A 72,089-nucleotide genomic window follows, 5' to 3' on the forward strand; every position below is an offset into this window, starting at 1 on the left:
CTGGTTGGTGTAATTATATAGTTGTGAAATAGTACACCTTATACAGTACTCTTGTGTACTTTGTAAGCAAGTCTTCACTTTATCAAACAACTGAGAATGTATAGCCATTACTTTAAAATAGCAGTTCCAGAATAAAGCAAGCTTAAGCACAAATGAAAAGTACAAGTAGTCATTCCCCAGTACAGATTTGCTGTAAAATGTATTTGCAAGCAGTTGGACTTAGTGGAGGATTAAAGAAAGAAAGAACTGCTAAACCAAATGCGAAGATTCAAAAGGTAATGAGCCATGATTGGTGATAATTTTGGCAAAATAAGATCTAAACTGCATACTTTAGCAAATTATGTGAAAGAGGAGTTGGTTAATTATAAATAATTCATTACCTAGCAAGAAAACAGGAAAAAAAAAAGGGCTCTTATTTAGAGAGCACCTGAAATGTCTTTTCAATGTGTGTTTTTTTTCTAAATAATCTAGTTTAAACTGTGAAATTGATTTTATTTTCTTTATACACAACCACAAATACCATTTCACTTCTCACCATAGATATCAGGATTATGATACTGTAGCATTGGTAGTTTTGTGCACTGTAATTTGAAATCTCCACCACATTGATTTTATTCTCTATTTTTTAACAATGACATTTTGGAATTCCTGTGAACAGCAGCCGCACTAATTGATACTGGAACAGGGCATCTTTGCTGATTCACGTTTTTCTAAAAGTTTCTCCTCTCTCCAGAAACTTGAAAGCTTAGCAGCTGGTTAACTTTTTCATTTTACTAAAAATAACATATAATGTCTATTGGGATGAAATATGTTACCTTTAGAAATTTGAGTTGTAGAACCTTAAAGTCAAAGTGCTTTGCCATGTGCCACGCTGGCTTTGGATTCAGAGAGAATTAGCTTTAAATCCTGACTGTACTGCTTCCTGATCATGGATCATGAGCAACTTGATTTTAATTTTTGATTAAAAGCTATCCATTCCATTTGGGGCTTGGCTTTTAAGAGAAATTTTAAAAGAGCATCTTATGAAACTCAAGAGCAATAGTCAGACCTCTTACCAGGAAATGAAAAGATATCAGAAATTTAGAAATTCAGACAACTACTTTGATGCATCTGTTTTATTTTCTGTCTCTCAACAAACCAGTTGGTTCTACTTTGTAAAACATATGGAGGGCAGAAGAGGACCACAGAAAGGGAGCAAAAGAGGCTGTTAACAATGTCATTATGACCCAGGAAAGATCATCAAAAGTATCTATTATACATGACTACAGTGTCCCCTTTTGCCAAATAGAAAGGCTGCGTGGAGATTAGTGGCAGTATTTAGTAATAGAAGCATTGCTGAGCCAGCGCATAGTAGGTGCTTAATGAGCATTATTCATTCTTATTCTTGGCCAGGAAAGATCAGAACATCTTATATAAGCTCTTACATAAATGTTATATAAATATAGAGTATTATTTCACAATCTGGCCTCCAAGTTAATGTAATTCTTGATCTGATGAGGAAATAGTCTAACAGGAGAAAAAAAAAAGATCAAGCCTAAATCATGGAATATAATGAGTATTTGTTAATAATTATGGATGGCTATCCCTCCAAGTGAGTCAAATTCCATACAAGATAGCAAAGATGATAATGTAAGTACAATATCTGATCCTTACCTTAATAGAACACAGTTCTGTTGGATCACATGGCATGTTATAAGTTGGTGAGTGGCACAGGGCCAATAGATAGGATTGGGGGCATTGAGAAAAGGCCATAGTAGATATGGGCTTGCTTTCTGTTTTCATTTTGAAATTCAGTATTCATTAAGCTTTCCAGAAAGAGTAACCTTTTGGAAGAAAAATCCATATTTTTTCAGTCTTATTTCACGTGCATGTGGAGGTGTGTTGTCTACATGTTCCTACTCCAAGGATGGGTCGGTTGACTCAGGCCTCTTGAAACAGAGCACTCACTTTTCTGGCCATAGGGATTGGTACAGTAATGGACATGGACCCAAATGGAGCCAGTAAGACCCAATGAGACTGTGCAGGGGTTATCCTGAGAGAAGCACTATATTTTCACCTGTGCTTCAACCTGGGAAAATATAGCTCTTGCTGACAGCCATCTCACTATAACACAAGGCCCAAACACAAACACAGCACAGAAAACAGGGAGTCAAAAACTGGAGAGAACTTGAATCCTGATGACATTAATTAAGTCCCTGCATCAACCCTTGGATTTGAAGACCAGCCTACCCCAGACTTTTCAATTACATGTGTTAATGTCTCCTTCCTTTGTTTAAGTAAATTAGGTGGCATTTTTTGTCAGTTGTATCCACATGTTTTCCCACAATCCAAAAGTTTCCCTAGCCCTGGTTTTCTCTTTTATGTGTCCCACTAAATAGATTAATAACTTTTCAGTATGTCAGTTTTCTCTTTTGTAAAAAAAAATAAACAATATTTACTTTGAAGAGTGTAAAAGATTAGATGGGATAATTAAAGTATAAATTTGTTCCAAATACTATAGTGCAAAAATATCACATTACTTCATTTTGCTAATATAAATGAAATTTAACCCAAGGTTCATTGACTATGGTGGGTAGGTCCTAATATCTGACATGAAGGGAGGCCCTTCTTCATCTTTAGCATGACACACGATGTCAAAAATACCTTGGTAGGAACCTCTGAACTTTAGTCCATTATGGTTGCCACCAGAATACTTATTGTCAAAGCTCTTATGACTCATCAAAGGCAGGTATCACGATAGCCTCTTTGCTAAGGGCAGACACCAATACCTTTAGATTGCAGCTTCCAAGACAATGATATTAGATGTTGAGACCTCTAAATATCCAGTGAGTTCTTTCATTTTAATTTTTTATTTTATTTAGATTTAATTAATGAATATATAATGTATTATTGGTTTCAGAGATAGAGGTCAGTAATTCATCAATCTTATATAATACCCAGTGCTCATTACATCCTGTGCCCTCCTTAATGTCCAAATAAAAGTCTAATTGCCTTCAAGGAGATTTCCACACAGAACCTAGTACTACAGAATTTTTCACCACATTACCAAGTACTTGCTACTTTTCTTAATCCACTGCAACCCTTGGGCATTTCCTCCATCTTTCAGTTCAGTTTCTTTGGACTCCTCCTGTCATTGAGAAGAGGAAGAGTAAAGGATTCTGTTTTGCCACAGACATTCCACCCTAAACCCAGAGTGTCCTGTAGTCAGATAACCACAGTCACAACTGTCACATACCTGTACCACTCACACCAACTTCTCTGTACCCTCTCTGAGACTGAACAAGGAAGGGGAGGTTGATAACGTTGAATGAGACAACTGAGCAAGGATGGTGAAGAAGAACAGTAGCAGCCTCCCTGCAAACTCCATACATCATTAAGCTGGAAGTTTTCTGCTTTCTGGTGCTCTAGATGAATACAAAAGTAGAGAAAGGAAACTGTTGGCCTATTATAGAGTTTCAGAAAAGTTGAGCTGAAAGGTGGGTAACAGGGTAGGGATCCCTAGTTTCTATCAGGGACCTTGGGTGCAGGTGACAGCTATTTCTCACCAATAAATTCAGGGCCACATTTTTCTCTTCTAACAGTGCCCAGCCCTCTCCAAAATTCCAGTTCCAAAATGTGTGAAATATGAAGCTCTTTGACTCTTCCTTTCTGTAAACTGAGTGAAGTATTGCTAGCTGTATGAAACTTTGGTAATCCCATCTCCATGTAATGACATAAAGTTTAAGGTAGTAAAGGAACAAGCTAAGACTAAATTGAGCAAGCCTCTGGGGTGCAGTCTCTGTTGTTTGTTTCTTTTCTCACTTTGAAAAGCCCTCAAATAGCTTATGATACTTTGTGTAGTTGGGTGGTTGTTTTTTTGTTTTTGTTTTTGAGAGAGAGAGAGAGAGAGAGAGAGAGAGAGAGAGAGAGAGAATCTTAAGCAGGCTCCACACCTAGCATTGAGCCTGACACATGAGATTATGACCTGAGCCTAAATCGAGAATCAGACATGTAACTGACTGAGCCACTCAGGCACCTCTGTGTAGTTTTTAAAAGACATTATTATGAAAAAATAGTTTTAAAATAGGGCAACCGAGCAGGTTACCTGAGATAGGGATAGGTGTGCAGTGTGATTGTCAACCCCCCCCCAGGTCCCTGATCACCTTGAGAAGCCAAAGTCATCCATCTGTAAGAGTAAAAGTTGACTCCTTCCTTTTAACCAGATTTCTGTGATTTTTTAAACCTATGTTCCAAACACAATACAGACAGAGACAGCCCTTGGCTATCAGAAGGACAAATCTATTTAGGGAGAATAAATACCTATGGTAATGAGAAACATAAAATATTGAGAAGTATGAGAATATTAACTAGTATAACAGTGATCCATATTTACAAAGTCATAATAGTGCAAATACTAAACACTGATTAAAATTATGATATATTGTTTTAAAAGGATGGTTGCATTATACTGGAGGTGATGTGGAAGCCAAATTCTCATCATCTGTAGTAAGAGGTCAAATTAAATGTCTAGAATTAATAAACTAAGAAAATTGATGACAACATATTATAGTTGAATGAAACAATTAAAAGATTTTAATAATTAAAAGTGGTTATACCTAGAAAGAGGGCATGAGAAAGAAGAATGTACAGGTAAGAGAGAATTCTTTTGTTTTTTTTACAAGACTTATAGAACTTATTTGATTCTTAAAAGAATGTGTATGTCTTACTCTGAAAAATATTAAAATCAATTTTTAAATTACAAAGAACACCTCAAAATATTTTGTGGTGCTAGTATTTTGAATTTGCAAGTAAGCTTGATTCTAAGTCTATTTTTAGAAAATGGATTTTATGAAATTTTGATTGCTTCAGTTTAATAAAACTGAATCCTGAAACACAACATCCTGATACCCTGAAACACACTTCTTCTACCGCAAGGCACCGAAATACTACATAAATTAGAGACAACATACTTTGAAAAGCATTAGTGAGCTCACAAGAATGTAAAGGGTGTTCTCTATGACTTGCAACAATAACCACAAAATCCTCTCAAAACACAAACAAAAACATAATAAATAATACAATAAAAGTAGAAAAGCCCACACAGAAGCCAGGGCCATCCTGGAAGTGCACCCAACCCAGAAATGTCAAGCTTCACTGGTTGTCAGCACCTCTGTGGAATAGGATTTGAACTTGACAAGTATGTGAGCTGCAGCTGAGACAGTCCCCCCACCACATACACATTAAGTCAGGTACTCAAAAATGACAATCTTCCACTGAAAGGAGGAACGTTTGCCAGGTGAGCAATAACTACAAAATCTGTAGTTGGAATTTGGTGGGAAAAATGAATTTCCTTAATAAGAATAATTTTCCCTCATAATTAGTGTCCATAGCCCTTCTCTTATAGAGTCCTGGGATTTGAATTATATCACACATTCAGTCTATAAAACCCCAATTCAAGAAACAACATTAAAATATTCCCAGGTTGGTCATGCCCCAGCCAGGGTTGCCAGATGAAACAAATAGAATACAGGATGCCCAGTTAAATTAAAACGATTTCTAGTTGCCTATGGATATATACATAGAGATAAAAATAACTTATGTGGCACATACTTCTGCTAAAATACCACTTGTTTATCTGAAATAAACTATAAGCATTTAAATGACACCTCCTTTCTTAATTTTATTTTCACAAGATTAATTTATCATCAATAGGTCTGTGTTTTGCAGAATTTTCTTATAGAATTTCTTGTAGTTCCTTTTATATTGTATGTTCCATTTATATTGTAACGTATCTTGGCAGTGGTTCCTACCAACTTATTTATTTGTCCATTGAACATTCATTAATGAGAAAACATGCTTGATGTTACCATTGTGAGCCAGTATTCTGAACATATATTGGCACAGTTAACAACTCTGACAGTTGTTCTTCAATTAGTTTTTTGAAGCACATAATACCATCTTTATGTTATTAACTAGCTTTTCCATTTTTTAGTATTACTCTGTATCTCATGATCAATTACTTTTAGAAATGTTGTCCAGTAACAAAAAAGATAGTTTTGTCATAAATTTGTATTTTTAAACTCTTCAATATTCAGTGATTCTAAAGTTTCTCACGATGGTGATTATTTAATTACATGTGTGTAAAAAAAATGAATTCTTAAAAAATTGAATTTTCCAGTAGATGAAATCTATTTCAAACAAATCTCATGGCAAGAACTGTAATAATTATTGATTTCAAGTTGGAAATCCTTGTCCTGTTCATAAATAATAGTGTTCATTTTAATAATAGCCTTGACACTTAAAGAAATAAGTTTTGGTCAATTCTTTCTTTAACACATTCAACAACTTCAGTGAAGCAAGATAGTACTTCAGTAACACTGATTTTCTTTCAATTTGCTAAAGACATATTCAGAACTATGAATAAGAAATAAGTAAGCTTTGCTCAATGGGTTATTAAAAATATTAACAAGAATTATGGGGCAGGAGGGCTTTTCTTCAGAATTAAAGTATGATTTCACTGTTTCAAATAGACCAAGATGTTTTCAATTGTGTTCCTTGAAGAGAGCCAACAGGTTTTTGAATGTGAGAATTGAAGAATACTAATGTAAACAAAGTTGTAAAAATCCTTTAATTGATCAGCTTAAACACTATAAGATGAAATAAGAGGAAAACTTCATCACAATTAGTTCAGTGTCAGTAGGAAGAACATCAAATTGTGGTTCAGCAATATAACGCAGAACATGGAAAAAATAACCAACTTGCCATAAAACCATTCATATTTGGCTTTATATTTGGATAAACAATCTCTGCACCTTTACATAAACCCCTAGAAAATTTGTATTATATCCACTGAGAGGAGTGCTTTTTTTTTCTCATTAACTTCTAATTCAATAAGAGCCTCTGCACAAAAAGGCTGTTATTTCTTAAGACTCATATCTGGAAGTATTTTCCTTGTGATAGCCTTATAAGCAAGCCTTTTTCAGAAGAAAAATACTGTACAAGCAAAGGGAAATTTTTTTTTCTGCATTGTGATAGCTTGTATCCATGGCTATGCCATAAAAAGGTGAGGTGTTTAAATCTTTGATAATCTCTGTAAAAGTAAATGGAGCTATTGCATTTTTATTTTTGTAGTAGATTTTGTTTTGGCATTTGAAAATTTGATTGCAGTTTTGGAATCAGAAAATGCTCTGCTAGCAATATGTTCAGACACATGAGCTATAAAAACATGATTTACAGTGGATGGCTATTACGCCTTCTACTGTGATTATATTATCTTTTGAATTTTATTATTAATTATTTTTATTTGGTCCTAGTTAATGAAATTACACATATCTCGGTTTATCTGTATTATATGTTGGCCTTTATCTGACTTTCTCTCATTTTTTATATTGACTGAACAATTATGTCCTACACAAGCAACTTTAAAGCTCTTTCCCTTCCTTGGTAATTGTCCACTGCTTTAAAAATCATCATAAAAGTCATATCTGTATTTTGACAAAGTCTGAGTTGTGTTTATAAATAAAAATTTGAGAATATCCGTCATTACAAGAATTGAAAAGATTGATCTGATTGTATCAGGGTGTCATTTTGTCTGTCACTCACAAGCCCAATTAAAAGCTAACCATAAACACAGGTGAACCATTGAAAGGCTTGTGGCTCATAATAATTGAGCTTGGTGGTTGATGCAGACTTCTTACTTACTGTAAAGGAAATCTGTATTTGTAAGACACAGTCTATAATGAAGCCCAACTGATTTCACATAAATATTTTGGAAGCTTAGTTTTCAGGGGTTGGTGGACTTTCAGAAGCTGGAGCACTTAGGAATTGGTGGGATTTAGCTGGTAGTGTGGTCAGTGGAATAAAGCTCCTATTGGTGGGCAGCCCAGGTGGCTCAGCAGTTTAGCACCTGCCTTCTGCCCCAGGGTGTGATCCTGGAGTCCCAGGATTGAGTCCTGCATCGGGTTCCCTGCATGGAGCCTGCTTCTCCCTCCGCCTGTGTCTCTGCCTCTCTCTCTCTCTGTCTCTCATGAATAAATAAATAAAATCTTTTAAAATATATATAAAAAATAAAGCTCCTATTGATGCTGAACATTCAGAAGCATGATCCCTGCAGTGCGGCTGTGCTGATTCGCTAAGTTTCATAGCATGTGAGCTGATCAGAACTTATCTCTGACTTGGGACTCTAGGCAAAAAACAGTCTATTTTTTATTTCTTGAATATGAGAATAAGTACTGTTAAGTGTGATCTTCTCTCAATCCAACCATAGGAGAGACCATAAGGCATTGTCCAGATCTTGAGTATGAAGGTACGATTCTCAGGTATAGCTCTTAAATCATTTAAGCACCTCTAAAGATGCTTTAAAATATCTTACATGCTTTTAATAATGTATTTTTTAAAAAGCTCAATATAGGACATTGAGGTTGTCCTAACAAACTCAATAAAGAGTACGTGACAAAATCATACAGAACAAGTGTACGTGTATAGACTATCCAGCAACCCAAGTAATAGGGCAATCTGAAGAGAATGTTCATGTATTTATAATTGTTTAAATGGAAGATTATAAAGGACAATTAGAACGAAGTAGTGAAAAGTAGCACAGTGACAACGGCATGCTTATAAAGAAGTGTTTGTTAACATTAAAACAAAAAAAAAACATAGATTTCAAAAACTGGTTTTCAAAAGTAGCATTAAACAAGTTAGTATTTGTAAAGTGTTATAACCAAAAGGAAAACTGCACTTGAAGTCAGGAAATCTCTGTGTCTCAGTTGGCAGAATAGATGTATTCGTAATTGTGTGTGCATCTGTATGTTTATGTTATAATTAGCATCTACTTACAGAAATCTCTTTTAAACACAAAATGCATTAGTGTAAGAATTCACATAACTAATAATTGACATATAATAGAATGATCATATGACAGTATTCCTTAGGGGTCTGTCTGTATGTTGCCTTCAATGTGTATATGATTTGATATGCTGTGTGATTTGCATGAATCTTGGGTTTAGGCTTTTGGACTTTCGTTTTTATATCTTGAGTGATTTAACCTTTAGAAGTTTCTGTACATACCTAGAAAAAAGGTAAAAACAGCATAGTCAGACATGTGTACGTACCCAGGTACCTACAGGTATTCATTTCTCCTGTAAAATTTTTACTTTTTGGAGTTGGTTTGATATCCTCCTCCTGAATTCAGTGGTGATGCGATCCTTAGTCAACATACAGACACACACACACACACACACACACACACACACACACACACACACTATTCTCTCACTGTAAAACTCCTAGAATATGCCTATTGAGTACATGGGTGCCAAGTAACAAAAAAACTAACATCTATTACAAGAACTTACCAGCAAATGCCAGCTACTCAGTCTTCATCCTTCTCACCCCCTTACCAGTTACATATCACTTTCAATACCACCTTCTTCTAATTTTTAAAAACAGAGGAGCTGTGTTGCTCACAACTGAATTGATTTATTCGTCTATTTACAGTGTCTAAGGGGCAGCAAGAATCTATTTTGTTTAAGTGAAAAATAATGTTTACTTCATAAAAGGTTAAGGTGTCACTCCAGGACAATCCTTATTCACTGAGGCTGAGTGAAAAATACAAGTATTTGGAATGTCAAAGTGAGTCATGACTCAGTTTGCTTCTTGAATTCTCAAATTGTTGTCCTTTTTTGCTTCCCAGAGCTTGATGAAAGTTGATCACCAAATATAATAAAGGTATCTTTTCCTATATCCTTTCATAAAGGATTGTTTGGATGCCAAAATGCTGGGCATTCTTGACCTTAAACATGCTGTGCATCTCAGTGGATTTAGCAGACAGTATAACCATACAAAATTGTATTTCTTCAGTTATTGTGTCACTTTTTTTCCCTGTGGTTACTGTTATTTTTATACCCAAAACAGCAAGTGGTCAAGAGCTAAAATAGACTTACCAGCATGGTCCTTCTGCAGAGATCTTTAATTTGTAGGATATCTATTTAGCTGCACTGGGGAGTGCTGAGGGGTGGGGGGTTGTGGTGGTCATTGTCAATTGATGTAAGAGAATTGCATAAATTTAAAAATTTAAAAATGGAAATCTTGCTAAAATTTTAACTCTTAAGGCTTTGCTAACATTGTATTGAGGGCTAATTGCATAGCTTTTGTTTGTTATTTGCAGGACAGTTATAGAGTGGCTATTCCTCACAAATGACAAAGGTAAAGTAATGGAAAGGAGTTTCAGATTGAACCTTTCAAAAAAAATAGATTGAACCTTTCACTGTCATAACACATTTTGCATATTTGAATTTGGTGCTGGTACTCTATCTACTCCAAAATCCCTCTGCCCACTTACTAGGTTCATAAAAACAAAGAAACAATATTTGATGAATGATTCTGTTTCTTGCTCAAAGACATACCCACATTTGCAATACTTCCTTTACTATGGCAATTAGGTCATGGATTTTCACATGTCCACCTATCTTGGAAACACAAAGTCCAGCTCTACAAACCTCATGTGAACTTTAATAGTGTTAACAGCCTTCCCAGCTTCACAGAAGCAACTTTTGGGTAACACATGATCTCATTTATAATGTGCTTTAGCTCTTTCCTCTCTGGCTCACAAGAACAAGTGATATCTAGATAGAGGTATTCTTGGCACTTCTTGAATTTTTCCCTCCTAAACCAATTCACCATATTTATGGGAAAAGCACATTAGGCAATCCAGTACAATTTAGCAAAATCTGCAAAATGAAATGGGCCTAGAAGATAGTAGTGAAAAACTAGATCCACTAATGTTCTTATTATATATTGCCTCTTGCTTTGGTAGTGTTTGTGTTTTTGTGATTATTTGATTTATTAAAATATGTTAACCCAATAACTTCAGCAAGATCATATAATATGTTTTGCAAAATAACACAATTGTTAAAAATCTCCAGACTCTGCAAACTTTGTTTCCCACCTTATCTCCCAAACTTGACTTCTAGGTGTTATTTGTTGCTTATTTTCACAAATTTCCTTCCAGAGGTTCATAGTTTAGTATAAAAGACAACCAGCCCTAAAGTGTTGTTTTGTCAGTGATGAATGGTGAATATGGTTTCAATGATACTAAAGGAAAACAAGTGTAACTTTAATTACTCCTCCTTCAGAAATGCATCTTCTTAAACCACTCGAGTGAAATACATATTTTTCTCAGGGACTAAGAGAGTAGGGCCAATGATGAATGTATCAGGTGAAGGCCAGGAATCAGAAAAAAGAAATCTCACGATAAAGATGCTAATTTTCAGGATTTTCACATTATCCAGATCCTTGGTTTAATGTCTGTTGTGGCACACAGTAGAGAATGGATAGTCAATCAAAGCTCCTAAATACTGTGGAGTTGTTGATAGCCTATGTAAACAAATAAGAACTTTCATTATTTAAACATTGACTAACAAATAAATGCATCTTAAAATAAATCCCACTCTCTTTGTTCACCTTCTCTTAAATTCATTCTGTCTACCACCCATTTATGTGATGTCATTCTCAGATGATATTGTTTAGATGCAGCGCCATAGCTGGGAAACAAACAACCCTTTAATCTCCAAGCCACACTAGAGTTCTTAACCTATTATACTCACTTTTTAAAAAAAGGGTAAATCAACCATAGATTTGTACATATTTTTCTTAAAATAGTATGCTGACCTTCGGGGAGGACCAGTAAGTTACAGTTAAGGTTATATTGAGGAATGTTAATTAGCATTCACCAAGAAAACTAAGGAAGACAAAGATTGATCTTTGTACTTAGAGCAGAGTAGTTGGTTTAAACAGAATTTATAGCTATAATGTCCGATAACATAAGGACATTCTTCTAATTTAAAATTGTTTCTTTTTCAGTGGGAACACACTATTGTTTAAAAGCAAGGAAATTATTTACCCTAATGACAAATACTGCCATATTATAAATCAGGTTTTATAACTAAAGTCTTCTTTCTGATCAATAATTATAAAGTACAAAATAAACAGAAACGGAAGGTATAAAGGAAAACCATTAAGTGAGGTTTAACTTCTAACTATAAAGCCACTGTATAATAATCATAGTCCACAATTAAGAAATCACCAAATGGGAAAGATAAATCAGATAAATTTAATCCAGTTCCTAAACAAGTTGAGAGAATAGATGCATACTGCTGAGATACTAAAGCAAGCAAATTCTGAATTCACTACCACTTTTCCCCACCCCTACTACTCTGAGCACCAAATTGGAGCCATTTGAGAATTAGTCTCTATGCTCTTGATACACTTTTAAGATGTGGATCAGATTCCTTAGCCTGGAAGCCAAGTGACTCTCAATCATATGTAGATGATCTATATAAAACCCATATCACATTATTATTATCCATCAATGTCCCATGCCAGTCACATCAAAGTTTTTACCACCTTCTGAATATAAGAGAGATCATATGAAACCTTTCTGACCCCTGACTTGCTATTTCCACTGCTAGGAATGCCTTTCCTTCCTCTTTACCAGAAGAAAGCCTTTGTCTCTTCCATAGGCTGTTACCTTCTCTATAAAGCCTGATTGTGCCATTTTCTTTGTGTTTCCCGAGCAGCTGGGCAAAAATCTGTTCACAAGTTTTTCTCCTCAGTTAGACAATGAATTCCTCATAAGAGAAACTTGATCATCAATCATTGTTCCCATATTGCCTTGTGTTATTTGGCATTCCTTGGTTCTGTTACACTTTGAGAAATGAATGAATATTGCATCTACTTTATCTTGTTTTTTAAATGCTGCTTTTTATGTGCAAGATTTTGTCGTGAAGATATTTTACTACAGAACAGAAATGTTGGAAAATGTCACAGGACCCAACTTCTTGATTCCACTACATTGGATGGTCTTAAAATGTCATTTTAAAAGGCTACATGCCTCATTTTTATTTGTTTCTAAGCATATTGAGATATAATTGACACATAAAATAGTGTGAGTTTAAGGCAATGAGTTGATACACTTATATGCTGTGAAAAGATTACCAGAATAAGGTTAGTTAACACATCCATCACTTCACTTAGATATCATGTGTTGGGAAGGTGGAGAGTGGGGCGTGAGGAAAACAAGCTCAGGATGTTAATTAAGCATGTTTCTTTATGTCCCTCAAGTAGATAGAGATGGAGCTGGAATTTGCATTCAGGTGTTAACTACTCCTAGTCCAGAGCAATTTCAGACCTTTCTTAGAGGATATATTGAGAAATCATATTACCATCTCCTAAAAATCTCAGTATCTGCCCATGTAGGGTTACAGCTAACAGGCCTGCAACATTCACTTGAATAGAAAAAAAAAATAGCATGGGTGAAAGATTGGGCTGTCTTCATGATGATCTCCTAAGAGTGTATAGTTTCATCCAGTCTTCCACTGCACCATCATCTTTGGCTTCACTCATATTGGTTCAATAGGAACTGAAAACTACCACCACCAACAGCTGCTGTTGAACACAAAATATCAGTGCTGTAGTCTGCATTAGATCTGGGCCTGCATGGAGCAGTAGTTCTCTTAGAAGATACACTCTAACTAGAACTTTCAGTGTATAAAAATAAAAAACTGAGATGTAAAGTGGCTTCTAGCACTTTGGGTAAGTCACAAATTCCATTTAGTATCAGATGAAAGCTATATACCTTTTCTCAGACCCAAGTTGTTAATTGGGATCCAATTACTGTAAATGTTAAATTTAGCATAAAATTTCTGGAGGTAGGTCTGTCCTTTAAAGTGCACCTTACTGAGTCTCAGTTTCTCAGTCTCTCTCTCTCTCTTTCTCTCTCACTCTCTATCATGAACAAATAAATGAATAAATCTTTAAAAGAAATACTAATGCCCCAGTTGTAGTGCCAAAGTCTTCAATAACATATCTGAGGGGGAAAATGTTAAAATCTCAAATAAACAGAGTTCCATAAGAGCTGTGATGTGGTGGAACAAATCTAAACCACATGTAGTTTGTCCAGATATGAGAAGTGGTGGATGATAATAAAGTCAATTGATAAGATTCTGTGTCTATCATTTTGTTGTACTATAAGTCAGTGGTGCCCACAGGAGCGATCAAAATGTTTAAGACTCTGTTTCTACTCTGACCTTGGATGCCTGTTTTTAAAATATTTTATTTTCTCTGATAATTGAGGTCTGCCTTTGCTCAACCTTCTCCTCACCATCAGTTTGCTAACTATCCTTGCTACCCGTTGTCACTGGCTAGTCCATAGGAGTCTCCCACTTGCTTGTGCTGTTCCAGATAATTTATTTTGTGAGATGGGATTTCAGCTTTATTTGTTAAAATGGTCTATAAAATATAAGTAAGTAGAGTCAGAGTAAGAACTGTGTAAGTGGGGAAAAGTAAAGAAAACCCAGATACCTCCCTTGTTCCTAATCTAGAAACACTTAATAGCTCTTTTTTTAAAAAATGGAAAAGAATATTGATATAAAATGACCACGAGAATAGAGAAAACTTTACAAATCAGCTATGTGTATTGTTTTTTTTATGTGGAGTTCGTTTAAAGGATTTTTTTTTTCTTTAAAAGGTTTTAATAAGGATGCCTGGGTGACTCAGTGGTTGAGTATCTGCCTTTGGCTTAGGGTGTGATCCCGGATTCCCAGGATCGAGTCCCACATCAGGCTCCCTGCATGGAGCTTGCTTCTCCCTCTTCCTCTGTCTCTACCTCTCTCTGTGTCTCCCATGAATAAATAAATAAATAAAATCTTTAAAAAAATAAAATAAAATAAAAGGTTTTAATAGATACCATTCATTTTCTTGCCCACCATATCAAAATATAAACAGTAAAGAGTTTATGAGAAAAAAATATATTCATATGTTTATGATATGAATGCAAAAGTCATGACAATGTCCAGTCAATATCCAAATGATAACATACAACCAGGCCTGGGAAAGAAAGACTATCACAACATCTCACGAAAACATTACTGGAATAAATCAGGAATGTGGGACCAGTTAAGTCAAGGACTCTAAAGAAGAATCAAAAAAGAATTAATGCATTTCCTTACAAACTGAACATTATTTAAAACAGAAGGATTAGGGCAAAAAATGGCATTATCTATTAGTTTTGTTCAATTATGGTTGGCCATTTTTAAAAAGTAACTTTTTAACTGTTGGCAACAAGAGCTATCACAAATTTTTATACAAAAGCATGCTATTTTTGTATAAACATCAGGGATTTTATTTTAGGTGCAAGATGTTTTTATTGAAAGAAAAGAAGTGATTTTACCCATTTGTGTTAAAAGCTGTGCAAGGCATGCTATGTCCTTTACTTGTTTATTTGTTTCAAACTGCTTTTATTTTATTAGCCAATCAGCCAGGTTGGAACATATTTTTTTAGAATTGCACCCCTTGCAGGCACTTCTGAAAATAAATGTGTCAACTTATTAAGATTTTTAGGCCTAAAGCATCAATTACCCCAAATGCAACATCTGAGGGAGCAGTTTTCTAGAATGTTGTAATCTGCACACAAATGCATGTGACATTATACCAGTGGTATAAAGATCACTCGTTTATTTAGCAGTTGAAAGGCTTTTGGCTCCATATCCCAGGAGGTATCTCATGTGACCTGGGAGATATGTTCTTAAAAAGTTGTGTTAAAATTGATTTCTGGCAAATTCTAGTAACTGTGTGACTCTGGGACAATTACATCACCAGAACTGTTCAGTAAACACAGGTATAGTAATATGCACTATAAAACTATTGAAATGCTGCTATCCTGTTAGAAAAAGTAGCCATGCCCTAAACCCCCATATTTTCCTGGCTGTCCAGTTCTTTATGGAACCCCTTGGATCTTCCCATGACTCAACAAAAATGGAGGAGCAGGGGGACTTTGGGACCCAGTTCTGGTGCTAAGGTCAGTTGCCTTATTACTTGCTAAATAGTTGGACTGTTACCTCCATACACCACCTCTCTTCTTCTACGTTTTCTCCTTATAAATGAAAAAGTTAGATAAGATGATGTTTTCTTACAATTAAAAAAAGGGCTATATTTAAAATGTAAATTATATTTTGTTATTTAAAAATACACTTCGAGTGCCTATATTGCACAGGCTCTCTGAGTACAAAGCTATATAGCCTCTCTCCTTCATCTCTCTCTAAGTTAGTAAAGTAATCCTTTTACCTAGATTTCCTTAAAGGGGCAGTGTCATAATTAAGATGTCAAAGTTATAACAAAACTCAAAAGGGTTCCAAAAAAAAGTGGAGATCACTTCTAACTGGAATATATAAGGAGGAGAACAGAGTAGAAAATAGGCTCTGTCCAATACAGTAGCCACTAGCCACAAGCAGCTAATGAGGAGTTGAAATGTGGCTAGTGCAGTTCAGGAACTGAATTTTTAATTTTACCTATTTTAAACACTTACACATGCCTAATGGCAACTATATTAGTACAGTTTTATTAGTGGGAGCATAGGGCTTATGTTAAGAAAGGGAGGGAAAGTGATGCCTGGGTGGCTCAGCGGTTGAGCATCTGCCTTTGGCTCAGGGCGTGATTCTGGTGTCCCAGGGGACTGAGTCCCACATCAGGCTTCCTGCATGGAGCCTGTTTCTCCCTTTGCCTATGTCTCTGCCTCTGTGTGTGTGTCTCATTAATAAATAAACAAAATCTTAAAAAAAAAGAAAGGGAGGGAAAAATGCCAGAAAAGCATATTGAAGCAATAACATATGGGTTGGAGAATCTAGACATATATTTTAGGTGATAGCAGCAGTGGGAGCAGGTGGGTCATACATGTTTTAAGTCAGAGTAGTGATGCAGACAAAATAGTACTTTTAGTAGATTTCTCTGGTTGTGATGTTAATGGTAAGTTGGAGAAGGTGGGATGATAGCAACCTAGCGAGGAATCAGTAACCATAGTCTAGAGTAGAAGTAGATGTGATGCCAGTAATTCTGGAGAGGTGGTGCATGTAGAATGGATAATTTATTTTGAGAAAGCTTAATGAGTTTGTCAAGAATTACCTCCTTCCTGGTTCATCTGTTTTGCAGATCTAGATATCCTTGTACTTCTCTGGATATAGCTCTAATCTTGGGAGACTGCCTATAGTGATTCATTTTTCAAAGTGCAGGATGCTCCAATAATATAATTGTATTTTCTCTACATGTATGAGACTATTGCTGTATATGACGTTAACCAACAAAAGAGAATTATTTAATTATTTTAGTCCACCCCACCCCACACAGAGTTTTTCTTCACCATTTCTGTGTTGGTTACCATGTGTTAAATGTCTACATTGAAGTTCTGAATAGTCACGGCCTCTCATAAAACAGCTGTTTGTCATTGTAATTGATTTAAAAATTCATGTGCAGACACTGGTTCTGCTCATCAGTGCCTCTATTTATCTGTAGGATGTGTCACTGCATTCATAAACACTTGGGCCTTTGCGCATATTCTTGGCTCCTTGTCATGCTCAGGATTTAAGGGTTCTAGCCGTCTAGAAAACTCATTGGCAGAGATACCACAAATTGGGCAGGAAACAACTCAGGAGGTGGATTGCTTGGCTCAGCAACAGCGATCCTGGGCACTGAATGACAGCTCAGCAGCCTGGTATGCCCGCCAGAATGTCTGATGGAGCATCATGGTCTCCACAACGATATCATTTAGATGAGATTTCATGAGCACTAATGCCAGGGAATCTGAGCAGTCTTAAGAGTTCCAACAGGGAAAGAGCTCATCAATTAAGAGAAACATGAGGACAACCAGTTGCCAACATGTACATTTTTTCTCTTTCAAGGATTTGTTCTTTTGCATATTTGCATTTTCATAGAACTGCAGAAAACAAAGACAGTTAATTTGAGATTACATGTGTTTCTATTTTTGTCGTGCAAGCAAATTGGACTGCATTTTTCCTTGCCAAAATTTGTCTTTAGAGGGGATTAATTCTTTTATTGTACAGAATAGCTTCTGGATTTGGGCATAAATAGAAAGGTTTATAATTTCTGGTCACTAAGTATAGAAAGCCACTTGTCTTAGATTTGTTTTTCCAATTGAGAATGCTTTAAGCACCCTATTTTAAATTACCAATATTTCCAGAGTGGGGATAGTATGAAGATGTAAACAGTGGAAGATCTGGGTTTAATTACTGGCTATCTCCCTTATCAAGTTTTAGGATCTTGATCAAAATATTTAACCTCACTGAACCTTAGTTCTATCATCTATAAAATCAGAATAAGTTTTATACAAACAGCCACTCTACTGTAGTGATTAAATGTGGTAATTATTTGTAAAATACAGTAAAGCTAGTTTGCTTCTGTCATACTTCAAGAATCCACAAGCCAGTCTTAAAATGGCTGATCTCTCGGCAAGATGGAAGGATGAGAAATGGAAAGCCACCGTTAAAACTGCAAAAAGAGGCTCACCTTATCATTAAGACATATTCCTTTACAACTCTCACTTTGTAAACCTTATAACCTCATCGATAACCCTTTTGGCATGACATAGAGAAGCTTTGCAGAAATTTATCTTTCCACATCTCTGTGGAGGAAAGACACATTTCTTTGGTGAAATTTAATTAATGGAATCAAATTTGATTAATTTCCTTCTTTTTTGAGAGTAAATGCATATTGCTCATTTTCCCTTGAAGAATATTTAATTTTGGGAGAGCGTTCCTTTTGATTTGGTATTATGGGGACTTAGAGATATTATGGGGTTAGGTTAGAGTATGGGGATCAAGAAAGCTTCAGCTGACTGAGAATAATTCACCAAAAGAGGACATAAGAACGATGTCTTGATCTTTCATTATTACTGTTCACCACTTATATTTCTTCTGGAAAAAAAGACATTCTGTCATCTGAAAAACTGGAAACCTTTACTGATAATACCAGTCACCTTGGCTTGGCTCCTAATGAGAGCATTTGAGCTCACTGGTTAACACACCATTTGATGTGTATCCTTTTTGTATTTTCCTTGCAATCTGTATAGACTGTCCACTGTATAGGGTCATCTGCTAACATTAGCAAAACTGAAAAGCTTTTCAAGGAAAAGAAGCTACCTCAAGAAAAAAGAATGAGGGTGTCTTCATTAGTCTGCAGTTTTTTTTTTAAATGTGCTCTAAATAAATTCAGTGAGTACAAATTGAAAAGTAGACAGCTGGAAGTCTCATTAAGTGCATATTAGCTTCTATTAGCACACCGCAAATTTGTCTGCAGTGCTTCATTCTCACTGTGTAAAGGTATTTCTTCAGGAGTATAAAGCCTAAATCCTTCAGCCTCCTTTCCTGTTTTCTTTTTACATGATTATTGAAATATATAATAATATATTATGGCTTTATATATAATATATATTTTATATATTATATATATATACATATATATTTTTCCCCCCACTACCTGAAAGTGGAGCGTTCCTATGAAACGTTTCCAAGCCACAATGATATAAAGCAAAGAAGCAGTGACCATCAACTTATATGGAAAAATTTTTGAAATTTCCCAAGCCCCCAAAAATAACCCTTTGTAGATTTTTCTGATACCTTCAGACTCTTCTAGCTAACAGATGCACACACACACACACACACACACAAATTGAGATAAACCACAGATGCTCACAGATGTAATTTAAAGCTAAGACAGCTTGATGCTGAGATGCTGAGTGGAGTTCCTGGGGCAGGATCTTGGTTGGGCCACTCTTCCTGCTCAAAGTGAGCACTGCCTGTCTATCAGATCTCTGCAGAATAAACATTGAATGCTGTTTTCACTTTCATAAAGTGTATTCACTTTATGAATAAAGGTGAAAATCCTTTTTGGGTTTCTTTTGATCAGCTAAAACAGGCACTAATCTAGGTCTTTCAAAAAAGCAAAGTGGTGGAATTCCAGCTTTTGGAAAGTAGGGGATACCTGTGTGTGTGTGTGTGTGTGTGTGTGTGTATTTTCATTTTATAAAAATGGTTACCGATGTATATCATATAAGTATTATTCTTTAATTATAGGAAGCTGGACAGATATCCTTAGGTAAATTAAGAAAGTGATTATCAGAGTTTCCTCAACTCTTCATTATATTTGCTACTGTAAAAGACTCCTGTATTATAGTAGGCAGGGCCTTTACTTTTAAAATGATTTTGAATGGTATTGACTGATTTTTTTTAATAATAATTCTAGGACAGCCCCGGTGGCTCAGCGGTTTAGCACCGCCTTCAGCCCAGGGTGGGATCCTGGAGACCTGGGATCTAGTCCCACGTCGGGCTCCCTGCATGGAGCCTGTTTCTCCCTCTGCCTGTGTCTCTGACTCTCTCTCTATGTCTCTCATGCATAAATAAATAAAATCTTAAAAAAAATATTTAAAAAATAATAATAATTCTCCCCAATTTTTAGATAAGACTGATGTCTTCAGAATTTGTCCTTATTTTCCATAGGTTGTTTGGGAGATCTAATTGGTGGTCGGGAAATAAAAAGAACAGCCTGGTTCATGTGGCAAAAGACAGTTATGTAGTTGGGAGTTTAGAAACTATCCATGTATTTATAACTGTTATATTATTCACTATTCCTTCCTTCTTTCCTCACTTTTCATCTTGCCATTTTAATTTTAAACAAAGGGTTTGCTATTTCTTTTGGAAGAACGTGGTACTGCAGATTCTTTGAGGAAGAATCTGAACTCTTTGTTGTCCTCGTCTATTATGAACTTCTACTCATAACTGAGTTGTCTAAAAGAAGACTGCCACACACAGTGTTTACATTGACTCAACTGTAGTTTTTCATTATCACATTTAGAAAAAATATGTGTTAGCCCTGTATTAACAGGGTCCAGCCTTAGAGTCAATTGGGGGTGCCTTTACCTTCACTTAAAAAAAACATTGTGAAGATGTAAGTATTATTTTCCCCAAACAACTGAGAAATACTTACAAAGAGAAAAGGACAATGTTGTAGACAGCAAAAAACAACTGAACAGAAAAATGGAGAAAAGAGCATAGGACTGACATAAAAGTTTTGTCACTAATAAAAAAGATTTTTAATTTCATTTCTTTTGCAAGTTGTATGCATTGGAAGGAGGGAATAAAAGCTATACAGTGTTTAGTCACAAAATAGGTTCAATTATTACATAGTCTTATACCAAAGCCATTTGGGGCTTTAGTGGTCATGTTCTGTAGGTTCTGGGACCTGAGCTTGGAGAAAGATACTGTAAATTATTAGACTTATAGATGACAAAAAGTGTAGGCATTATCCTGTTGTGTGTGGAATTGTACTGGAGAACAGACAAACTGCATGATTCCAACCTGGAAGGAAAATTCCAATGGGCAAAATATAATCTATGTCTGCAGATTGCAATTTGATGACACTTCGTAGTAAAGATCTGAGTCTTCAGATTGGGAGTTTAAGTCATGATTGTCAATTAAAAGCTGAAAAGCAATAAGTTCCTTTGTAGAAAATGTTAGTAAACTCTCAGAGCAAATACTGGCAACTTCTTCCAGAAAGTATTGATAGTGTCTGAATGTTTACTTGATGACAGTTAGAATTTGTCTCATTGCAAAGTAAATATGTATGCATCTAAGGGAGAAAGCAACTCAGTGAATATAACCAATGTTTGTATTTAACGGCAGTCAACTGAATAACTATTTTAAAAAATAAGAAATATATGCATGATTTTCTTAAGACAATATAGATTTGAGAGAGTATATACACAGGGCAAACATATTACCTATTCCTTTAAGTCTCATTACTTTTAGGCCATTGTTTTTAATTCAGTCATAATCAAGTGGGCTTTATTTGATTTATGTGGGTCCCTCACTGGGGAATACCACTTTTAGTCATCCAATAATGGGTTAATGGATAAAGACATATGGTCCCACAGGAAAAAGAAAAAGGAGGAGATTGCAATTGCAACATTTTTGAAGCTAGAAAGTAGGTAATTAAAATTTAGTTGTTTTTTTTCTAACATGACAGATAGTATAGAAAGTCAAGAATCATTCTCATTTCATTAAAATATTCTGCAAAATTTAGGATTGGTCCTACCAGGTAATTCTGGCAGTTGATATAAAACTACTGCTAAAAACATAATTGGTTTCAAGTCTCTTATGATCAGTGAGGCTTCCACAGTGTTTTCCCTCTACTTCAAAGTAAGACCACTGCTCCATACTTCCCGTAGGTAGAAGAAAAGAGGCTTATTCCCTAGAGAGGATAAAACAGAATTTTTCTGGCCTGGAAGAGACCAGGACACAGAGAGAGAATACCAAACCAAAATCTGGGGATAAATACATTAAATGTTAAAACACCTCACCTTGCCTCTCCCTTCCCACTTAGACGTCTGGCAGAACCATTGTAGCCCAATGCCATCCAGACAGGAGAAGGGAAGAATCCTCTAGGGAATCTGCCCTACCTAAAAGACCTAATGAAAATGACAGCAGGAGTTCCTCAACTGAACCAATCAACTAGATTACAGTGAGGAATGGAATCAAGACCCACTCTTAAATATTAGTGCAACCACAAGGTTATTAGATGCTCAGATTAAGTATTTTGTGTTAGACAAAAACAAATAGAAAAAATAACGTAGAGGAAAAGGTAATATCATGCACAAAAAGAAAATTTCAACATAACTGTGATAAATATCCTTAAAGAGAAAAGATTTTACATCCCTAAAACAAGAACAGAGAATTCTTTTAAATGTTGGAAATTAAAATATGATATTATAAGTGAAAAAAAAACAATAAAAGGTTTAAAGGATAAAGTTGAGAAATATTCCAGAATGAAAAACAAAATGTCAAAGATGGAAATTAGAAGAAAAATAAAAGGGAATTTGAAAACGAGTAGAGAAGGTCCAACATTTTAAAAATAGGTATGCCAGAAGTAGGAAACAGAAATACAGGATAAGAAATTACCCAAAAAATGTGATTAAAAAGTTCCCAGAATGGAAAAACTTATGTTTCCATATTGAATAGACACATTATGTTCCCAGTACTGTGGATGGAAACAAACCCACATTAAGGCATCAGCAATAAAAGGCAGTATTTGGGGAACAGGGAACATCTTCAAACTTTCAGAGGGAACATTAATATGAGATAAAGTAGAATAGCAATACTGGAATCTCGTAAACATTGAACAAGTCTTTATGCTTCTGATATCACAATTTACAGCCTACAAGTCCATGACCAAATGTGTGAGAGTACATGAAAGATTTATCTGCCATTTTCAGAAATCTGCTGAAAGATGTTCTCCACTCAAATTCGAGAGTAAACCAAGGAAGAAGACAGACTCAGGAAAAAGGGTATCCAACAAAGAAGAAAGGTGGAGAGAATTACTGATCACAATACGATAGCTATGGAGCAGGTTTAGAGAGCACCCAGAATAAATTAGAACAGGATGACTTTTATGAGGAGAGATTTCTTCAACAGGATAAATTTACAATGTATTACGTACTTGAATATATTGAGAAGAGTTATATATCCCTGTGGTAGAGATGGGGGACGCTTAGTGATTATTACTAGAATACTAAGGAAAATAATGATAGCACAAACAACACAATTAAAAAAAAAAAAAACTTGTCCCAGGAAGGAGAAAAAGCACCAGTATTTACATAAAAGGAAAAATAGTCATAATATCTAACATTTCTCTACTTTGTATACTGTTTACTTCCAAATGGTAGTGTAAACACTGCATATTGACCCAATCCATAATAAGGAGACAAGGAACCTGCATTTGTGTCAGGGGCAAGGCTTCCTAGGGTAGTGTGGAACGAGAGCTACACTTCTATTTTCTAAATTAGAACATCAATACACAGTATCTAAATCATCCCTCGCCCCAAAATATCAAAAAGTAGCAATATAAACACACTATGGAACGATTTACATACAAATACTAATACAATCATATACATCTTTGAAATTGGTTGCCTCTCGGAAGGAGAAAAAAATATGTGGTGAAAAGGCAATCTCTAGACTGCTTTGGGTAGTATGGACATTTAAAAAATATTAAGTCTCCCAATCCATGAGCATGGTATGTCTTTCTATTTGTGTCTACTTCAATTTATTTCATCAGTGTCTTATAGTTTTCAGAGTACAGGTCTTTTACCTCCTTGGTCAAATTTATTACTAGGGTTTTTTTTTCTTTTTGATGCAATTGTAAATAGTTTTTTTTTCTTAATTTCTCTTTCTGATAGCTCATTATTACTGCATAGAAATGCAACTGATTTCTGTATGTTCTACTGTATTGAAAATTTCCTGAATTCACTTATTCTAATAATTTTTTGGTAGAACTTTTAGAGTTTTCTATGTGTAGTACCAAGCCATCTGCAAATAGTAACAATTTTACTTCTACCTTACAAATTTGGATGTCCTTTTTATTTTTCTTGTCTAATTGCTGCATCTAGGACTTACAGTAAAATGTTGCACAAAGTGGTGAGGGTGGATATACTTGCTTTGTTCTTGATTTTAGGAGAAATACAGTTTTTCACTTTTGACTATGATGTTAGCTGTGGACTTTGAATAATACATGGACTTTACTATGTTAGATATATTCTCTCTAAATCTACTTATTGAGAGTTTTTATCACGAACAAATATTGTATTTGGCCAAGTGCTTTTTCTGCATCTATTGAGATAATAATATGATTTTTATTCTTCCTTTTGCTAATTTTAGTGTTACACTGGTTTATCTGTGAATATTGAACCACTCTTGTATCTTTGGAATTAATTTCACTTGATGATGGTCGAATGATCCTTTTAATATATTGTTGAATTTAGTTTAGTAATGTTTTCTTAAGAATCATCAGGGATATTAGCCTGTAGTTTTCATTTTTTGTTGCAACTTTGTCTGCTTTTGGTGTCAGGGTATTTCTGACCTTGTATAAGAAATTTGGAAGTTTTATTTTCTCTTTTATCTATTTATTTTTGGAATAGTTTGAGAATAATTGGTATTAACTCTGCTTTAAATGTTTGGTAAAATCTACCTATGAAGCCATATACTCCTGGGCTTTGTTTGTTGGAAGTTTTTTTATTACTAATTTAATTTTGTTACTAGTAACTGATCTGTTCAAATTTTCTATTTCTTCCTGATTCAGTTTTGGAAGATTGTATGATTCTAGGAATTTAACCATTTCTTCTAAGTTGTCTGATTTGATGGCATATAATTCTTTATAGTGTTTTCTTATAATCTTTTATATTTTTGTGGTGTCAGTTATTTCTCCTTCATTTTTCATTTTATTTATTTGAGTACTATCTCTCTCTCTCTTTCTTTGATGAATGTGGCCAAAGGTTTATCAATTTTGTGATAGAGAATTACTTTGTGGTTTCATTGATCTTATTTATTTATTTAGTCTCTACTTCATTTATTTTCACTCTAATATTTATTACTTCTTTCCTTTACTACCTTTGGGATTTGTCCTTTTTCTAGCATTTTTATGTGTATGGTTACACTGTTGTGTGAGATTTCTCTTGTTTCCTGAAGTAGGCCTGTATTGGTATAGATTCTCCTCTTAAAACAATTTTGCCATATCCCAAAGATTTTGGATTGTGTTTTCATTTGTCTCCATGTATTTTTTTTCTTAACTTACTCTTTGCTTTTTTCATTGACCCATTCGTCATTTAGTTGCATGTTGTTTAGCCTCCATGTATTTGTACTTTTTCATATTTTTTGTTAGCTGATTTCTAGTTTCATATCGTTGTGGTCATAAAAGAGGCTTGTTAGGATTTTAGTCTTTTTAAATTTATTGAGATTTGTTTTCTGGCCTATCATGTTATCTGTCCTGGAGAATGTTTCATGTGCACTTGAAAAAAAATATGTTTTCTACTATTTCTGAATGAAATGTTCTGTATATATTTTTAGGTGTTGTTCAAAGGTTTAATGTGTTGTTCAAAGTCATTGTTTACTTGTGATTTTCTGTTTGAATAATCTACTCATTGATATAAGTGGAGTTTTAAATTCCTCTACTATTACTGTGTTACTATAAATTTCTCTCTTTATGCCTGTTAATATTAGCTTTATGCATTTAGGTGATCCTATGTAGGGTGCATAGATATTTATAGATATTCACAATTGTTATACTTGCTTGTTGAATTGATCCCTTTATCATTATCCAATGCTTTTCTTTGTCTCTCACTACAGCCTTTGTTTTAAATTCTATTTAGTCTAATATAAGTATTGTTGCCATGGCTTTTTTCCCACTTCCATATGCATGGAATATCTTTTCCATCCCTCACTTTCTGTCTAGCATATGTCTGTCATATACTAAAATGAGTGTCTTGTAGGCATCATATAGATGAGTCTTTTTTTTTAATCCATTGTCACCTTATTATTTTTTTTGGAATATTTTGTCCTTTTACACTTTAAGTAATTATTAATAGGTATGTACTAATAGTCATTTGGTTAATTGTTTTCTGGTTGTTTTATCCATTCTTCTCTGTTTCTGTGTCATGGTGGTGGTTTTCCTCCTCCTCCTCCTCCTCCTCCTCCTCCTTCTTCTTCTTCTTCTTCTTCTTCTTCTTCTTCTTCTTCTTCTTCTTCTTCTTCTTCTTCTTCTTCTTCAATTCTTCCTCTTCCTTCTCCTCCTCCTCCTTTTCTTCTTTTTCTCTGCCCCTTCCTATTCCCTCTCTTCTTCATTATTTTCCTCCTTCTCCTCCTCCTTCTTTTTCTCCTTCTCTTTTTGTTCTCTTCCCTTACAGTTTGATGTTTTTCTTTAGTGTTATGCTTGAATTCCTATTTATTTATTTGTTTGTTTGTTTATTTTTGTAGTGTGTGTGTGTGTGTGTGTGTCTATTATAGGTTTTTCATTTTGGGTTATCATTGGGCTCATACATAACTGTGTGCATAGCAGCTTAGAGTAAGTTGATGGTCACTTAAGCAAATTATAAAAGCACTAAATTTTACTCCCTTCTCCACGTTTTATCTATATGATGCCACATTTTACACCTTTATATTTTGTGTATTCTGTGGCTACTTTTTATAGTTATAATTGATTTCACTACTTCTGTGTTTTAGCCTCTATACTAGTTTTATAAGTAATTAATCTACAACCTTTAATATTTGTTTTTATCTATGAATTTTTTTCTTTCATAATTTTCTTACTTATAGTTATGGTCTTTTGCTACCACTTAAAGAATTCTCTAACATTTCTTGTAATGTTAGTTTAGTGGTAATGAATTCCTTTAGCTTTTGTTTGTCTGGGAAACTATCTCCTTCAATTCTAAATGATGATCTTTCTGGGTAGAGGATTCTTGGTTGTCGGTTTTTTGCCTTTTAGCACTTTGAATATATCATACCACTCTCTTCTAGCTTGCAAAATTTCTGCTAAAAAATTAACTGATAGCCTAATGGGGTTTCCCTTCTATGTAAATGATTTTTTTCACTTGCTACTTTTAAGATTCTGTATCATTATTTTTTTGCTGTTTTAATTATTTTGTGTTTTGGTGTGGCTCTCTTTGGGTTCATCTTGTTAGTGGCTCTCTGTACCTCCTGAACCTGGATGTATATTCCTTTCCCCAGATTAGGGAAGTTTTCAGCTATTATTTCTTCAGATAATTTTATGTTCTCCTCTCTCTCTTACTTCTGGGGTCCCTCCTATGTGAATGTTATTGCACTCGATGATATCACAGGGGTTCCTTAACCTATTTTAATTTATTATTTGTTTATTTTTTCCTGTACAGCTTGATTACTTTTTTGTCACGCTTTCAGTTCACTGATCCATTCTTCTACATCTTCTAATCTGCTGTTGATTCCCTCTAGTGTATTTTACATTTCAGTTATTGAATTCTTCAGCTCGGTTTCTTTTTTAAAACGTTTTCTCTCTTTGTTGAAGTTCTCACTAAAACCACCCACTTTTCTCAAGTCCAGTGAGTATCTTTATGACCATTGCTTTAAACTCTCTGTCAGACATATTGCTTATCTCCATTTCATTTAGCTCTTTTTTCTGTGATTTTGTCTTATTCTTTCATTTGGGACATTCTACTCTGTCTCCTCATTTTGTCTAATACTCTGCATTTGTTTCTTTTTTTTTCTGCATTTGTTTCTATGTATTAGGTAAGTCAGCTACAATTCCTGATCTTGAAAGTAGTGGCCTTGTGTAGAAGTTTTGTGGTGCCCTATAGTGCAATCCTGTTTGGTCGCTAGAACTAAGTACTCCAGACACATCTAATGGTTACACCCTCCTATTGTGGTTGAGCCATGATTGCCTTAAGCACAGCCTGCTGCAATAAGCTCCTTTGCCTGCTCTGGACACACCGGGCAAAGTTTGTTCTCCATTCTGTTGAGAGGCCTGGTTGTGGCCAACATGCACTCATAGTGGGCAGGGCTGGCACTCAGCCTAGCTGCTGCAATCAGCCTCAGCCAAAGCTGCAGGCACACTGAAGGACAGAGCCCATTCTCTGCATAGCCAACTAAGAGGCCTGGCTACAAGAACTCAGGTATGTTGGTGTGTGTGTGTGTGTGTGTGTGTGTGTGTGTGTGTGTGTGTGTGAATATAACCAGGGCAGGAATTATTCAGAGTTGTGCCAGTCCTGCTGGTCAGGGCTGCCTGCCAGGTGTGATAAGGCTAAAGCCACTTGGGAGGGACCATTATAGGTTGGGTGAGGCCAGTCTTCAGGTGAACATTGGGGCAGGAGAGGTGGTACTATCAAAGTAGATACTTAGTGTTAGCACTGGTTCCACAAGCACCTGGCTATCTAAGCTGAGAGAAAGCTAGGAAAATGGTGCCCTCCAGCCATTTGTTTACAGAGAAATGTTCTGCAGACCCCTGCTCCTCCAACATGTATTCTAAGGTTAGTCAATAAATCTTCATGTATACCCCAGATGCTTTTCAAACTGGTGGTCCTGCTGTGTCTTGGGCTGAGTTATTTAGCTTGTTACCTCTTTAGAGTAAACTCTTTATAGCCTTTCTGCTGTCCCAGAGTTAAGCGTTACTGTTTTCAAGGCCAGAAAACAAGGCCTTGTTATAGGACTTGTCTTCCCAGTGCAGGTCCCTAGGTTTTTGGGGTCTCCAGTGTGGATTCTAATACCCTTGTTCCTCTGTGCTTGTGCTGTTCCTCCCATTTGTGGTTGGTCACATTGAGGGTTTGGTTTCCAACTGCATATCCACCCCTCCTACTCTTTTTGATGTGGCTTTCACTCTCTGACTAGCTGTGGAGGATCTCTTCTGCCAGGCTTCTGGTCATTTTCTGGGTTAGTCACATAAGTATAGTTGTTGCCTTGGTATGTCTGTAGCATGAGGTGACCTCAGGATACTCCTACTCTACCATCTTCCTTCACATCTACATTTTTGAGCAATTTCCTCAGGTAGTTAGTTTGCTAAAATACATAATCACATTTTTTTACCCCTCTATCTTAGTATTGCAAATAATTAGATTATTCTTGAAACAAATCCAATGTAATGTTCAGATGTTATTTATTTATTTACTTATTTATATTAACTAAATATTCACTGTAGGAATCACCAGTCAAAATTATTATTTTAGGAATTTTCCTTCAAACAAGAGTAGATACCAGTATTCCCATATGTCCTATAGGATAGTTCTCTATCCAAACCTGGCTGATCACAACATGGATATCTAACTCAAATGTAAAATTCATATTTGAGGGATGAGGAAGCTTGGAATTTTGAAACTCTGACAAGTTTAGCATGATTCTCTAAAGGAAAGTTTTATTTACATCTCATGAGAACCTGTGTGATGTCCAGTTGCTTATTTTTCCTGTGATTTGCTGGGGTGGCTATTTATTGTGTTCTACAATATACCTTGCCTTTGTCTAATAAATTTCCTATTTGGCTTAAGGTGGCCAAAGTCTGGTTTTGTTACTGGTAACCAAAAGAACTATAATAGACTAATATAGAATCTTTGACTCAAATTTATGTAACTACTTAGAAATGTTTGGCTCTCTTCCCCCAGTTTTCTTCAGAGTCAGTGTAGGTAGATGCATTGATTTTCACTTCTTTTACTCACCATTTTGTTCTTATCAAGTTTTTTTTTTATCTTATTTTCTGTGTATTAAGCTCAGTTTCCTCCCCTTGCCTATGCATTCTGAGTAATATTTCATATTCTAGTATTGAAACCAGATCTGTATAAATTCTGATTGATAATATATTTCATTCTTTTTTTTAAAGATTTATTTATTTATTTATTTATTTATTTATTTATTCATGATAGACAGAAAGAGAGAGAGAGAGAGAGAGAGAGAGAGAGGCAGAGACACAGGAGGAGGGAGAAGCAGGCTCCGTGCAGGGAGCCCGACTCGGGACTCGGGACTCGATCCCGGGACTCCAGGATCGTGCCCCGGGCCAAAGGCAGGCGCTAAACCGCTGAGCCACCCAGGGGTCCCCATGTTTCATTTCTTATAACCATTTGTCTGTTAACAATGGACACTTCTTATCTCCTCATTTTGTCGTCTTAAGCTCCATTTGTCACTGTGGTAATAAAATAATATATGTTCCTTTAAAAAGAAAAGGCTCCTCATCCTTTCCTAAAGAAACTGAAGTTGTTTATATGGCTTAGTTTTGAACATGGTAATTTAGTGTTTCCATTAAGAGTAAAGTTGCTATCTCTAGCTAACTATTTTTTTCCTGTTGCTGGAACTCTGATTTTGAAATTTATATCAGAGTTGTGGAAATGGAACATTCTACAGGATATCTTCCCAAATTGTTTTTATTAAATGAAGTCACTCAACTTCTTCACATATAAATGTTTCTGCAACTGTATCTACCATCTATCAAAACTTGTAAAAATGGAAGATAGAAAAGGAAGGACACAGAAGAGATATATGCCTGCTTTGTGTCTGATTCATGAAGCAATTGGAGAAGGAAAACTCTTGATTTTATACATAAACTAATTGGAAACTGGTTTACCACTTCCCTCTAGGTCCTGACAAAAAACAGTGGAGTATGTAGAGAAAATGGGGGCATGTTTAGTATCACAGTATTTATTTTTCTTTTTCTAGAACGTCTTCACTTGTAATTATTTGATTGGTTCAGTTTCCTCCATCAATTTTCCCTGATTTTGTGATATACTTGATGGAGATTAGATTGTATGACTCTAAATGCAATTTAGGGTGAAGAGAAAAGTCCTTGAGAGTTTGCACATAGATATTTGACCTCATTATCATTCTGCCTACCTAACTGAACTTATCTACTGAAGTCATATTTATGTCAAATGAAAACTAATGATTCTGAAAGTCTTTTTTCCTTTTCACATTTCCCTTAATTGAGCAACATATTTTACTTTTGGTTAAGGAGAAATCGGTTCAATTTGATGGATTAGAATTTCAGCTTTCACCATTTATATCTGCTTACACTTTAAGAGTTTAGTGCCTCAGTTTTCTTATCTGTAAAATGCAAACGATGTTAATTGTAGTACTTATTACATAGGTTTCATATGAAAATAAAACTAGCTAATATGTGGAAAGTACTTAGCATGTGGTGAGTATAAGTACATAACCATAAATATATTGGTGATTTATATTAATTTATATTATTTTTATATTATTTTTAATCCAATACATCATTTTGGTCCTATAATCACCATCTTAACTGAGGATTTCTCTGCTCAACCCTTGACCTTGCAAAAGCCCTCACACTGAAGTCCGGATCTGGCATTTCCTACAGAAAACCATGTGGTATAGTGTTTTATGGATTATTTTTAAAATCAGACAGACACAATCTGAATTTTGGTTCTCCCACTTTTTATCAAATGACACTGGGAAAGTTATTTATCTTAAATCAATCCAAGTTACTTAATCTGTAAAGTGTAAAGGTTCTTATGAAGACAATATATGGTAAGTATACCTAGTACAAAGTAGGAAGGAGAGTTTTAGGCACATACCTAAGTGTATACCTCTCTCATTATGATAGAACTCAAATACTTAGGGTGGCATTTAAGACCACCAAACCTTTCTTTCCTCTTCTGGTCTCCCTTTACCTTCACTGCACATTCCGCCCTCCCTACATATGATGAGCAATTAGTTCTTTGATGTGGTTAAACCAGCCAACCCCTGATTTTTCTACTCTTACTTGACATTCTTTTGTTGCGCCTTCCACATATGCTGCCTCCATCTCAAGCCTAAAATGTTTTTGAGACTTATTTTTGTAGATCTATTGCTTTTGCTTCCTTTCAGAAGTTGTAAATTGGTTTCCCTCTGGCAGATATGTTTTATTGGGCCCATCCAATTTTTTTTTAATTGAATAGGAATGCCTTTAGGAGAGGTAAGAAACCCACAATGCACTGCAATAACCATTACTTCTTCACATATTTAGGTCTCCTGCCTGCCCCCTGAAGTCTCTGGGTTTATCACTGGAACTCCCTCTCTTAATTAAAGTTAATGTAAATGAATCATCGCCTTGTCTGCCTCCCCTCAATTCAATTAAAATCTTTATTGGCCCCTTTATATACCCTGACATCAGGCAGAAAAAGTGAATTTAGGGGTAAGACAGAATTGATTTTAATCTTTCCAGCTAATAATTGAATAACTTTTAGCAAGACTTTCTTGCTTATGTATAAAATGCAGAAAATAGTGTTCATATGCAAGTAACAATTCTCTTAGGATTGTTTTGGGGATGACATAAAAGAACATATATAAAATAATCAACACAGTTCCTGATCCAAAGTAGGTGATCTATAGATAATAACCCTTCTGAACCTGTTTTTGTAATTTGCCAAGTGAGGACTTTGAGATTAAATAATCATCTATAGCCTCCTTACAATTAAAAAATTGTAGGATATCTCAATGTTATATTTTCAGAATTCTCTATTACTTTTTTCTCATAATATATGATACAATATACGTCTTTGTTCTTATATATTGATATTTTTATATTTAATGTGTTTCTGTATACTGTCTTATGACTTTCTAATGCCATAATAATAATGCAATTTCCTACTCTTCTCTTTGATCTGACAGTTTCTGGATTATTTATGGAGAGAAAGAAAGATAAAAAGATATTAACATAGGTGGGAGTGTCTGCTACAGGCTCCCTGCTAGGTCCTTTGGTAAACATGACTGACTCTTACTGATGGAGCTGAGTGAATAAGTGTATGGTCGACTTCAGAGCAGATTCGGCTTACTGAGAACATCAGTCAGTGTGGCTTACAAAGAACAGTGCAGACAAAAAAAAAAAAAAAAAGAAGAACAGTGCAGACACATGGTTAACCCAGTGGCAACTGAGCAGACGGCTGTCACTGCAGGGGTGCCTGGGAGGCTTAGTGGTTGAGCGTCTACCTTTTGCTCAGGTCATGATCCCGGGGTCCTAGGATCAGTCCTGCATCAGGCTCCCCCCAGGGAGCCTGCTTCTCCCTCTGCCTATGTCTCTGCCTCTCTCTCTAAGTCTCTCATGAATAAATAAATAATATCTTTTAAAAAAAAGAAGGCTGTCACTGCATTAGATCTAAAATTTCTAAATACAGTTGTTTTTTATTTATGAAATCTCTGGATAGCAGAGAAGGCAACTACAGTAAATAAAACTGAGCTTGTCAAAATCATGCCATCATCAGCAATTATTAAAATTTCTTTTGTTAGGATCATAATTATTTGTTTTTATAATTTAACAAAGAATCAAGATAGTATCAAACCTAAGCATGTCACTCTCCTCCCACATTCTTTTTTATCATCACATTCTAATATATGAATGACTAATTTGAAATTAGTGAAGCAAAACCTATTTTACATTAATGATTAAAAACAAGAAAATATATTTAAAATGAATGCTCTGCATTGTTTCAAGCATGTTTAATGTTCTGTGTGCAGAATGTTATATAAAAAGCAAGTAGGTGGGATCCCTGGGTGGCGCAGCAGTTTGGTGCCTGCCTTTGGCCCAGGGCGCGATCCTGGAGACCCGGGATCGAATCCCACATCAGGCTCCCGGTGCATGGAGCTTGCTTCTCCCTCTGCCTATGTCTCTGCCTCTCTCTCTCTATCTCTCTGTGACTATCATAAATAAATAAATAAGAATTAAAAAATTTTTTTAAAAAGTAGGCTTATATTAAATATGGAAAAATTAAGTAGGAGACCTTACATAATCATACATCTACATATTTTGTTGTTAATATAATTTTTGTTACCACTTATGGGTTTAAACAAAAAAAAAAGCCATAAAAATTCTGAGGCACTCCAAATATGAGTGTTTCTCAGTCCCAAGTGGCCTCAGTTCACTAAATTATTCAGTGCTCTACATAAATGTGTCAAATTTATTCACAAGGCATAAATGAAGAGATCCAGTGCTTGATAATCCAGAACTGTCTTTTTAATAATGAATAAAATCTTTTAAAGATACTGGAAGAAGGATAACAAGCTGTCCTTAAAACTTTCTCTCGGCTTCAGAGCTATATCATTCTACATTTAGACATAAAGGAGATTAATAAGAATTTGGTTACAAGCTAAGTAAAACATAGGTTTAAATAGACACTTATTGGGCTGATCATGTTGTAAGTGGGAAATTTAGAGGCTTGTTAAGCCTGCTAAAGACTCTTGGGTAACTTCAAGTCTTATATTTGCCTTCTGTCTGTGTGCAATTGTCATTTCCCACTATAATAAACATATCATTTGACCCATTATTTGTGTTTTAGAAGTGTCTCTTCTCTCCTCCCAAAGATCATCTACCCCACAATGGTTGGCAAAGGACACATTTTCTCAAAATTGCCCTGAGGCCTGCTTCTCCCCTGGTGCTTGCTCCTACCAGCTGTCTGTCTGTATGGGCGCGCAGGCATGCTCTACATGTGGCATTCTCATTCTGCTCCTTTCTGCCTTCCTTTCCTGGACAATGCTCTCCTCCTTCAGACTCTGACGCACAGGACCCTCATCTGTGGCAGAGCTTCCCGAAGCTTTCGGAATGTTTTCTCCAAGTGTGTGAGATCAGTGCCATATCACTCCCATCAGCACAGATGACGCTAATCCCTGAACTCATCACTGCTCCCGTGACTCAGAATCCAGAAAGATCATAGCTTATTACCTACATTCTCAACAAGTGCCCTAAATGATTCTTCCACTAAAGAGAACTCTTTGAGGCTAATCAGTCACGGTGGGGAAGAGGATCAGCTATATAATTTAAAATACTATGTAAAAAAACTTAAATTTGATTCTTCGGCTTCATTGTCCTGATGTTTTCTACATGTCCACAGCACAAAAATCGCTCAGAGGGCTACTTTTTCTTTAGGCCTCTGTAGACACCAGGACATGCTCAGCCCACATCCTGCTTCACGGAAGGCTTTGCTGTCCAGCTCCTAGGAGAACTATCAGTAGATGGCTTGCAATTGTCACGTCATTCAAGACGGACCTCAGCTGGAAAGGGCCCCTCGCTCTCCTTCTTACCTTTCCAGCACCTGGTGTCTAAGTGAGAAGGAATGGTCTTTTCAGCCTGTTGCAAGACAACTCTTACAGACACTATCTGCTCTAGGGTTCCCTGCCTAAGGCTTGTTGCCAGCATTACAGTTTGGTTTCTTCCCTTGCTTCGTTCTGCTTCATAACTTTTTTTTCCCAGGCGTTGATTTCTAATAAACATTTTGCACCCCAGGCCCAGTTTTGGCATCTGCTTCCAGAGAAGCCAAATGGTAACATTCTTTCATCCACAATAATACTATTCAGCTTTTCTCTCTTCTCTGAAAGCAGCCTACCTCAGGTCCCCAGGCCTCTCTGAAACTACAGATATCCACTATTACTCTTACTTTAGAATACAGAAAATTGTAACTTTTAACTGGAATCAAGATTCAGCTCTGGGACTGCTTTTCTATAAGAACCCATTAGGTATGTTCTTTCTAATCTCAACTTGATCATCTCCTCCCTGCAGTGATTTATATGGTAGCCCAAGGGAGATGCAGTTAGTTTTGGTGTTAATGAACATATTTGGACATTTTGTTTCAAAAAGGTGAGACCATTTCTGCTGCTTGGTCAATGCTGCCACTGTGTTTTTTTGTATAATTAATAGACATGGCCTCCCAGACCTCTTAATGGTTTTGAAAACTAGATAACAAAACATCTGAAATTTTCTTCCCTATCTGGAAAGTCAACTCAATATAAAAATTGCCTGTTTTTCAGTCCATGATCTTTTCCTGAGGATCTGTTCTGCCAATGGATGTTGTTCTGAAAATTGAGGTTCTGATTAATTAAACTGTCCTCATAAGGACCTGTTAATTTCACCAAAGCACAAAACCCTGTGATAGAAAATGTGTTCCTCCTCCTGGAGAGAAGTGCTCGTTTTACATCTCATTGTTGAGCCAGCAGTGTTCTCTGTCTCCAAAGATCACAGAGTTCTTTCCAGGGCTCTCAGATAAGTTAACCATTAACCTCCTTTGCAGACATTCTGGATGTTATCTTAGATAATGGAATGAAATAATTTTCTTTTGGGAAATACTGCAGAGTTTGAGTTGTTTTATTTTCTTCCCATTCCATTCCATTCCATCAGTGTTAGCAACTACGTTTTTATTTTTCATTCTTTCTCACTTTGGCATTATCTAGTAGTACTTTCTACTTAACTTGTTTGAATGCTATCAGAAATTACTGATGCTCCAGTAATTTATTATAACAAGTCTGTTGGTGTGGACTTGACCCTAAGGTTAGGGAAATAAAGCCATTAGAGGAATTAAAGACTGTCTTAAACTGAAACATGAAAACTCCCCACAAAACTTAATGAGAATTCAGAGCTCAGTTCAGTAGGTTAAGGAGGTGTCCACCTGGGCAAGACTCCAGTCTATCGCCTTACAATGATAAGATACACACAAACTGAAACACTCTGTGATAGCAAAAGAGACCTCGTCTTACCCAAATATAGATTTAACCCAATTTTTAAATTATACACTTGGTGGCATAATGATGGTACCTCTCCATCTTTATTACCTAAGTCCTAGTGGCTGAAATCATTCCTTCATTAAGCAAACAGAAAAAATGTTACTGAGACTAATAATGGCATTGAAATGGCTTCTTCCCAGTAGCCATATGACATAGGTACAGAAAAAGAAGGAAGGTAAGGGTGTTTCCAGTCTTACCAACCTTTTTTTCAGAGTTGTATTATTTCTTTTTCTTTTCTTTTTTAATTTAAATTTTAATTAATGTACAGAGCAATATTGGTTTCTGAAATAGAATATAGTGATTCATCATTTACATACAACACCCAGTGCTCATCACAAGGGCGCTCCTTAATACACATCACCCATTTAGCCCATCCCCCACCCACCTCCCTCCATCAGCCCTCAGTTTGTCCTCTCTATTGTTAAGAGTCTCTTAAGCTGTTTCCCTCTCTCCTTTTACTTCCCTCTCCATGTGTTCATCTGTTATGTTTGATGGTTGAAATCATGGTATTTGTCTTTCTCCGGCTGGTTTACTTCACCTAGCACAATACCCTCTAGCTCCATCTACATTGTTGCAAACGACACAATTTCATTTTTGATGGCTGAGTAATATTCCATTATATATGTTTATCCATTCATTGGTTGATGGGCATTTGAGCTCTCTCCATACTTTGGCCATTGTTGATAATGCTGCTTTAAACATCAGGGTGCATATACCCCTTCAAATCTGTATTTTTGTACCCTTTGGGTAAATACCTCATAATGAAATTGCAGGGTCATAGGTTAATAAAAATTGCCATTTTTAAGTTTTTGAGAAACTTCCATACTGTTTTCCAGAGTGGCTATACCACTTTGCAATCCCACCAATAGTGCACATCCCCTTTTTCCACATCCTTGTCAACACTTGTTTCTTGTGTTAAGTTGAGCCATTCTGACAGGTGGTATCTCAAGATGGTTTTGATTTGTATTTCCTTGATGATGAGTGATGTTGCACATCTTTTCATGTGTCTATTGGCCATCTGGAGGTCTTCTATGCCTATTTCTTAACTGGATTATTTGTTTTTTGGGATGCTGAGTTTCATAAATTCTTTATAGATTATGAATACTAACCCTTTATCAGATATAGCATTTGTAAATATCTTCTCCCATTCCATAGGCTGCTTTTTAGTTTTGTTGACTGTTTCCTTCACTTGTGCTGCTTCTTTTGAATTAGAATCTCTTCCCCCCACATACAGTACTACCCTAGCTCTCTGTCTAGCAACCTGGCCAAATTTTGCAGCATCACTGACTAAGAGAAAAGGGTGAGGAAAAAAATAAGTCAGGCATCCTGTTGAAGTAAATCAGCTAGTGGAGCCTATGGGATCTCTTATTGTTTACCAGCTGCTCCTATGCTCTCTGCTGAACCTGGACTAATTTTATAGCTAGAATTGAATTAGCAATTCACACTGCATGCTCACCAGATGCTATTGAAGAATGTGGAGGAGATGGCAACATAATCACACTGAAAACAGAACTTGAAGATCACCTTGTCCTTTTAGCATCAGGGACTCAGCTAAACAAGATGACTGATTTATCTATGCACCTTATGCCATTATTAAATAAGCAAAGATGAGAACACAAGCATGATATTGCACAACAGTGTTATTGGTTTGAGTCACCATATCTGTAATTTAGGAGTCACATTGTCTAGCTCCAACAGGTGACAAAGACTGGCAGATGGTAGTGAGGATTTCTTTGCAAAGTTCACAGTTTCTTACAAATTCTTGCCTTTTTTTTTTTTTTGGTCTTTTTCTAAAATTCTATGTGTGTGTGTGCATGTACCCAGCCATATTCATACAATATGTGCTCTTTTATATTTTGAGGATAATTTTTAAATTACATATAGATTCAGAATTGTACTAGCTCTTGATAATTTTTTTCTGTTAGTATTCATTCAACATTCACTAAACAAACATTTCTTAGCACTTACATGCCAAGTAATATTCTAGACACTTAGGATATATTGATCAATACAGCAGAAAATAAAATGTCCACCATTGTGTACCTTATATACTAATAACCCACTATATCAATATATTTTACTGAAAATTAATCTTGTCTCATTTTATTTTCATTTTTTAAAGATCTTATTTATTTATTTATTCATAAGAGTCACAGAGAGAGGCAGAGACATAGGCAGAGGGAGAAGCAGGCTCCCCATAGGGAGCCTGATGTGGGACTCAATCCTGGGTCACCGGGATCATGCCCTGAGCCGAAGGTAGACACTCAACCACTGAGCCACCCAGGCATCCTTCTTGTCTCATTTTAGTATTGCTTACATAACCTTTTTTAGGTTGATACAATCTTTTTTGTATCTTTAATTTCAACCATACTGAAAAAAAACTTTTTATTTAGTCATGTCTTCTTGTAAGCATGTTATACCTTTAAAAAATACAGTTGGAAAATCTCTGACTTTAAATAGGAAATTTTTATCCACCTATATTTTTGAAAATAAAAATATATTTGGATATATTCCTTTTACTGTTTTCTGTAGTATGCTTCTCTGTACTATGCTTTCTTTTAATTATTTTCCCATTCTTTTTTATTAGTCAAGTTTTCTTTATATTCTTTGATTTCTATATTAATTTGAAGTTCTGCATTGCTTTTATTCTTTTAGTATTATTCTTAAATCTAATGGTTACTTGCCTTAACAAATACCTGCTTTAACCCTGTCTAATCTTCACAAATATTCCTGATGTCCTCCCCCAAATACAAAGATGTTAAACTTTTTAAATGCAATCCATTCTCCCATCTTTCCTGCATTTTTAATTTGAGAACCCAAACTTAGTCATTATTAACAATCCTTTGTATAGCCAAAACATCATTGATTTCTTTGTTTACTATTATATTTCTATATACTCTGCATTTTCTTCCAAGCTAAATTTTGTTTTCTTGAAGTATTTCTACTAGTACTACTCTCAGCAGGTTCTGGAGTAGTAAATCCTTTCTACCTTTGCCTGAACATGTCTATTTTGCCCTCACTCTGGATTGAAAGCCCAATTGAGTATGCGATTCTACAGTGACTGATACTTACTCTCAACATATTAAATGTATTTTTCGGCTGTCTTCTCCATTGTGATTGGTTGTAAGGCTGTCGTCAATATAGTAGACTTTAAATTTTAGGAATTTAGGGGATTTGTCTTTTACATTTAGGAAATGATTTTTTTAGGGGGTCTGTCTTTTACATTTAGGAAGTGTTTTTTTAATATTTAATTTATTTTACAGCAAGAAAGAGTGTGTCATGTGCAGAGAGGAAGAGCAGAGAGAGAAGGAGAGAGAAACTAAAGCAGACTCCATGCTGAGCATGGATGGGGTCCAACGTAGGGCTTGATCTCAGGACCCTGTGATCACAACCTGAACTAAAACTGAACTGGATGCTTAACTGACTATGCCACTCAGGCACCCCACATTTAGGAAGATATTTTAAATGAAATGTTAAGTATGGGTTTCTTCTTTATTTAACACTCACTACACTGCTTCTGGACTCATGTCTTCAATTATGGATAATTTTCATTCACTTGCATTTTGAGTGTTGCCTCTCCCTCCCTTCATCTCTCTATTCTGTTCTCACAGAACTGCTATTGTACATATATCGTAATGTCTTTTCATACCCTTCATGTATTACTTCTATTATCTTACATATTTCTCTGAGCTGAATTCTGGGTAATTCCCTCAGTTATCTTTTTAGCTCACTAAATTTCTCTTCAGGTCTACCTAATTTGTCTTTCTTTTAAATGTAACTGTCTGAAGCATTTTTTGTTAGTTTACTTTATATAGCATTTCTGTGTCTTATAGATGGAAGGTATTCTGAGCAACCTAGTTTACTATAGTTCTGGAATTTCATGATCATTTTTTTCTAATAAGTTAAAATCGTTTTTGGAAGGCCTCAAAAATAATAAAAATGATTTGGTATTCTAAATGTTAGTAGGAATCAATAATGAAAGGGAAAGGGAAGAGAGGAGACCTATGTATTTGAAGTACCACAAACTGGGTGGTCTCAATATTAGACATGCATTATCTCACAGTTCTGGAGACTAGAAGTTAAAAACCAAGATGTCAGCATGATTGATTTCCTTCTGAGGACTGTGAGGGAGAGTGTCCTCTAACCCTCCCCTAGCTTCTGGTGGTTTCCTGGAATCTTTGGCTTTCCTTGGTTTCTACTGCATCATACTGATCTCTCTCTTCAACTTTATTTGGCATTTTCCTTGTCTGTGTATCTGTGTCCAAATTTTCCCTTTTTATGAGGATATTGTTCATGTTGGATTAGGGGCCCATCTTATTTCATCCAGAATGATCTTGTCTTAGCTAATTGCATCTGCAATGACCCTTTTTTTTTCCAAGTAAACTCACATTCTTAAGTACTTGGGGTTAGGATTTTAACATATGAATTTGGGGAGATGGGAGGAGGACACAATTCAACTCATAATAGACACTGTTGGAAGTGGGCAGCCTGAATTTAGGTTCTGAGACATAGTATGAAGCTTGGCTCTGCCAGTGATTAGCTTTGGTAGATTCCTCATTTTCATCATCTATAGAAAGAAGAAAATAATGATTCTGTTACAAGAATTGACTAACCTAATGTATATGAGACATAATATTGTGTTCCATGAATTCTAGATATCACTGCCATTTTCTATTAAGAAACATGTGCCATATAGTGCCTAGTATGTCTTGAAGTTTTGCCTACTTTTATCGGACGTCCTGGAAATATATGTGGTTACATATAAAGGATCATGGAACATTTTAGCAGTGACTGGAAGCTGAATGATGTGCTACATGTAAAGCAAGTTCAGAGAACTATTTGTAGATAGCTCACATTATTGATCACTGTATATCAACACAGCGCTAAGCCCTTTATGTGCATTGCCTTCTTCAATCATCAAAACTACCCTAAGACAAAGAGGATGGCTCCTACCTTTTTAAAGATGAGGAAACTGAGACTGAAATAAGTTAAGTGATTTTTTTCAAAGTTAAACTGGCACTAAGAATGGAGAATGGATTTATACTTCAATCAGCTTAACTTCAGAACCCATGATATTATAAATGGTTACAACATGAGGAGACAGATTTTAAATCACATGTAAGAACCAGCCAGGCATTTTTCTTACTGCTCATATTTTTAAGACTATCTAAGATTTCTAAATCATACTAGTAGGCACATTTTTACCAGTCATCCACCATTTTGCTCTAAAAGTTGCACCAAGTGCCTTGTTGTATAACTCTGCCTTGATACTGTGGTTCATAGTCTATTCAAATTTTGTTGAGTTCATTGCTCATTGTCAGGATCTTGATCTTGATTTAGAGGCTTCATTTAAAATAATTTTTCACTGAATTAGAACACACTGAAAATAGTCAGCAGTTAAGCCAATCTCAGTGAATTCTGCAGTGATCCATCCAACTACCCTCTGTCTACCTCTGTTGCTTGTGCATGATTTGCTTCTTCAACTTCTCACAAATGACTGGCTTTAGGCAACGGGAAGGATTCATTCATGCATTATTTCTCAGCTATGCTAGATGTATAGTGGCAGCTATATATTTGCAGTGACCTCACTTTTGCTTTTAACTTAACTGGAAAATATTGAAAATTGCTTGGATAAAATTGTGACTACACTTAAAATATTTCCTTGAGGAAACACAGTGTTTATCTATATAAGAAGTAAGAATCCCTAACCAATGAATATCTATGAACTTTTGATTTATTTGGAGGAAGACAGAAACTAACAAAAAATAGGAATTATAAGAAATTGGATTATCTCATCTCTAAATTCTCCTCACCATACTTAGGCACAGACAGTTGAAAATCTGTTATAGGTAATGCTTATTTTAGGCTATGGTGACTATTCTTTTAGAACAGACTACTCCTTTATTACTCCCTTGCCTGCACTTTGTGCCTACTCAAGAACACTTCAAACCTCTGAGTCCTAAGTGACCAGATGAAATAAATAAATAAAAATTGTTATTGTTTAAATGAAAATAATAAAATGCAATAAACTTCATCAAATTCCTTGGCCAAGGAAGACCTCCTTTGTGCAGGGATCTCTCACTTAGCTGAGGCTAGAGGTCACATCTTATTTCTGCAAAAGATTGAAAACCAAGGACTAGAGTTATTGATTGTTTGTTTTTAAGATTTATTTATTTATTTGGGAGAGACAGAGATAGCAACAGAGAGCACAAGTGGGGAGGAGAGAGAGAAGTAGGCTCCACATTAAGCAAGGAGCCCACCCAATGTGGGGCTCCATCCCAGGAACCTGGGATCATGACCTGAGCCAAAATCAGACACTTAACCAACTGAGTCACTTAGTACATTTCCTTCACTTACTTTTTAGGTGAATGGATTTATTAATGTCTTAGGTGCCCCAGGAATAGAGTTTAAATCCTCCTCTGAAACTTCAACAGACTATCATTATATCAGTTATTGTCTTCTGGATTTGGCTTCCCCCAAATGTTTGTTTCTACACCTGTAGATGTTATTTTTCTTCTATTGAGTATAGTTCTCTACTCAGTATGTGTATGTATGCATGTCTGCATGTGGACTTGCTGTCACTCAGCATTTTCTGTTTGTAGCAGAAAGAAAGTCTCTTTGAAAAACCTTTGCCTACATTGCTACTGGAGTCCCTGAACATTTTCTATATGTATGTAATTTGTGTAATTTCTTAAAATAAATAGATAGCTACAGATTTTTTTAATTGTTACAGTGTATATCATGCTTCATTTACTCAGCATCCTAAAAATGGCTTCTAGAATTTGAAACCTCTCTTCCAAGTTGTTATTTGTGCATGTGAGTGCATTTTTCTGAGAAGAGAGTTTTTAGCTTTTATTAGAGTATCAGTATAATTAATGAATCCTGCAAAAGTCTAAGAAATATTGAATATAATTTTGAAAATGTGCTTTCCTCCTTCAGACTAGATTATGCCTATTGCCCTCTAATTTACTATTCTCAAATGGCATACCTTCCAAAGGGACCTAGCATTCCATTGTATGAATATGATAAAATTCACATTAAAATTTCTGAATTATTGGATTTTAGATTTTTTGTGTTTACTAAAAAATGCAATGAACATTCTTGAAAATAAATATATGAGCCCATATCTATCCATTTCCAAGTGGCAATTTCCCTAAAGTGGATATTTTTGGTCAATAGTAAGATCGTTGTTAAAGCTTTAGATACATAATGCTGCTTTTGTTACATTTATGCTTCTTTAAAAAATGTGTATACTAATTTTTAATTTTACTTAATCCATATAAAATAATGGAATATCTTTAAAAATTTTTGATAAAACACACCAGAAAAATAAGCAAATAAGCAAGCTTTAGTCAGCTACAGAACTGAGACTTAAAGATAGATAGATAGATAGATAGATAGATAGATAGATAGATAGATACTTTTCTAGGATGGTACATTAATTCCTATTCCTTTGTTCTAATTTTCTATATTTAATTCAGTAAAATTATTTAATGGCCTTATTTATTTTATTTTATTTTTTTGGTTTGCTGAGTTTTTAGTACTCTAGGGCTTTTAAGGAAAGCCAACATTATAATAAGTAAGCAGTATTGTATAAAAAATAAGACAGGCAATTAAATCAGTTTTACAGGAAGATCATAAAATAAAAATGATAAGATTATGGAGCATTAGTGAGAAATGGGAAAATCAAAAGAAAATCAAATAATACAAAAAGTGTTAGCTGTCAACTAAGAGAAAAAACCCAGATGATTCAGAAAATACATTTGAGAATGACCCTAACATGTTTTTTATCAAATCAGTGAACTACCTCTAGTATTAAGGCAAGGAACTATAGTAGACTGAATGCTTGAATCCAAGCCTTCTTCCTTCCCTGTATCCATACTTTTACCTAGCATTTGAAGAGTGAATTTCCCACCCCTTGACTTTGTGATCTGTTTGGCCAGTGATATGCCAGCCTCAAATGCAGCCTTTAAGAAACCAAATGATCTGCAAATTTGTGGGCAAGAGATACATGCTTTTTTGTTGTGTAACATGGATATTTTGTAGATGTTTAATAGGTAGCATTAATGTGGAAATATCTAATTAATATACAGGAACAGTTGTGGGTTTTTTTGTTTTGTTTTGTTTTACTTAGATATTGTTTCAAGTACTAACTTCATGTGGTTTTACCTAAATTAGAGGACCATAGCAGATAGCTCAAAAGAAAACAAATCATCAAGCAAAGGAAGCAATTGATTCAGCATAGTATTACAGGAAACAAATTCATACAGCATTAACAAACTGAAATGTCGTGGATGAGATAGAGACCTGCAGGTGTGTTGCCCTCACCTATTCAGTGTTGTTGATTTTGTTGTTGTTGTTCAAAAGAACTGGTTGACAACATTAGAAAATTTGGAAGGTATCATATAAAAAATCGATTTCTGGCTTTTCTTAAAAGGTCAAAAGTAGTAGCAAAACCACAATTGTCCTTCATTGCCCCAATTGGTTGGGACTGAGTAGAAGTCACTTTCTCTTTCTTTCTTTTCTTTTTTTTTTTAAGATTTATTTATTTATTTGAGAGAGAGAGTGCATGAACAGGACAAGGGACAGTGGGAGATAGAATCATCAAGCAGAATCCTTGCTGAGGGCAGAGCACATGCAGGTCTTCAGGGCCCTGAGATCAAGACCTGGGTTGAAATTAAGAGTAGACACTTAACCAACTGAACTATGGAGGCATGCCTAGAAGTCACCTTCTCAAAATGGCCTGAGCTATCCAGTTTACCCCAGCACTCACTAAGTACATTTCCTTCACTTACTTTTTAGGTGAATGGATTTATTAATGTCTACTTTATGCAGTTTTATAAGAATAGAATACCTATCAAAAATGCCTAGAGTAAAGCAGGTGCTCATTAATAATATCCTTTATTTTTTAGGAATTCAAGAAATGGTAAATCAATAATAGCAATTTATATATATTTCTTATGACTAGAGTTTCAGTCAATTAAAATGCATCCTTTAAACTGTCTCTGAATCACTGACTTGTATTTAGGTAGTCATTCATTCAAGAGTCAAAAAGAACAGAATGAAATTTCATGAAAACATGGCAGCATTGAATTGTCTACCCACTTAAGGTGATTTCTTAACCAATTTGATAAAAAGGAAATAAATTGCAAATCACATTTCTGCTTATATCAATTGGTTCAGACTCCTCCACCAAGCTAAAAGGGCCTAACAACAATAATATTTCAGATTTGTTTAGCAGTTTATAGGTCACAGAAGAACTTCATACTTACTGTGTAATTTTATCTTTGACATGGCATTTCAACATAGATATTTAAACTTGAAAGAAATAATACAAGAACCCAAATAGGAAAAAAAAAAAGTTACTACCACATTTAAGCTAATTAACTTTCACCTATTTATTAAATATTTTATGAATGTCTCTTAATTCAGGTATTCTAGGTAGCGGAAATATTGGAATAAATATAAGCTACAACTTCCATTATATTACAGACTTCTTTTACTTAAAAAAAAAAAAAAAAAACCTCAGTCTCCTCAACCCTCTTCAAAGGCATAATCTAGCAACAAAAAGGATATATATAGTCTGTGGTCATTTTCAAACCTCAGCACTGCTGGATAATACAGGTAACACTTGTAATTCAGGAACCCAAGTTGGAGAGTCGACTTAATGCAAATCTCAATGCCATAGTTAACGTCCTGAGTACCCTCCCCATTTCCTTGTAAGATAAGTGTCATGGACAGGGTCCAAGGCATTGCCTTGCCAAGACTCTCAAGGGACAGGCTAGCTTACAGTCTACTAGGGGCATTAAACATCATCAAGAATGTCTGATGGAAGAGAAAAGTATATTTGCAAGAACCCTCAGGGAAAGAATATATGTAGTTGGAAAGAGTTCTTTGATGCTTAGTCTCCAAGCCTCTACCATCAGAGTATAGTATTTAGGCTTCCAGTGAGGCTGATTTGGGTAGCCTTCCTTTATCCAACTGAGCTGAAGTGCTTGGAGGTCCAACAGAGTGTTCAAACACTATCACTGGTGGGCCTCCTGCTTTTATTTTTTATCCTTAGAGACCTTCCCCTCTTCACCACACATTGAATAATACATCAGTGTTTAAGGGACACCAGCTTGAAGAAGTACCCTCAATACCAACACAGGCTAAAAGCCTTTTTTTTTTTCCCTTCCCTTTTCTTTTATTTCTTAATGTAGCAAATGAAAGTGGCCTAGGCCTCCTTTTTCCTAGGGGTAGAAGGAGTGGATTGAGGGAGAAAAATCTGAGAAGAAATTTTGTGAATCAGAAAATGTCATCAAAACAAAACGATTGGTGACTTTCAACTCTCATGCCTCATTCAGCTGAGGGTGGAAAAGGACCAACGTGGGACCTTATTTTGGCTTGCTGAAATCAAACCTCTCCTTTCCCCTCTCTTTCTCCTTTCACTCATTCCCCTCCTCTCTCCACTTACCCTGCATTCATTCCTCTAAGACTTCATTTCTGAAAAATTGACAGTGTTAGGTCCTGTGCCATGGGTGAAATGTGGACTGAGAAAGAGAAAGGAGATTGAGTCAGGAAGGCCTAATCCACTCTCTTATCTTCAGCCCCAACTCTTGGACAGTAGTCCCCACTTTTCAGATAAGAAAACAGAGATATAGAATCTCTGTTAAAAATCTTATGGCTTGGGATCCCTGGGTGGCGCAGCGGTTTGGCGCCTGCCTTTGGCCCAGGGCGCGATCCTGGAGACCCGGGATCGAATCCCACGTCAGGCTCCTGGTGCATGGAGCCTGCTTCTCCCTCCGCCTGTGTCTCTGCCTCTCTCTCTCTCTCTCTCTCTGTGACTATCATAAATAAATAAAAAAAAAATTAAAAAAAAAAAAATCTTATGGCTTCTGCTTGCAGAAGAAATTAGAATGAGAGCCTCTGCTCTCAGTTCAGTATCTTGCCACTTAACACTTGCCTCGTTTTTGTAGATCTGAATGACTCTTATTGGAATATTACCAGTTTGTAAAATGAGGTAAAAAAGCTCTCATAACAGTTAAAAACCCATTTTTATGCTTTTAGATACCAATAACTACAATTTTAACATGCTATTTTATTTGTTCAGCTGTTAGGTCATAATATTTTCCAAATAAAAATGAATAATTCAGTACTTCTTAAAGTTTTGTATTGGAAATGGTCCAGGATTTTTATACACTAAAGCTATTTTTTTCTTCACCCTTGAGAACTTGAACTAAATTTCCTTTATATCACCCTGCAAATTTCAAGAACTGGCCCTTACTTAGAGTATGGCAAAATCAGAGCTGTTTGTTCAAAAATGTTAATGTAAATAAAGTGAATAACATTTGGAAACTCAATATATATTCTAGCAGTAATTTACTGATAATAATTTTATATAAATATTTATGATCTTTTATCTTTGTATTTTGACTGAGTCAAAGAAAACTATAGATACTTAGATGAGATAACTTTCCAAAATGGAAGTTCTGTTTATGCAAAAATTTCAGAGTACATGCAAATTTTCTTCTGTCTATATTTCAACAAGAATGTGAAAGCAGATGATGCAAATTGTTAGACATAATTAGAAAAAGAGAATATTGGTTTTGGGGAAAGGAGAAAAAGTAGATAAAGCAGAATGGTGGATTAAGGGCTTGAAACTTTGCAAAGGATGGGACAGGGTGGGGAGGGGAGGACAATATAGGAAGAATAGCCAATACCTTAGAACTTCTAGGATTGTGTGGGAAAGAAGCAGTAAAAGTTGCTCTAAAAGAGACTCTGGTATGTGATTTGATAAGGCTTTACTGTGACAAAGCTAATAATCTATCATTTTGAATTTTGTGGAGAAAGCTTCAGAAATACTTGCTTCACATACTTGCTTTTATTATTTCTTTGAAATTTAATTTAGCATTCTGTGTTTTTATTTGCTAATGCAACACTAGTCACTGTGAATCTCTAAGAACATAGCAGAACTTAGCACATGGGAATTATGCAGAATGGTATGAGACAGCAAAACAGGACTGGGTGCAGAAAAGGATGCATTTAATATGCACTTAATGTACAATAAAGTACACATAAACATAAGAATTGAAATTTTTGGTGAAAGGAAACTGAGAAGTCTAACATGATCAGAATATGGCAGAGGGAAGTCAATAGTGAAAGCCTCAATATAACTGATGTAAACTGTTTACCTTGTTGATGTTGTCTTTATGTAATGTGTTACTGATTTTTATTTTGGTAATTGAAAACAGTTTTAAGCCTTTTCATAGGTCTATTCCTTTAATACCATTTTCCAATGAAATCTTAAATCACCCCAGGTGTTGTTCTTTTCACACAGCAGTTTTGAGAAGGTACTCTAAAGTTAACTGTATAGTGTTAATTGGGTCAACCTGTGCATGGGGCCTTTATGTTTACTGTGATAGGAAATGGGCAAATTAACATATTAATGAAGACATCACACCTTGTTGTTGTTGTTGTTGGGGCAAAGGCATTCCAATTTTAGATGGTTTTTATCTGAACAAAACTATGTTGTATATTTGTGTAAAATCTGGCAAGTGTAGTTATTGCCTGAGGGGAGATTTGCTCAAAATGGAATGGCAGATGGTACATTGTGATGTATTGCTCTAATCTAAAATATTTTGCATTATCTTCATCATCATCTTCATCACCATCATTGTGCTTGCTTTTAATTGCCTGAGCAAGAGCCATTGTTCACAGTATTTTCTCAAGTAGGATGCCTCTTACCCTGCTTTTCCTAGCTAGAATTCAACTCATTTTTCGGTGGTCATTTCAAGTGCTCCATGGACCCTTTTTTTATTCCCTAGATCTCCAGGATCATTTCCTCTAGGCATAATCACAGAATGTTAGAGCAGAAAAATGCCTTTTCAGGTTTAATCCTCTCATTTTAAAGAGGGAGAGATTGATGCCCAGAGCAGTTAACTAATGGAGTCAAGATTGAACAGTTAGAAGAAGGGAAGAAGATATATACATATATAGTAAATTTAGAGCCCTCTCCACTTGCATTTATATTTATAGACTTGTTAACTTGAAAAGCAACTGGTATTTGACCTTACACTCTTCACTACATCTGGATTTATGTTATTTGTCTAACCAGCCAGATTCAAGTTTTTTTTTTTTTACAATAGACATTTGTATCTCCCAGATCAGTAAAATGAGTCTCTAGAATAGAACAACAAATAAATTTATTTGCAATTTATCTTAATGATTGCCTGAAGGGATAGTTTAGGTAGAGCTTTGAAGCCTTTGGAATGCCTGCCATTTTGAATTAGAGTTATCTAACTTAACTGTACCCTGTATCATTGTATATTGTTGGTCATGAAGAATGAATTAAGGCCTAAGGTATATAATCCATTGAGCCCTGTGTGAAAGTTGGTGTCCTAGAGTCTTGACATGTTTCACATTTAAAATGCCAAAATGTTTAATTGTGTGTAAACTGAGCTTTAAATTAGTAATACAATATGTGGAAGATATTGGATTTAATTCTAGTCTTTCCAAAGCTAAATTACATTCTTGATAAATAAGTGTTTATTAATCATTGGAATAAATTTACATTAATTATATCTTGTATGACTCTCTTCTGATAACTGCACTTACCGTATTGGAAGGAGAATAGATCATTATAATATGTAAAGTCTCCTTCATTGCCACATGGAAGCCTGATGGACTCAAATTGGAATTTCTAAGGGGAAGGAGGAAACAAGAGGGACTTCGAAAACTGTTTCTCTGATTTAGAATTGCTTTGAGTGGTACTGAGGCTAAGCCCAGAAAGAATACCAAGAGATTATTCATGCCAATAACTAGAACAATACCTAAAACTTAGCAGTTGAGAAAAATGAAGAAAATATGTTTGTATTTTAAAGCAGACATTGATTCATTTGAGAAAATAATATTTTTTTTCATGGCATGACTAAATAATATCATATTGAATAAATATATTTATATACCTACACCTTCGACTAAAATAATAATAGATGGAGTGTTGACATTATTTTTCTTTGTATTTAGTAGATAGTAGGCCAAATTTTAGTGTCTCCTGTAGAGTTACTTGTAATACATTTCAAGGATAATTATCTAGTAAACCCCCTGTAGTTCTCTTTAATGCAAAGACGTCCTGGAGTGTTTTTCCTTTCCCAATGCAAAGTGTAAGCAGTGTTCAATTAGAGAGCATGCCCCAGTGAAAAGAGAAAAGTTTAGATCTGAATGAATATATTGACTCTGCCATATCAGATTCCAGCCGAGAAAGAATTATAAACTGGCCTATATAATAACTAAACTGGAAGGTGTGGATTTTTATGTTGGTGCTGAGGGTTTTGTAATTGTTTTCTGTTTCTCGAAGTTGACCATAGACCTTAGTCCATTGCACATACAAGCTCACCTCTGAAAGATAGCATCTGACAAGAACCAACGTTCTAATTTGTGGATTTTTTTACACTGCAAGTCAATTTTTAAATTATTTTGGCATTTAACAGAAAACAGGAGTAATTTTCTCAAAAGTCTAGTGAAGCCTGTCTCTGGTATGTTAAAATCTAACATCAGGTTCTTATTCTGATTTGAGCAGAGAATTGTATTTTCCCATAGATATGAGCTGTCCACTGCTTAGAGATTATGTAGAGCATGACATCAGGATGGAGAAGAAAGTAGTCCTAGAAATGAATTAGATATTTTTGACATTATTTTCTAATGATCAGTTTGGAGCTAATAAGATACAAACAACCCCAGGAGGAATTCATTTACAGTGAGATGAAAATAGTCCACATAAGACCTTATATTTTTTCAGACATTCTCAATTAATCAACAACAAATATTTGGTGAGCACTAAATTCTGTTCCAGGTACTATGCAGATACTAAAGATACTGGAACAAATGTGACACAAATCCCTGCCCTCTAGGAGGTTACAGTTTAAGAGGAAGGAATGACAAGTAAGGAGATGAATACCTTTCCAAGTAATGGTGCTCTGGTAGAGGTAAGCCTACAGTGTTAAGGGACCACAGATCAAGGGCACATAGCCCAGACTAGGGCAATGAGGGGAACAGAGAAGGCATCCTGGTACCTGATTTAGGCTTATGGCCCAGTGTTACTTTGAATAGGATGTCAAGAGAACCTGAAGATAGTGGGGCTTGGGAAGAAATGGTGAAGGGAAGAGGAATGGGAGGCTGAGTATTTGGGAAAAAATTTGCAGAAGCCATGTGAGGTCAGGAAATAATGGCTCCCTGAGAACATGGACGGTGTCTGCCTTCTTTACCTCTGCATCTTCTGAATTTCAAAGAATGGCTAGCACAGGGGATCCCTGCATGGCTCAGTGGTTTAGTGCCTGCCTTTGGCTCAGGGCGTGGTCCTGGAGTCCTGGGATCAAATCCCACGTTGGAGTCCCTGCATGGAGCCTGCTTCTCCCTCTACCTGTGTCTCTGTGTCTCTGTGTCTCTGTGTCTCTGTCTCTGTGTGTGTGTGTGTGTGTGTGTGTGTGTGTGTGTGTGTGTCTGTCTGTCTCAGGAATAAATAAATAAATCCTTAAAAAAAAGAATGGCTAGCACATTGTGGACAATGAATAAATATTTGTGCAATGAATTAAATAATGCTTATGAATACAGATCTAAACACAGGAAGACAGGAGTTTATGGGGAAGTGTAAGGAGTATTAGACAAGCAATCAAAATCCAAATCTGGTCCCAGCCCTATAACTGTTAAACGGTCATAGATTTTCTACAGGCCAAATTTGTTCATCTGTCCAATGAGAAGGCTAGATGACATAATCTCTGAGATCCCTTGGTATGTGAAGTGTATAAGATGATTCTACTTCTGTGGAAAAAAAAAAAAAAAAAACATGGGCTATTATGCTTCTAGGAAATTATTTCTAAGTGACTTTACAGAGTGATTTAAAGTTAATTTTTCAACAACACAGTATTTGAATATAATAATATAAAATTTAATAGAATAAAAAAAAGAATTTGATTTGTTCCTCAAACTACATTATAATGGGCACATATTTTGATGGTTCCCAGGAGACAAACATTAATTTTAATTTTCTAGAAAGCTGCTGTAATCTTTTAGAGTAATAAGCAATTTATAGCAATTCATTTATAAGATACAATAACAAGCTCAGAGGTATTTATTACGTTGTAAAACAAAAATAAGCCTAATTGGAAAGGCTGGACAGAACACTGTTGATTCTGTCAGATGTGACATTCAGCAAATGAAGCAGCCTAAGAATCCAGGGATGTCTGTATATAGTGGTAGGATGTCATTTGGCGAGAGGGTCTGCTCTTAGAAATACAGATATATCTACTTATTAATATTAAAGGAAAGCCCTGAAATTCATTGAGATTTATCTAGAATGTCAGTTTTGATAGAAATAAATCCAAAAAGGCTAATAAATATCCTAAAGTTTGGCAATGATAGGATGGAAACTACCCTGAATATCTTGTAGGTATTCTTCTATGGCTCTGGATGCTTCTATTGAGAAACATAGCAGCCAGATGCCAGTCTGTTACTTGATTCCTTGTGAATAGTGGACCTTTCAAGCTGGCTGCTCAAAGGATTATTCTTTATTCTTTAAAGCCTTATAATTTTATTAGTATATGTCTTGATGTTCTGACTTTTTTTCTTCATAAGATGGTATATCTTTCCAATATCAGTATTTAAAATTTTATCATCGTATTGCTTATTTTGTTATTTTAATACATTTGCTTTTCTCAGACTGAAATATATATATATATATATATATATATATATATATATATATATATATATATAGAGAGAGAGAGAGAGAGAATTCTGTAGCTATTATCACAATCTGATTGATTTTGGAAAATTTTGTTATCCTAAAATGAAACCTATACCCATTAGCAATCAGGCGCATTTCCCCTCACATGTGCCACTAATCTATTCTCTGCCTTTATAGATTTGCTATTCTGGACATTTAATATAAATAGGGTTATGCAATATGTGACCTTTTGTGATTCTGTGGCAAGAAGAAATTTCTGAGATGTCTCCTCTGGTTTCCCCTAGCCATTTCCTATCATTTCTTTCTTTGATGCCCTATTATAGTAGTTTTCCTTTTGATTTTAGTCTTTTACAAAGGGTTTCCACTTAGTGTATAATTATCTCTTTCTGAAATTGAATATTTTCTGTTTATTTCTGAGAACTATTAGCCCTGCATTCCTTCCACATTCCCCATGTGTCCTTGTCTATAGTCGTATAAGTTTTGTCTTAGTATCTTTATTAGTTTCCTAGGGCTGCTGTAACAGATTACAACAAAATGGATAGTTTAGAAAATAAAAATTTATTATCTAATCATTTTAGAAGCTAGAGGTCTAAAACTAAGCTGCTGGCAGAGCCATATTCCCTCTAATCAATCTAGGGAAAGATCTTTCCTTGAACCCCTAGGTTCTGGTGGTTGCCAGCAATCTTTGGTATGCCTTGGTTTGTGGCTACGTAATTTCAATCTCTGCCTCTGTCTTCACATGGATGTCTTCCATCTATACATGTCTGTGTCCAAACTCCCCTCCTCTTAGTGGACATCAGATATGACCCACCCTAATCCAGTATGCCCTCAGTTTTACTTGATTACATCTACAAAGACCCATTTCCAAATAAGTTTACACTCACAGGTTCCTGGTGAATGGGATTTTTTCAGGGATGCTGTTAAACCCAGTATAGTACATATGTCCTTGTTTGCATTAAATCTGAGGATTCTAGTCTCTTCCTACAAGCTCAGTGTTTATAATTTATGGAGATATCCTTCTTTTTTATTAGTCATGCTACAGTTTTTAGAAGTACAAATGGTAAGATGCATAACTTAACTAGCTGCCACATGTTCTTTCCTCAGATTTTGACAAACAAGTTGAGTGGTTCTCAGACTTCATCTATAGTGGATCATATGTCTATTTATAACTTTGGCATTCTAATTAGAAACCCTTTCTATACACAATTGGCCCCCTGGAGCATTCAACTAAAAGATAATCTTTTATACTCTAAAATTTTGAGAACAATAAAGAAGGAAAAAGCTAGCTTTCTTAGATATCGTCCACTGAATTTGGGAGCTGATATTTCTAATGCCTCCTTAGTTATCAAGACTTAGAGTATTTATTTGTCTCTTGCTTTGAACATTCCAATTAGTTTTAAATTTAAACTGTATTAAGATATGTCAAAAGAGCCTATAATGGAATGATATTATTATCAGAACAGATAATTCATGGGATTAGTATTCTCCCAAATTTCAGGCTCCATTTAACTTTCAAAGGAGAGGACAAGATCATTTATTTGGAAGGAATTTAAATGTAAGGGTTTAAACATTTTACACACATATAGCCAATTGAGAATACAGAAACTGGAAATCCAAAATGTACAGGTAAAAAGGAACCAAAGGGTGATACATGTACTATTGTGTGGAATGCCTTCAGTGCTAACATTTTCTATATTTTATTTGTTGTGATTATACCCTAGAGCACAAGTGAAAGAGATTTAATGGAAAAAGTTGAAAAATGCTTTTCTTTTCCTGCTTCTGGTTACCAGATGTAAAAATATACTATATAATACTTCCTTAGTATAGGAGCTGTATTAGTTGATCTGTCTAATTAGATTCCTGATCACTGGTGGAATGCCATAATTTATTAATTTCACAAATATTCATTGAATGCCTCTTGGGTTGTAGGACTCATCTAGAAGCTGGGGAAACAGTGGTGAATAAGAAAAACCAAATGTCTGCCTTTGGGGAACTTACATTCTAGTGGATGAGATACAGGTCAACAATAAATATTAAAATATCAGGTAATGTTTGATACTTTTAAAAAGAAAAGCAAAATCAATTATGTCTGAAGATCTAATATACAACCTGGTGATTATAGTTGATAATACTGTATTGTATCATTGAAATTTCCTGAGAGTAGAACTTAGATGTTAACATACTTATAAACATACACACCTATATACTTAAATATATATATTTATATTTATAGAGCATAAATATAGTGAGGGATGTGTTAACTAGATTATGTGGGAAGATATATTTTAAAATATATAATCAGATCATTATGATATACTCTTTAAATATAATTTTGTCAATTATACCTCAATAAAGCTAAAAAAAGAATTTCAAAGAAAAAAGAAAAAAACTAAAGATATGGAAGAATGACAGGAGATTATTTTAGCTGGGGGAGTTGTAAAAGGGCTCTTTGAAGGGATACTAATTAAATAGACTAAATGCTGTGAAGAAGGAAACTATGCAAAGAATTGAGGGGAAAAAAAGTCCAAGTCCAGAGTAATATTTTAAAGGATAGTAAGACTGCAAAGGCTGCTGAACTGAATTGGGTAAAGGAAACAACAGGGTCAGATGATAGTTGTGAGCCATATTAGGGCTTCTAAGGCCATGATAGGTTTGGATTAGTTTTAAGTATGATGGAAAGCTATTGATGGTTTTGAACTGGAGTATGGTATAATCTGATTCTTTTGGCTTCTGGTGAGGATGAAGGGTAGGAGAAAATGGTAGAATCAAGAAGGCTAATTAGGAGGCTTGCATAGGAACCTAGACAGCAGAAAATACTGGTGTGGACTAGAATGTTAGGCTGCAGAAAAAAAAGATGTTGGGATCGAAAATCAAGAATTTTATTTTAATCGTATTGGATTTAGATAAGTATTAGATACCAAAGTTGGTACATGGAGGCATTGTGCATTTTGATGCACAATGCCTCAGTGGCTCTATCATTTGAGTATCTAACTCCTGATTTCAGCTCAGGTCATGATCTCAGAGTCATGAGATCAAGTCCTGCATCAGGCTCCATGCTCAGCACAGAGTTTGCTTGAGATTCTCTCTCTTCCTCTAACCCTCCCCCTGCTCATGGCCTATAAATAAATAAATAATAAATAAAATCTTAAAAAAAAAAAGGGTCCATAGAAGAAGTATATGGATGTCTCTAGAGGTAAAAGGAGAAAAATAAAGGTAATCTAATAGACTGTATTTTATACACATACATACATATATTACACATTATGAATTATATAATATAGTTATAATATATAATACATTATAATGTATATCACGTTAGTATATTAAGTGTGTATATACCCATGTGGATAGCACTTAATGAGATCACATAGGAGGTAATTATAAATAGAGAATGAAAATATCTGAAGAACACTGACTCTCCAACAATTAAAGTTTAAAAGCAACATGGAGAGCTAGGCAAAGAAATTGAAAGTCCAGAAAATTCAGTTAGAGGGCAAATAAGGAAGTAAGACAGTCCTAAAACACAAAAGAAAATGCATCAGCAAGGAGAAAATGATCATTTGTGTCAGCCATTGCTGAGATGAAAACTGAGAACTGACCATTAGATTTGGCAGGATGGATGTTTTTCTGGTGACTCTGCCAAGAATAGTTTCATAGGAGGACAAAAGCCTGATGAAAATAGGTTAAAGGCAGAATGGGAATATTCTAAGTAAGGTGACAAAGTACATTTTCATATATACTCTTGGTTCTTATATATAGGAAAGTTAATAAAATCTGAAAAGAGAAAGCAAAGATGTGGTTGGAGTATAAATAGAAAGCAAAACAAAAGCCCTCCAATGGACTAGAAAGGAAACAGGTCGTGTTTGATTAGGTCATGTGTGATTGAGGAACCACACCTGGACATGTGGTCTGGAAACTGGAAGTGAGCAGACCATGGCTTACTTCCTATAGAGTAAAAGAGATAAAAGCATGCCAATTGTGGTGCCTTTTAGGAAAACATAAAGTTAGGGAATTTGAGAAGAGTGTGACAGCAAGGAAGGATTAAGAAGAGATGCACCAAGAGAGAAAAAGAAACAAAATTCCTCACCTCAAAATCAAACTTGCAAATCAATATTTCATGACAAATGAATAAATATTCTAAGAAAGGTAGCCAACAAAATCAATATTTAGCATATGCACTTACTTCCAATGTACTTAATTATATGGAACAATCTGACAAAGACTTAAAAATAAGTGTGTTCAAAATGAAAATGCATTTTTCACTTAAAATGTAAGAATAAGAAAATATTAAACATACAGCTATACGAATAAAATGAACAGAAGAATATATAAAAAGAACAATCAGAAATTTTGGAAATAGAATCTTAATAGCTATCAGAAAGGAAGGACAAATTACCTTCGTATCAATGGCAGTAGACTTACTGTGATTGCACGTCTTTCACAAGTAGCGTCAGATGACAGGAAATGAAGGAGCAGTGTCTTCAATGTGCTCGAGGAAAGAAAAGAGCAAATACAGTAATATACCCAGTTAAACACCTTTATGAGATTAGGCCAAAAATGACATTTTAAGAGTTTACCACTCAGACCTTCATTAAATACATTTTTTAAATATCCTAAAAAATATATAATTCAGCAATGAAGTAGGACATAAAGAATAACAAGTGAGATTTGTCCTCAGCAAAGAAGAGACAACATAGATCTCATAAAACTTTAAAGGGACAGATCATACCTCTTCAATATGTGCAGAAGAAAAAACATTCAACAGATCCAGTAAATATTTGGAACAAGTTTTTAATAAACTAGTAAAAGAAAATTTCTTTACCTTATGGTAATTATTAATACAATTTGAGAAACATTTTTAAAATCAGGACCCAGACAGATGCCTGCCATTTCTATTTCTGGCCAACATTCTGTTTATGATTCTAGCAAATGGAATAAGAAATCAGAGAAGGACAGGTATAAATATTAAGAGGCTTAGGTAAAACTATCTTTTTTCCCCCGTATGATGCAATGTGTATACTGAAAATCCAAAAGATTTTTATAAACTCTTAAACCTAATAATAGAGGAGAAAAAGCATAAAATATTGTGGGTTACAAAATCAAAATATAAAAATCAATAAAATTCTTATCTGTAATTAAAAAAAAACAACTGGAAAATGAGTTTCACCTAAGCCTCACATTTTATACAAAAATAAACTTATAAAACATAAACCATAAGGTGTCACAAAAAAATAGGAAATTCTTGGGTCTAAGGCAAGACAAAAAGTTCTTAGCCTTGACACCCCAAAGTATATTCTATCAAACTTCATAAATTTGGCACCATCAAAATTGAAAACTATTGCTTGGTTAAAAAGCCTACTTGAAGAGGATGAAAAGACAGGCTACAGACTCAGCTTATAAATAGTTTTTTCTTCATGACATCTTAGGTGCAGTGAGGATGTACAATGCAAGTAACACCTCTTATCTGGCAGTTCTACCATTCTATAACTTCATTTATGGGACTATAGCTTTTTGTGGCATCCTGAGTTTTCATAAGCATGATTCAAAAAGTTTGATGGTAACAGACACAGTACATGAGAAAGGAGTAAGTTCTTAGGTAAAGCACAAAGTGTTCCATAAATGCTTTAACATCCTAGAAGCTATACCTAAGTTAGCATTTCCAAAAAGGAGAGTCCTAACTAAATAATGATATATCAGTGACACCAGCTCTTTATTTACCTTAACCACTTATTGAAGAGATGAGGAAAATAAAATAGAAAAATAAGAGATGTTGGGGCAATATTCTTTAGAAGGGCAAAGTGTTTATAGGATTCAGTAGTCTAAGAAAAGTAGGAAGTGCAACACAAATCAAGCAAATGCAAGTAAATGGTTCATTAATTAGAAGTACAAGTAAGTGTGCACATGCAAAATGTCTTCAGATCTATTTTTGAATGTTGGAAAGGAATGGAGACTGAGCAGGGAATGAGGAAACCTGAGTTTTCTTCTTTATTTAACTGTTGGAAGGCTGGATTAATTCACTTTATCTCTCAAATTCCTTTTCCCACTTTTCAAATGGGATGACAATTCTTGGGGTACTGAGATCTGTTTCCAAGGGCAAATGTCTCTGAGGTCCTCTTGCTGGCCATAGAGGTGAAATGACTCTGCTTCCTACACCATTCCTTGGGACCCTATTGGTTATGCCAGTGACACTGCCAAGAGTAATATAGAGTGACACCCAAATAAGATTGTGGAATCCAATCAGCTTTGCTTTTCTCATTTCCAGAGTGCTGTGTTCTAACAAATTTAAAAGTTCTTCAATTTATAAATTCCACCCCTGAAGCAAAGTGAATCAAAGTACTTGTGGCATTTGAATCTCTGTACCTTGGGAATGATTTATTGTGTTTGAATTTTCATTGTGTTTCTATTGGGGGAAATAGGCTTCTGGGTAGAGTAAACATTTCCACAGTGTGAAAATATGCTCCAAACAGCCCTGAGCATGTGCCAAGAAATTCTAATATTGCTTGAAAATTATTATTGCTCCATTAAGGATCCCTGATTTCTGAATATTCAATATAACCATGTGATTAATTTATACCTTCTCAACTCTAGATGACTGCTTTCCAAATGCTCTTTAATTTCAGTACATTTACAAAATAATTAAAATGCAATTTACCAGATTTTAAGAGTGTTTGCAATAGATGTTCATAAATGTTTCAGGTAGCACTACTTTCCGGGTTTTTCCTAATAGTGTCTTCCTCCCCTCCAATCCTTTTAATTCAACACTTAACAGGTATAGCAATTCTCATAAATAAACATGTGAATTGATTGAAAAAAGTGATTAAATGGCATTCAGAGGTTAGTGCTCTAGCATTTATTTCCTAGAAAGTCTGTTAAGTGGTTTCAATTAGAAAGAAAGGAGGGGAACCTCACAACTCTGAAATGAGGGTCTTTGAATTAGTGTTGTATTAAAGATGTGGCTCCCTTACAAGAGGTGGTAGTAGTGGTGAGGGTTGAGAGGGAAGAAAGAACAGAAGGATTAAGTCACACCACTTAGAATCCTTTGTCTGTAGAAAAGACCTTTCCATCTGATTAAGTGAAGATGAATGAATGAAGAATCCCAGTGTTCTTATTTAATCAGCTTAATCACCTTGAAAAATTGAGGTAGTTATTCTGCCTACCTGGCATGAAGGACCTAAGTGATATTTGCCAAGTTGTTTTAACGCCTTGATAATCAAGTTGTACCTTTTGCCATAGATCCAGGCTGACAACGTATGCCCCTAACATACTGACTTTACTTTGAAATTACTCTGAATTGGCATCATTACTGAAACTTCAGAAAGGAAAAAGATGACATAGGAACACATCTTACTGTTTTTAATGTTTTTGCATATCTTCCAGAATCTGATGGATATAGAGAGTATCTGTGCCATGTGATCCAGGCCTGAGGCCTGAGAATTTAAACCTGAGATCTTACTGCTTGGGATGAAATGTTTATTTTGTTTGTTATTTTATTTTATTTTATTTTATTTTATTTTATTTTATTTTATTTTATTTTAAGAGAGATAAGGAGGAGAGGCAGAGGGAGAAGCCCTGACACAGGGTGTGATTCCAGGACCTGAGATTATGACCTGAGCCTGTTAAGCATGTAACCTACTGAGCCACCCAGGTGCCCCAAAAGTTGTTATGTCCTTTTATAAACATCATATATTTAGTCAAACTCTGTCTTTTCTCAAAAATTGGTTATCCCTTCCAAAATGTTAGTAGCATATGAATAAGATACACATAAGAAAAATACAGAGGGAAGAAAGAACAGGCACTCAACGGACTGAACCACCCAGGAATCCCTTGAAATTAATATTTTTAAAATTAAAATGTACTCAGTATGGTGGTTATTGCATATCAATTTTACAGGAAAAATTTCTGAATTGTTCACAAAACAATAAAAATTAATATTTTTAAAATTAAAATGTACTCAGTATGGTGGTTATTGCATATCAATTTTACAGGAAAAATTTCTGAATTGTTCACAAAACAATGTTGGCAAAAGTAGAATAATCTAGCATTTTTGTTTAACAATGTCTAAATTCTATAAGAAAAAAAATTTAACAAAGTATCTCATTGTAGAACTCAAGTGACAGAAATAGAAATATTTACTCAAATGCTTCTGGGCATTGAATAAAAAATACAAATTATCTTTAGTGACAATGCATCATCTATAATTGTATTTTTTGCATGTACTTAAATAGAAGGGAGATCAAAGACATATCCAGAATCTAAGAATGTATGGGTACACCTTGAAAAAAATCATGTGCTGTACCATTCTTTTTTTTTTTTTTAAGTATTCTTTTTTTTTATTTTTTTTTTAATTTTTATTTATTTATGATAGTCACAGAGAGAGAGAGAGAGGCAGAGACACAGGCAGAGGGAGAAGCAGGCTCCATGCACCGGGAGCCTGACGTGGGATTCGATCCCGAGTCTCCAGGATCGCGCCCTGGGCCAAAGGCAGGCGCCAAACCGCTGCGCCACCCAGGGATCCCTGCCATACCATTCTTACAGGAAATGCTGTGGATTTTAACCACCATACTGAGTACATTTTAATTTTAAAAATATTAATTTCAAGGGATTCCTGGGTGGTTCAGTCCGTTGAGTGCCTGACTCTTGATTTTGGCTCAGGTCATGATCTCAGGGTCATGAGATCAAGCCCTGTGTGGATCTCCATGCTCAGTGAGTAGTCTGCTTAAAGATTCTCTCCCTCTGCCCGTCCTCCTCCATTCTTTCTCTTTTCTCTCTCTCTGTCTCTTTCTCTCTCAAAACAATGAAATCTTAAATCTTTTGAGATATTGTAGCGATTTATGTGGGAGTTAACCAATATAGTTATTGCATAAATACAAATTGATTGATTGGCAGACAAGATGAGAATATCCATATCTGCCATATTTTATTTGCCCATTTGCAACAAATAAAGTTTGTATATGAGGATTAAAGCTATATTTCATTAATGTTACATATATTAATAACTATGTTTAAGAAAGTCTTCTAGTGAATTCTGTCAATAAGTATGTCTCAATTTCCACAAATATGTTTGATTTTTTCACATTTCCAACCCATAATAAATAGCTGACTACTTTAAGGTATAGGGCTATAAGTTGTCTGAAGATAAGAGGTGGCTCTCTGTCACAGTGAAGGCTGAGGAAATGTACCTGCATTAATATCAGTTATAATTATGAAATATTACAATTGTGAACTGACTCTAGTGCTATTTGTTTTACTTCTTTGCAAAAAAATGTTTAGGTTTTGTTAAAATATCAGGGTAACCACAATCTATATCATATATCTATTAGTATGCTAGGAGTGTCATAACAAAATACTACAGACTGGGTGGTTCAAGCAAACATTTATTTTCTCTCAGTTCTGGTGCTTAAGGTCTAAGATCAAGGCACTATCAGGTTTGGTTTCAGGTGAGGTCTATTCCTGGATTGTAGTTGGCAGTTTTCTCATTGTATCTTTACGTGGCCTCTCCTCTGTGTACATGAGGACACAGAGAGATCTCTGGTGTCTCTTCTTTTCACTAGGGTACCAGTCCAATCAGATTAGGGCCCACCCTATGATCTCATTTAAACTTAATTACTTCATTTATGTTCTATCTACAAATACCCTCACTTTAGGGGGTTAAGACTTCAAAATATGAATTTTGATAAAACACAATTCAGTTCATAACAATACACATAAAGCTGTATTTACTTTTAAACATCCTCAGTGGTGATGATGACTGTAAAACCATTGATTTGAAGACTATTCAACCAGGAAAATATTTTAGGCAGCAATTCAAAAGGTGATCATTAGATCTTCAATCAAAAAGCAACAGGCCTATAGGAGATACAGTAGTAGGAAGTAGTTTTAAACCATAAGATTATAATAGAATGGCTGAATTCCATGATCTAAAATGCTTTGCGTAAGGGAAAGAGTTTAAAACCTTGGTGTCAGAGGTAGTAGACCAATGGAGGCGCAACCAGGGGAAATTAAGGCAGACTCAGCTTTTAGGATTGGGTTGGAATCTCAGGGGAGCAAGCAAGAATATAAAGTAAAAATAGGGTCAGAGTGAGGCTGATTTAGACCAAACAGGTGAACTTTAGGTTGGAGGAAGAGCAAGTACAATATCACAAACTCTGTGCTAGATTCTTGGCACATTATTTCATGTAGTTCACACAACTCCATAAAGTTATCACTGGTACACTATGGATAACATCTACACTCAGATAGGGTACGAAGCTAACCTGAAGGGCATGCAAGTAGTAAGTCAACAAAGGTAAGGAACAAACCTTGTTTTCTGTCTGTTAAATTTCATAATCTTTCTACAGTACGAATAGGGTTTTCTATATTAAAAACAATCAGAAAGACATGGAAGGCCTTACAAGTATGCCCTTACCCTGAAGAAAAGTAGTCAAATAACCATTTGTGTACTAGTCAAATGAAAGAGAAGGTAAACTCTGGAATAGATTTTGGGGATTAATAAATTACCAACTCCAGTAGTTTGATAAACATAAATGCAAAAAGGCAAGAAGTCATTACACATAAGGGCTAGACTTAAAAAGAAAACCCACTACTAAAGAAAGACAGTGCAGTTGACCCTTGAACAAAGTGGAGATTAGGAGCACAAACTGCCCCCTACCCCAGGCAGTCAAAAGTTCACATATAACTTTTAAAAAATTAATTAGTTATTTAGATAGAGAGTGCTCATGTGTCTGGAAGCAATGGGGATGGGTGGGTGGTATAGGGACACAAGGAGAGGGAGAGAGAAACTGAGGCAGGCTCAGCACAGAGCCCAATGCAGGGTTTAACCTCACAACCCTGAGATAATGACTTGAGCCAAAATCTAGAGTTGGACACTTAACCGACTGAGCCCTCTAGGCACCCCTCACATATAGCTTCTTTTTTTAAGATTTTATTTATTTATTCATGAGAGACACAGAGAGAAAGAGAGAGAGAGAGAGAGGCAGAGACACAGGTAGAAGGAGAAGCAGGCTCCATGCAGGGAGCCTGACAGGGGACTTGATCCCGGGTCTCCAGGATCAGGCCCTTGGCTGAAGACAGGGCAAAACTGCTGAGCTACCCAGGCTGCCCTAGCTTTTGACTCTTCCACAACTTAACTACTAATAGCCTACTGGCAACCAGAACTGGTAACTCCTGTCAACCTACTGAGAACGTAAACAATGTACACATATTTTATATGTTATATATATATATGAGATACTGTATTCTTACAATAAGTAAGCTAGAGAAAAGAAAATGTTATTTTTATTTATTTATTTATTTTAGATTTTATTTATTAATTAGAGACACAGAGAGAGAGGCAAAGACATAGGCAGAGGGAGAAGCAGGCTCCCTGCGGGGAGCCTGATGTGGGACTTGATCCCAGGACCCCGGGATAACACCCTGAGCCAAAGGCAGACTTGCTGAACCACTGAGCCACCCAGACATCCCAAGAAAATGTTATTAAGAAAATCCTAAAGAAGAGAAAATACATTCACCATACTGTATGTATATTAATTGAAAAAAAAATCCACATGGAAGTGCACCCATGCAGTTCAAACCCATATTCTTCAAACATCAACTGTACAAGACATTGACAAAGGTAGGGTCAGCAAAATAAAGACAGGAAGGTAGGAAGAATTTCAGTTCGACAGCCTCCTTTAGTACTTAGCACATGCCGGAAGGTGACATCTTAAAGTGTTGCTAGAAGTCATCTGAGTAAAAGTCACTCAACCATTGAGCCCCATAGAATAACACCTGCAAACAAGCACTTAAATTCTCTTTCCTGATGTTGATAATGATGTATTGAAGCTATACTCTACTGTCTTACAAATGGACATAATGAAATTCTTGAAATTTTAACAAATGGATGCAGCAAGAGACTAAAGTAACAGAAAGGAAGATTTCTACATTGATAGTTTCCTGTATATATTACTTAGATTCCTAAATCAGTGCTTTAAGAAAGCCAAGTGTACTTTTGTATATTCTAAGTCATTTATAGTCATGGCAATGAGCCCAGTGTACCTCACACACATTAACCTGCCCACTAAGATGAAACTGATTCTGAATACCCGTTGTTTTTCTTTTCAAATATGGCAAAATATTAGAAAATCTGGCTTTACAATGAACCCTTCACTGTCATCCTAGCTTTGCTATAAGTAACAAAATAAAATACTCAAAATTATTTAGAAAAATTTAAAACTTGCCCATGCTACAGTTTTTTAATTCTTTGTTTTCCTGATTATAATAGTATTAGAAGCTCATTATAGAGATTTTTAAAAATAATTCAGTCTGTATAGTACATAAAAGCCTTTTGGAGTCCTTCATCTTTTGAATATAAAAACTGTTATGACTTAAATGTATATTCTTTCAGATGTTTTCCAAACAAATGTCAGCATACATAAGTATATATGAGGACATAAGTGTATTGTTTAAACAAAGATTGAATCACACTTATACATAGTCCTGAAGCTTTTCTTTACTAAGAAACTTTGGCCATCTTTTGCTGTCAATATATATCATTAAACTTCTTTATTGGAGTGAGGGAAGATCAGGAATTCAAAAAAGTTTTGCACATGCAAGTCTGAGATGTCTATTAGATGTCCAAGTAGGATGCTGAGTAGGATGTATAATCCTGGGGCTCAGGAGAGAGAATATTGTTCAGGGATGGAGAGGTTAAGTTCTTTTGTACCACTCCAGCTCTTTTGAATTTTATAATGGTATAGAAAAATAAATAGAATTAAATCAATCAAAATCAATTGCCTAATGGCTCTAGAGAATATGTATTCTCTTCAAATGGATCTGTTAGAGTTGGTTATTACGGGGAGGAATACCTTTACAACTGGTCAACCTTTAAAAAACAAACAAACAAAACTGGTCAACATGACAACTTTTCTTATGCTCTGAACTATCCATTTATCATAGACACCCAGACAAGTATGGTGCCTAGAATGAATCTTTTTACAGATAGTAATGTAAGCAAAGATTTTTCAGTGTATGATATAAATGAGTAAATCATTGTTTAAAATGAGTGAAGAAGGCATCCAGAATATGTGGGGTTTTTTGTGGTGGGGGATCTAAAAGTCCTTAATTAAAACCAAAAGGTCATTTTCACATTTTTAGGATGTCATTCCATTAATCATTCATTAGAATTTATTTTTACAATTGAACATATTGAGTATTAGATAATACATCTAACACATAAAGAAACTGAGCTTCTAAGTTATGACTTGACTGAAGTAGGTTTGTTGGCAAAGTGTGGAGCATTTCAAACTGAGCCTCAGTTTTCTTTAATGTAAAGTAGAAAGTTAGAATTACTTGAGGTGGAACATTGCTGTGATAATAACATGTGACTATGCCATATAGATAAAACACCTTGAAATCTGGATATTGGTACACATATTGTTATCATTAAGGACCAGAGGAATCTATCCACTGGTCAGTGAAACTATTGAAGCTGAGTTGCTATACCTAGAGATATACCAGGAAAAACAAAACAAAACAAAACAAAAAACAGAAATATCCTTGCATAAGAATAATTCCTTTTCAGTTAAAAGATAGGAGAAATACTATTTAGTTAGTGTCATCACTGATTTTGGATGATTGTTAATTGCAACAAATGGCTATTTTTCCCTCCAAGAAAATCTGCCTCTTCTCTGTTACTAATCTGAAACAATAAGATTGAAAAAAATATATATCATTTAAAAATATGTGATACGTAATATAGGAATAAGTTAAGTAGAAATCACACTGGGTCAATATACAAAGAATTTGAAAATTAAGTTAGGCCAATTTTCCTTAATATTAGGCTCAGAATTAGAGTTGACTAGTGCGGATTACACTTTAGTTGCTCAATGTAGTAACTGTTAGCCTATGGTCAAAGAGGAAACATAACTGTTCATTTGGGGACTAAAAGCCTTACATTTCTACTGAATATTCATTTATAATTTCTATTTATAACTGGACTATTTCTTTTTTTTTTTTTTAAGAGTTTATTTATTCGTGAGAGACACAGAGAGAGAGAGTGAGAGGCAGAGGGAGAAGCAGGCTCCATGCAGGGAGCCTGATGTGGGACTTGATTCCGGGACTCCAGGGTCACTCCCTGGGCCCAAGGGAGGTGCTAAACCGCTGATCCACCCAGGGATCCTCTATAGCTTGACTATTTCTAAAAAAAAAAAAAAAAAGAAAAGAAAGAAAGAAAGAAAGAAAAAAGAAAGAAAGAAAGAAAGAAAGAAAGAAAGAAAGAAAGAAAAAGAGAAAGAAAGAAAGAAAGAAGAAAGAAAGAAAAGAAAGAAGAAAGAAGAAAGAAAGAAAGAAAGAAAGAAAGAAAGAAAGAAAGAAGAAAGAAAGAAAGAAAAAGAAAAAGAAAATAAAAACATTGAGTAGCTTCCAGTTCAGTGTGCTATTGGTCATGAATTGAGATCTTAATGAAGCAGACATTCAACTTATCAAAACCTAGATAAATCTGATAATGTTATAAACAGTATCTAGCAAATTTGCTCATAGCTTTCTTAACTCATGCTCGTCTTTACATACTGTCAATAAAGATTAAACCAGGGCTGCTGAGGAACATTTTGTTTACTTTTTTGCCTTTGGCCCTACCTGAAAGTCAACTTCTGTGTCATGAAGTGTCTGTCTCCTTTGTTCCATGAAAAATGTTTCACATTTTCCCTTTAGCTTATGCTCTCTAGATTGTTTCTAGTAATGTTTTTTAAACAATCAGATCATTTGCTCAGTTTGTGTGGCCAGACAACTACTCGGTTTGTGTGGCCAGTACAACTGTTTAATTATTTAATACAGTTCCTTTTGCTTCTTCCACCACTAGGCTGGTTTTTATTTGTTCATTATGTATTCTAAGTTTTTCTTACACGTCCCACATGTAGTTAAATAATTTGATTCTCGTCTTCATTAACTTGAATCCTTCCTTCCACTTGTTTTGGTCTTCTAGATGTCCTTCTTGCTCATGACATTTCCTCTGTGTGTAATGACTCCCTGCATTCTCTTCCAAGCCAGTATTTCTATATTGACTCCCCTATGAAGACCTTCTCACTTCACTTGAGCTTATAACACATCCTTCTTCCATCAGTTCTCAATCTCATTTCCCAGCTAAGTTATAAACTGACTTAGGATACTGACAATGATGCATTATTTTTTTTTACAGTGATTGGTTTTACTATCTGGCACAGTTCAAGTACATGATAAATATGTGAAAAATAATTTATTTTATCCATTTTTGTGATGGAACTAGAAGCTTTTTTTTTTTTTAGGAAAAATGTGGTGGAAAAATATAGCAGCAAAAGAACAGTGGGACTAGAAACAGATGAGAGAACACTTTTCAAACAACCACATTAGAACTGTGCCAATGTAAACATGGCACAGTAGGGCTTATTTTTTATCTTCCCAGTTTAGAAGCCTTATGTGTGCACTGGTTACTTCTACACTTTTTTTGGAGTAAGCCTCTTGTGAAGCATTATGCTGCATTATGTCTTATATACCATGACAAGTTGCATTTTTCGACTTATGTTGCTATATTTTTGGACAGAGCAATATATCTAAATTAAAAATTCTAGTGGAAAGGGGAACGCTAAATAGAAATCCAACACAGTTTTAACTGGTAAAAAATACTACATAGACTAAATATATAAGTATATGAGAAAATATAGATAAATGATGGAGGACCTTTTTTTCACACTATTCTGAACATTTTCTTATCTTTCAGGTTGGGTCATTAAGAAAATAAACTTTTTCCTAAAAATTTGTCTTGAAATATAATTTTTAAAATCAGAATGAATTACTGGACTGTCTATATTATTGACCTTCCTTTGATGATAGTTTTTTCTGTTGTTTGAAGTCACTCTATTCTTCGCTTTTGGAGCTTGAAATCCAGAGAGGAAGTAAGAGAACTCTGCAGTAAACTTCAGGAATTGCATTCATACCTAGGCCACCTTCTCTTCTTCTGCATTTCCTAATGTCTTATATATTGGTTAATATTTCAGATTTTTATTTTTTTGTGGTGTTTCTTCCTTCTTTTGTCTTTCCCATTCTACTGCATTACAGTGTTCCCAACACCCAACTATTTATTCATCCTGCTTGTGATTACAATTTTCCCATATACCCCAGGAAGATGTGGCAGGTGGTAGTTGGAAATGTTCTTATGGAAGAATTTTCTTAATCTATTATTATTATTAACTCTATTGTTAACTCTTATTAGCTCTTTATTAATCTATTCCTTACTGATACCAAGTGATCTCTGAGTTCAAAGCATAATGTCTTACATTCAATTGTCTTATATAAAGTCAAATGTTAACCCATTTTTATATGGCACTTAAGTTTTACTTTATGAAAAACAGATTTTTAAAAAATCAGATTTATTTACTGAACATTTTCTCTCATAAGCCCTGTTCCTATAAATATCATAGTAATAATGATAGAAGCTTTTGACTTTAAATAGACATGTACTGTATTCCCATATGCCATCATCCTAGACGTAGTACTAGTTGGAACATTATATATGATACAGGAAGGTATGTTCCAGATGGAAACACCAAGACTTTTTAAAAACTACATGCTCTGCAAAATGTTGATTTCAGGATTGCCCTCATCAATTACAGTGGCATCTTTTAAATTAGGTATTTTATGGAACTCTTAATTTTTTATGCATAGTTAATGTATTTTTATAATGTATTTATGAACTACTGTGTTGATTGGCTCATTTTGGAGACTTACAAAATTTATAATCAGGGCAGCTTAGAAGTGATTTTAATGGACCCAAGGTAATACAGAAGGTGTTTCTTTCCATATTGGTTAACAATAACAGCCTGTTGTTTGAGTCAAATTTGTAAAAATTACACCTTAATATGCAAATCCATTTTTTCATTACTGATGCAGAGCAAAGAAAGCCAACAGAATAGCAAACACTAACATTTTGCCTTTAAGTGCTCACAGACATAAAATAAATGAGGCATAACTATTGATTGTCTTTGGCCTACATTATCTGCACAGAAACTATTAAGGAGGCTTTTCCATCTTCCTTTCATGCCTCATTTTCTCATACTATCTAATGAAGAGCTTCACTTAAACTATAATGTGCTACTCTCCCAAAAGTACATTTTTATGGCACTAAAAAGCAATACTTGTGTATCAAGGACTGTTTTTACTGCTACATTTATTGACTTGTTGCATTGTATAAAATTATAAAATATTCTAGAACTTGGTGGTATTTTAAGTTCTTTTAATTAATTTCAGATTCTAAAGTTTATTTTGTCAATCCAAACGTACTGCATAAAAGATATCACTAGAATATTCACATAATTGTGAGATACTCTTCTAAGCCTTCTGAAAATACAATTTTATCATTTATCATTACATATACCTTTAAGAAGGGTTTGTTGTGAGGTTCAAGTGATGACAGTTAGTAAAAGGTATGTTTTATTTTTGGACATACTGAGTTTAGTTAGGGTCCCTCTCAGAGACTAATGAATGAGCATTTGGCTGGAAAACTTGGAATTTCATTAGGAAGATCTGGGCTAGAAATAATAGTGTGTGAGTCTTCAACTGTTGGAACCAAAAGAATGAATAAGATCATTTGGGAAGTTGGTGTGGCAAAATAGAATCAAAAGTAGAATCCTGAAAATTTTGATATTTAAGGAGTGGAGAATAGACCAGTACTGATGAGATCAGGTAGGTGGAGAATGATACAGACTGGTAGAGGGTGGTGTCATGGGAATCTATAGAGCAAAAATACATGAAAAAGGAATGAAAGAGGCTACAAGAATAATTTTTTTTTGGAGGGAGGGAGGTACTTCTCTCAACTTGAGATCTGAAAACCAAAGTTAAGAATGTGTTCTTATCAGGGCACCAGAATGGCTCAGGCAGTTAAGCATTTGACTTCGCCTCAGGGCATGATTTTGGATCCTGGGATCAAGCCCTCTGTGGAGCAGGGAGCCAGCTTCTCCCTCTGCCCCTCACCCCGCTTGTGCTCTCTCTCTCATTCACTCTGTCTCTCAAATTAAAAAAAAAAAAAAAAAAGAATGTGTATTATCAACCTCTTCTTTCTTTCTTTCTTTCTTTCTTTCTTTCTTTCTTTCTTTTTTTCTTTCTTTCTTTCTTTTTCTTTCTTTCTTTCTTTCTTTCTTTCTTTCTTTCTTTCTTTCTTTCTTTCTTTCTTTTTTTCTTTCTTTCTTTCTTTTTCTTTCTTTCTTTCTTTCTTTCTTTCTTTCTTTCTTTCTTCCTTTCTTTCCTTCCTTCCTTCCTTCCTTCCTTCCTTCCCTCCTTCCTTCCTTTTTTTCCTTCCATTCTCTCTCTCTGTTTCTGCTAATTGACCAGAAAACTAATATCTCACTTTTATTTGCATTGCCATACTTACTCACAAGTTTGTATGTTTATTGGCAATTTGCTTTTCTTCTGTAAATTTGCATACATTCTAAATCCATTAAATTCTAAATCTGTAGGGAAATAGCTATAGGTTTCTGGTAAATAAATTTACCAAGTATCTGCTACTAAGAATATCAACCGTAGGCAAGGGTGTGGGTTTGTGTGTTTCTTAGTTATGTCTCTTGTAAACACAACATACGGGGATAGTTGGATTTTCATTGCTTTGCTTTTCCTCCCCCAAATTGAATCTTTGTCTTATAATAGGGAAACTGAACAAATTCACATTCACATTACAGTGATCACTATTTCTGGACTGCTTTTGGCATGTTAGCTGAGGTGGGTTT

The sequence above is a fragment of the Vulpes vulpes genome, chromosome 12, assembly GCF_048418805.1.
Source record: "Vulpes vulpes isolate BD-2025 chromosome 12, VulVul3, whole genome shotgun sequence".
Classification (NCBI taxonomy): Eukaryota; Metazoa; Chordata; class Mammalia; order Carnivora; family Canidae; genus Vulpes; species Vulpes vulpes.